We start from the raw sequence: 71393 nt of genomic DNA, 5'->3' as shown, positions 1-71393 counted from the left end.
AACAGCAGCCGCTCTGTTGTTCCTCTTAGTTCACTTGGTGTTCTGTTCTGGCCGATCAGATGAATGATCTCTCTCTTCTACCTCCTCTTTCCTGTGAGAGCCAACCTTCCCCTTATATCCTGAGGAAGGTCGGTACGAGGCGGTTCGGAGGCTTCGGGCTATGGTCTTCGTGCGCCGGGCATAGGAGTTCACTGCTGCGGCATGGATGGACCTTGGTTTCGTTGTCATGGGCGCTGCGAACGTCGCAGGTACCCTAAAAGGTCCTAATATGGCTAGAGGGGGTGAATAGCCTATTTAAAAATCTACAAATCAACTAGAGCACTTTGATTAGTATGATAAATAGTGACCCTATCCAATAATTCTAGTTGCAATGATTACTAGGCACACAACTTGCAAAGTTACTACTTACTAAGGGCTCTCAATCTTGCTACTCTAAAGAGCTCCACTAGATGAACTTAAAATAACAAAGCAAGCTCTCAATTCTAATTACACTAAAGAGCTTGCCACAACTAATTTGCAAGAATATAAATGAGTGAGTAGGGTGATTATACCGCCATGTAGAGGAGTGAACCAATCACAAGGTGAATATTAAATCAATCATCGGGAGAATACCAAATGGAAAGAGACAACCAATTTTCTCCCGAGGTTCACGTGCTTGCCAACACGCTACGTCCCCGTTGTGTCGATCAACACTTGGTGGTTCGGTGGCTAAGAGGTGTTGCACAAACCTCGTCCACACAATTTGGATACTGCAAGAACCTACCCACAAGTGAGGTAACTCAATGACACGAGCAATCCACTAGAGTTACCTTTCGACGCTTCGCTGAGGAAGATACAAATCCCCTCACAATCACTGGAGATGGTCACGAACAATCACCGACTCATGCTAATCCTCCACCGCTGCACCAAGCCATCTAGGTGGTGGCAATCACTAAGAGCAATAAGTGAATCCCGCAGCAAAACACGAACACCAAGTGCCTCTAGATGCAATCACTCAAGCAATGCACTTGAATTCTCTCTCAATCTTACAATGATGATGAAACAATAATGGAGATGAGTGGGAGGACTTTGGCTAAGCTCACAAGGTTGCTATGTCAATGCAAATAGCCAAGAGAGTGAGCTTGAGCCGGCCATGGGGCTTAAATAGAAGACCCCACGAAATAGAGACGTTGTACCCCTTAACTGGGCACAACACGGGGTGACCGGACGCTCCGGTCAGATCGACCGGATGCAAGACCCCAGCGTTCGGTCGCCCGATGCTTGCCACGTGTCATCGGCTTCAAACGTCGATCGCCCGATCTCAACGGTCAAGTGATGACCGGACGCGTCAGTTAAAAAGTGACCGGACGCAGGACCCCAGTGTCGAGTCATTTCCAGTAAGGTTCCAAATGTGAAATTTCACGACCGGACGCGTCCGGTCATGCTCGACCGGACTCACCCTGCGTCCGGTTACTCAACGTTTCCTCTGTGCGCCTCACGTCAGCGTACGTCAGTACTGATCGGACGCACCCTGCCAGCGTCCGGTCACTCTTCGCGCCAGCGTCCGGTCACTCTGTGAACCCCTGTCTTTTCTGTCTAGGGCGCCGGTGGCACCGTCGGACTGTCCGCACTCTACGGGCAGACACTCGCCGGTGAAGTTCCTAACCCTTGCTCAAATGTGCCAACCACCAAGTGTATCACCTTGTGCACATGTGTTAGCATAATTTCACAAGCAGTTTCTAACCGCATTTTAATACGCATTTTACCTCTCTTAATAGTACGGCTATCTAACCTAAATGTGATCACACTCGCTAAGTGTCTTGATCACGGAAACAAAATGACTCCTACTATTTATATCTTTGCCTTGAGCCTTTTGTTTTTCTCTTTCTTCTTTTCAAGTTCAAGCATTTAATCATCACCATGCCATCACCATCGTCATGATATTCGTCATTGCTTTATCACTTGAAGTAGTGCTACCTATCTTATAATCACTTTGATAAACTAGGTTAGCACTTAGGGTTTCATCAATTAACCAAAACCAAACTAGAGCTTTCATACCTGACACCCTCCACCGGGTGAACCTTCTCGAGGCTTCCTCAGTGGTAAAGGCGCCCCCGGCTTGGGGCCTGACGAGTAACAAATCATCACAAAAGCCATAATTTACTTATACTAGTTGGTGGTACAAAAATGTTACCCGAAATCATGTTAAAATTCAGGCAGCTGAAATATAGAAGTGTTATTCAAATGACTTCTAAGGTCCTGTTTGGTTCGCGATCAAAATTTGCCATGTTAAAGATTTGGCAGCTAAAAATTGGACAAAAAATTTACTAAAGATTTGGCATGCTAAATGTGATAAGTTGACAAGTATTGGTAGCCAACCAAATTCTAGCCAAAATTATGGCTTGCCAAATCCTTAGCTTGATAGATTTTAGAAGTGAACCAAGCATGTCCTACTCTAAATTGCACTAACCTGGACCATTAGTTTTTAGCCCATCTAAACAGGTTTAGGTGTTACCATCGCTTCTCCTTAAAAAAATTCTTTATTCAGTTTGTGTCCAATATAAAAGAGAAAAAGAAAGTTTGTGGCTACTCCTTCGTCCCTAAATATCATTTTTCTTCTCCAAAACAACTTTGACTAAATATTATAAACAATGTTAATACTTATGGTACCAAATTAATATTATTAGATAGATCGTTAAATCTATCTCCCTCCATTTCATTTTGTCTAGCACAAGTTAGAATGACACGGTCTCCTAGATTACATTTTGACCATTCATTTATTTTATATTATATTCTTTATGCTTATAAACTTATAATCAATGGATAGTATAATTCCTTACTAATCTAATCATATAAAGTGTATTATAATAGTTAAAAATTATTAGCCTAACTATTGGTCAAAAATTTTAAAGTTTGAATCTTGATAGGTGTGTGTGCCAAATAAAATAGAATGGAGGTAGTATTTTCATAATAAATTAATTTAGAGATATAAATATTACACGTATTTTCTATAAATTTACGGTATAAAAACTAAAAGCAACAGTTATTTTGGGACCTTGTAGCTGGCTACAAAATAACTTATTCTGTAGCCACTTTAAGTTACGATAATTACTATGTTAATTTATAAGATTATAGTAACTCCTTGCTAAGTGGTTTACTATAATGTTATGGTAAATATCCACATGTGTATAGTAACCCAACTATCGTAAATATGTATTGACATTATTGTAAATTAGTATATAAAATTATTGTAAATGGAGGTGGTTATAGAATAATTTATTTTGTAGCTGGCTACTGAATATACTTATATATATATAAGTATATATATATAAGTATACTTATATACTTATATAAATATATAAAACTATACTTATATATATATACTTATATACTTATATATATATATATATATATATATATATATATATATGATGAGACTAAAATGCACCTGGGTGCATTCTGTGCAGCAAATGCACCCGACCGCGAGCGCGAGACGCGCGACGAGCAGCGAGCGTGAGGTAAGTCCACGCTCCTGCATGCAAAACTAAATGGAGACAACCAACTACGTGATGCCACTTAACAGCTCAACCCACCACTCCAGGAAGCATGTATGTAGAAAAACTTTTGTTGATTCCAAACGAAAAAATACGATATCTTCTAAACCACAGATCCGATTTTAGATCTGTTTGAAGTAGGTTGTTGAAAATAATATGTGTCGACAGAATATCGTCGGCAGTCTATCGAGGGGTATCCCGCGATGGTAGATTGATCGGCAGAGGAGCATGTAATCAAGAACAAGAAGGCAAAAGAGACACACGAGTTATACAGGTTCAGGCCGTCAGTATGACGTAATACCTTACTCATGTGGTATGTTGGTTTGTATTAGCTATCATACGATTTGCGGTGATTTTATAGGGGGTCCCTGCCCGCCTTATATAGTTCGAGGGGTAAGGTTACAAGTCGGTTAGATCTGAGAGATAACCGGAAAGTAATAACAGATTACAACAAACATGGGATCGTACATATCCTATCAGATCTCGTAATATCTTCAGGATATCCTCCCCGTGCCTTGTGGGAGGTGCCGAGCAGAATCGTGCCCCGCAAGGCTCCTTCTCGTGGGCTGGGCCGCCCCTGGAGGCATAGCCCATGTGGCCTGCCATGGGTATCTGGGGTCGTACCCCCCACAGCTAGTCCCCGAGCGCCTTGTACACATTGAGCAACGCCGTCTTGAACTTTTCCGAGCAGGTGCGAACAAAAGCCGAGCTGTCCAAATCATGGTCCGACCACCATAATGAATCGCCGAGCAGTTGTGAGCAGCTACCGAGCAGCGTGCACCATCACCGAGCAGTGTGTTCCGAGCACGGCTTGACATAAGGGTGTAAGGAGCTCAATTCCAAAATTGAAAATTCCTACATGGTAAAATGAAGTGTGCCCACTTAGAGTCCGACCATGAGGTTAAAAATACATTGATTTAACTTTTAGAGGCTCGGAGTCTTTCAGAAGAAACAAGCACATTCACCGCAAGGTGAAGTGTGCCCACTTAGTCTCCGAGCCTGACAGTAGGTGACGTAGTCACGTGGTGCTAGGCTCAGAAAATAGTAAACCAGTCGAGCAGGTAACCAGTCCCTGAGTGTAGCCTCGAGATGAAAAACAAACACATTCACCGCAAGGTGAAGTGTGCCCACTTAGTCCCCGAGCCTGACAGTAGGTGACGTAGTCACGTGGTGCTAGGCTCAGAAAAAAAGTAAACCAACCGAGCAAGTAGCCAGCCCCCGTGTTTCAGGCATAGATATCGGATAAATCAAACCGTGGAGAAAAAAAATCGGAGTAATGGCTGTGCAGCATAGGGTACTGAGCCTCATAAATTTGTGGAGAAATCGGTGAATATTTGGCGGCGATAAATGAGCGACGTGGGCTACTGTTACGTGATAGCCCAATTGGCGGCCCATTAAACCACTTTGGTGGAGTCAAAGTAGCGCTAATCGTAGGAACGGTTTCCCAAAAACCCTCACATGCAATGAAAGGTGGGGGAAGTGCTTTATAACCGCGCCGCCACATACATCACCTCCTACCTCACTCAATCTCCCTTTCTTCCTTCCTTCGCAATCCCTATGCTCCACATTCCGTACCAACGCGAGCACTCGCCTCCAATCCAGTACCAATCCGGAGAGAATGGCACCGAAAAAAGGAGCTACAAAGCCGAGGAAGGTGGCCACCGGAGCCAGCCATGATGAGGAGTGGGTGCCATCGAAGACGGGGGTGGCGGATCTCAATAGGATGGTGGCGGCGAGCGTTCTCCCAGACCACCTCACTGCTGGTTGGCGGCCAGCTAGTGGTGAGCCCTTCCCAACACCTCATACTGATGAGGCTGTAGTATTTGAAGATTATTTCTGGCAAGGATTAGGGTTTCCTGTCCACCCCTTTCTGAGGGATCTTATGTAGTTTTGGGCGATTAGTCTCTGTAATTTGCACCCCAACACCATTCTGCACGTGTCGATCTTTATCCATTTCTACGAGGTGTTTCTCGGTGTTCTTCCGCACTTCAACCTCTTCAGGCACCTGTTCTGTCTGAAAAAGGGGGGCAGCGGTTCCAAGGTGGTCGGCGGCGTGTGCCTGCAACTCAGGGATGGGATGGCCAGCGAATACATCAGCATACTGCTAAATACCTCCCTTAAAGGTTGGAACGCTAGATGGTTCTATATCAAACAAAGTCACCCAATGATTTGATGCGACGTCCACCACATCCCGGTTAACCATAGTAACTGGTCGGAGAGACCCAACAATGCTGACATGGAGCAAGTAATGGAACTTCTAGACTTGATTAAGGGCGTGGAGCTTAGGGGTGAACTGGTGGCAGCTAGCTTCATAGTGCGGCGCATCCAGCCCAACAAAGAGAGGGCCCACCCGGCATTCGACTATAAAGGTGACAACAATGGTACCCGGGAAAACATAGACCGTCTGACGAAGAAAGAAGTAATAGACCGTGCCATGGACCTATTTACTTCCAATGTCTCATTCAGCTAGCCAAAAGGAACAAAGGCTTTCAACTATACCAATACACCTCCTCAGGTAACCCTTTCACTTTGCATTGTTTAGGCATCAATTTCTGAGCAAAGGACTGACTTACTTATGTAAAGATCCATTCGTAGGATAGGGCAATATACTTTTCAAACGTGCCGAGAGCCGATTGGCCGAAAGGAGTGGACATTCGGCGGCCGCTACAGCCCGAAGAGGAGGAGCAGAGCACCTCGTCGGATAGTCCATCCCCAGTATCGGAGAAGATCCATGGGTAAAGACCGGCAGTAGATGAGCCGGTCCAAAAAAAGAGAAAAATCGCAAGCTCTACTGCGCACAAATTGGGCGGCATCTCGCTTAGTGAAGACCGGACAGCTCGACCACGAAGAACCGCTGTGCTGGAGTGGTCGGACGATGACGAGGACTAGGCAGCGCATCTACCGAGCACGAAAGAGCCATCGACGGATGCTGAAGCTCCCGAGTAGCAAGCAAGGAGAAGCTATGTGCGGGCAACGGAGGAAGTCCCGGCGGCGCAGACGATGAAAGTCCCTGAGCAACAAGAGGGGATAACCGTAGAGCTTCGCATAGAGGCGGCCCCGGGGCACCAAGCAGAGCGGCACCCTGTTGTAGAGGAGCAGGAGTCCTCCCATCAGGCGGACCAAGCAGCAGCGCCTAGGGGGATCAGGCAGGCATCGTTGGTTCAAGAAATTTAATCGGAAGACCAAACCGTAAGTATATTTGCCTTGGAGTAATAATATTGTTCCTTGAATTCTCTTGGTTACTGACAAGCCGATATTACGCAGGGCAACACCGAGGCCCGTACCCTCAGTAGAAAAAATGCCAACTGCCCCCATCTAGGAGTCCCCGAGTGCTCGGCAAACAGAGGACGGGTCAGCTGCCGCTGCTAGCGGTCCTGGCGATGGTGAATCATTGGCGCACACGACAGGCGTGTCGGCGACCGCGACCGAGGCTACGATTGAAAAAGTCGATACTTTGGAAGCGAACTGTAGCTGTTGTTGATGCACCAGAGGCTAAGGATGCAACTCCATCGACGGCCGAGGAGCAACCTTCACCACCCAAAGTGATGCCAGGAGTGGTTGAAGTAGCTGTCCGACCACAGAGTCCCCCAGTGGTGCCTCAACCGACGGCGGAGGAGGACGAGGTTGTGGAGATCGAGCGTGCCGCACCCAAACCCTAGTCCGTTTGGATTCTCCAAAAACACGGGGAAGAGGTGGTAGTTGTCGAGGAAGAAGACACCACCAGGGAAATAAAGAGGTTAAAATCCATCATTGCTGGAGTTATGACTCAAATCAAGGTGAGTACCGCACCTGAAACACTGATTTATGTTTTTGGAGACCATGGTTTATCTCTAGCATTGTTCATCCGCAGGGGATAGCTCGAACAACCGAGCAACGGCACCAACTGATGAAGAGGATGGAGCCCCTCATCGAGGAAAACAAGAAACTCCAGGAGGCATTAAGTCTTTCGGAAAAGAGTATTCAGAGGGCCTAGCGCGAGCAGGACCTTGCAGAGTCGAACTCATGGGACCTTGAACATCAGAAGGGGGTTCTATCCGAGCGACTAACGGCTGCATCCGAGCAGCTAAAGAAGACATCCAAGCAACTGGCGATTGCATCCGAGGAGCTAAGAAATATGTCTGAGTAGTTGGGCAAGAAAAACAGAGAACTCAAAAGTAAAAACGAGCAGCTCGACCGGAAGTGCCAACAGTTCGAGGATGTATCCAAGCTGAAATCCGGTATTCTTTATCACATAATGTACTTTGCAGTAGTTGGCCATCCATTTTTTTTATTTTTTTACTATTGCACTTGCAGAGCAAGATGCAGAACTCTACCAGCTTCGCCAGACCGTCGAGCAAATCTAACAAGAGAGAGCGAAAGAGTCGGAGCGAGCAGATAAACTGGCCGAAGAACTGAAAGGTAGGTACCCCCTGATTGGAAGTAATGTCATAATAATTTTCTGGCGTGACGAACCATTGTAATTCTTATAGATTATCGCCATAAAACCAAGGCACAGTTCGATGTGCTGGTGCAGGAAGCCAAAGTCTAGAAGGACAACTTCAACACTATAACCGCCGCAATAAAACCAGTACTCGACTGCGTCAACATTGAACCGGTGCCCCGTCCTGACAGCAGGCAGCAAGGGCCAGACACCATCATTTAGAGATGCAAGGCAGCGTGGGAGAATTTCAAAAACTTCAACCATGACGCCGTTTTGACCGCTGCTACTCATGCCCTTGCAGTGGTTCGGTCCCACTATCCGTCTGTCGACGTCCAGTCAATAGGTGGTGGGTTCGCCGATGGGCTGAGCGACGCGCAAACCCAGCAGCTGGAGGATGATGTTGAGGATGCAGCAAAAATGCTTGTTGGCGATATAGACCTGTTTGGTGAAACAAAAGCTGTTGGCGAAGCTTAACAAACTGCCCGGATATTATTGCTTGTAACACTTGCTTTATCTGGTGATGAAGAATCATTGTATTAACAACCCGATGCAGTTATGCATAATATAAGCGGTGTTCGATCAGTTAGTTTTCACTAAACTTGATGCCTTAGCTAGCCCGTAATCTGTAACGCGTAGCGCGGAGCCCATGCGTATGTTGGAAAAACAAGCATTATCATAAGACCGTAGCCTACCGCCCAACACGTAGAGCACGGAGCCCATAGCATGTTTGGTGGGATATTAGAGCCTTGGTGTCCTCCATAGTTATCAGAGCAAAAAACATGCTGCCCAGCAGCCAACTTGAGTGACTTGGCGAGGGAAATAGTTAGAGTGGCGTCCGAGTAGTTAGTTCATGCCTGAAATCTAGGCCTTGACTAGCCCATAGTCCATAACATCGAGCGCAGAGACCCTGACACGTGTAGGATGAACAGGCATGACCAAGGAACTGCAGCCGACCAACTGTAACGCAGAGCATGGAGCCCCTAAGCACGTGTAGGAGGTAATCGGAGACTGGGTCTTCTCCATAGAAAACAGGAAAGAAAAACGTGTGCTGCTCGATGATCAACGAGCTATGTTATGAAATTTTGAGCGCAAAATCGTCATCGTTTTTAGTAGGAAAACCCATGTGATCCGGAGAAAACATAGTTGGTGATTTTTGGAGAAATTGTGTTCGGCGATTTGGAGTTAACGTGTTCGGCGAATTGGAAAAATCATGGTCGGCGATTTTTGGAGTTAACGTGTTCGGCGAATTGGAGAAATTGTGGTCGGCGATTTTTGGAGTTAACGTGTTCGGCGAATTGGAGTTATCGTGTTTGGCGAATTGGAGAAATCGTGGTCGGCGAACGTATTGGAGATCATCATGGAGTGGCGTATAGCCCGATAGCGGTAAGTGAAAATTATAATGGATGAAAAAATGGAGGAAAATTATGGAGACCAGAACTTTATTAATATGAAAGTAAAGACTACATATCTGTGTTATTTCAGGGGTAGAAACGTATAAGGTGCTCTATGTGCCAGGAGTTGGGAACATTGAGTCCATCTAAGTCACATAAGCGATAAGACCCTGGTCGAGTAACACCTTTAACGACATAAGAGCCCTCCCAGGGGGAAGACAGCTTGTGAAACCCTTCGGTTTTTTGTTTCTGACGTAAGACGAGGTCGCTGATCACGAACGAACGACCTTTGACGTTACGGTTGTAATACCTCCACAGACCTTCGAGGTACTTGGCTGTGCGGACACAAGTAATCAGACGTTCTTCCTCAGCCCGATCAATGTCTTCTGTCCGAACAGCTACGGCTTGCTCTTCATCATAATTTTCTACTCTAGGTGCTCGGAATGCAATATCCGCTAGGAGTATGGCCTCTGAGCCGTAGACCATAAAATATGGAGATACGCTGGTACTGTGACTAGCTTGAGTGCGCAGTCCCCAGACCATAGCTGGTAGTTCTTTGAGCCATCTGCTCGGATGCTTTTCTTCTTTCTGATAGAGCCTTTTTTTGAGGGCGTCGAGGATCATACCATTAGCCCACTTGACCTGGCCGTTAGCTCTAGGATGAGCAACGGAAATGTATTTAACAGAGATGCACCGGTCTTCGTAGAAGTCCCAAAAATGATGGCCGGTAAAAGTTGTCCCAAGGTCGGTGATGATGCTGTTCGGGAGACCGAATCTATGTATGATGTCTTCAAAGAGCTCGACTGCTTTCTTAGCAGTAGCTGCGACGAGTGGTTTGTACTCAATCCACTTGGAGAACTTATCGATGGCGACGTACACATACCGGAAACCTCCTGGCGCTGGTTTGAAAGGCCCGATCATATCCAGTCCCCAGCATGCGAATGGCCAGGAAGCTGGAATAGTCTGTAGTTCTTGTGCCAGTACATGTATTTGCTTGGCAAAAAACTGACACCCCTCACATCATCGAACAAGATCTTCTGCATCAGAGATGGCCGTGGGCCAGTAAAAACCTGCCCGGAAAGCTTTGCCGACCAGTGTTCTCAAAGCCGCGTGATTGCCACAGGAACCAGAGTGAATTTCAGAAAGTAGCTTCACACCGTCGTTTTGGATGATGCACTTTTGCAGTATCCATTCCTTGGCACTTTTCCTCATCAGGCTACTATCTACCAGCACGTAATGCTTACTTCGGCGAATTAGTCGTTCGGATTCGATTTTGTCGGCGGGTATTTCGTCGCTGGAGAGGTATTTGATGAACTGTTCCCTCCAATCGGCGACCGGTGAAGGTACCGCGAGTACCAACTGCTCGGTGGGGGGGGTACTTCTACAACTTCCTTATCTTCTTTAATAGATGGTGCTAGTAGGTCTTGAACAAAAAACCCCGGTGGAGCCACAGCGCGAGAAGATCCTATTTTTGATAGCTGGTCGGCTGGTTGGTTTTGATCCCATACCACGTGGTGGTACTCGATACTATAGAATTTCCCTTCAAGCTTCCTGATTTCGACGCAGTATGCGTCCATTTTCTCACTGGAACAGGACCAATCCTTATTGAGTTGGTTGATAACCAACGCGGAATCCCCATATACCATGAGGCGTTTGATGTCGAGCTCGACGGCTATACGGAGACCATGGAGACATGCTTCGTACTCCGCGGTGTTGTTGGAGGCGGGAAAATGTATGCGAAGAACATATCAGAGTTTATCCTTTGTCGGCGTGATGAACAGAATACCCGCACCAGCACCATTGATGTTAAGGGCGCCGTCGAAGTACATCACCCAGTGCTCGGGGCAAGTGGCGGCAATGGGTTCTTGGATCTCGGTCCACTCGGTGATGAAATCAGCAAGCGCCTGTGACTTAACGGTCGGTCTGCTTCTGAAGTCAATGGAGTAAGTGCCGAGCTCAACAGCCCACTTGATGATACGACCATTGGCCTCTTTATTGCGGAGAATATCCCCTAGAGGGAACTCTGTGACCATGGCGATCTTGTAGTATTTGAAGTAATGTCGGAGCTTGCGTGAGGTAATCAAAATTGCATATAACAGCTTTTGCACCTAAGGATAATGAGTTTTGGGCTCATTAAGTACCTCGCTGATGAAATAGACCGAACATTGCACCTTGTAGGTGTGTCCAGTTTCCTCGCGTTCGACGATGATAGCCGTACTGACAACGCGAGAGGTCGCGGCGATGTAAACCAGCAGAGTTTCGTCTGGTCGTGGCGCTATCATAATTGGAGGTTTTGTTAAAAACAACTTGAGCTGCTCGAAAGCTGTGTCTGTCTCCTCTGACCAAGAAAAAAGCTCAGAGGCCTTGAGGAGCTTGAAGAAAGGTAGCCCTTTTTCACCGAGACACGAGATAAAATGGCTTAACGCAGCCATGCAACCTATAAGTTTCTGTATATCCTTAACACACATTGGTCGTTTCATGTTGGTGATGGCAAAGACCTTGTCAGGGTTTGGTTCGATGCCCGAGCGCTGACGATGTAGCCCAGTAGGATATCGGATGGAACTCCAAAGATGCACTTTGAAGGGTTCAGCTTCCATCGGTATTTGCTCAGGTTGGAGAAAGTTTCTTCAAGGTCGACGATAAGATTATCGGCGGTTCTAGTCTTGACGACCACATCGTCGATGTAGGCTTTGATGTTGTAGCCAATCTGTTGGTCGAGGCACGTCTGGATAGCCCTTTGGTAGGTCGCTCCAGCGTTCTTTAGTCTGAAGGACATAGTGGTGTAGCAGTATGCACCGAAAGGCGTGATGAATGACGTTTTGACCTGGTCTTCTTTCTTGAGGGAGATCTGATAGTAGCCGGAGTAACAGTCAAGAAAGGAGAGTAACTCGTAGCCAGCGGTGGAGTCTACAACCTCGTCTATCCGAGGCAGGCCGAAGGGGTCTTTAGGGCAGTGTTTGTTAAGATCAGTATAATCAACACACATTCTCCATTCTTTATTCTTTTTCTTAACAAGAACAGGATTAGCTAACCAATCTGGATGATACACTTCTTTTATAAATCCGGCAGCTAAGAGCCGTTTTATTTCTATCCTAATGGCCTCCTTTTTGTCCGACGTGAATCGGCGAAGTTTTTGCTTGATTAGTTTAGCAGTCGGCGAGACATTCAAGGAGTGCTTGATCTTCTCCCGCGGTACCCCTGGCATGTCTACAGGTTTCCAAGCAAACACATCGGCGTTGGCACGTAGGAAGGAGACGAGCGCGCTTTCCTATTTGGGGTCAAGGTAAGCCCCAATTTTCACCATCTTGGAAGGGTCATCGAGGCCGAGGCTGATCTCCTTGACTTCCTTGGACTTGGCGGAGGCACGGGGAGGCTCTGGGACCTCCATGTCATCAGCAGACGCCATCTTGGCTTCGGCCGATTACGCTAGCCATCTGGATGGAGAGGTCGGTGGCTTCGGCAAGGGCGAGACTTTCTGTCTCGTAGGCGTAGGTGACGGAGAGGTTGGCCCACAGAGATAGGACTCCTGCGAGCGAAGGCATCTTCAACACCAAATACGCGTAGTGCGGAACAGCCATGAACTTGGCCAGAGCCGGACGCCCCAGTATGGCGTGGTAGGCGGTGTCGAAGTCGGCGACATAGAAGTTGATATGTTCCACTCGGTAGTTGGTTGCCGTGCCAAACTGTACTAGTAGGGTAATTTCCCCAAGTGGTCTGGATGCCCTACCAGGTACCACACCCCAGAAGGAGGAGTCTGAGGGCGTGAGATCTGTTGTCCCAAGGTCGAGCTCCTTTAGGGCCCCGACGAAGAGTAGATTCAAAGTGCTCCCACCGTCGACAAGGACTTTTCTGAAGAGCACCTTCTAGACAGTCGCGTCAAGGACGAGGGGAAAACACCCTATGTAGGGTATGTCTGCCCACTGGCCGGCCCTGCTGAAGGTGATGGGGACTTCGGACCACGGGCGATAGCTGGGGTTGGCGGTAGTTTCCTCTGAAGCGACGGCGAGCACTCATCGGGCGGCGAGCTTCCGTTCCCTTCTGCTCTCGTTAGAGGCAAAAAACCCCAAAGATGGTGGCGACCACCTTGTCATGGTCCTGGAAGGCACTATTATTATCCCTAGGTGGTCGGTGTCCTCCGTTCCCGCCATTGTCGTCGTTGTACTTTTTCTCCTAGAACTCCTTAGCCAAACCAAGGCAATCTTTCATCTTGTGTTTGGCGTTCTTGTGCAGGAGGCATGGTCCGTCGAGGATCTTCTTGTACTGCTCATCGTAGTTATGCTTTGCGCGCGGCTCATTGATGTTGGCAACAAAGTGATCTGGTCGGCGGCGATGATTCTGACCAGGTTTGAATCCATCTGGCCGATCTCATCCGCTATCCCGATGGAAACTGCGGTCGTCGTAGCGGCGATCATTGTACTGTCGGTCGTCGTTGCGGTCGTCGTGGCGGCGGACGTTGTGCTATCGGTCGTCGTTGCGGTCGTCGTGGCGGCGGACGTTGTGCTGTCGGTCGTCGTGGCGGTGAGGCGGGCGATTAGTGCCCGTATCTTCACTAAAACGCACCTCCGCTTCCTCGGCGTCGACATACTGGTTGGCAGTTGTGATCATCTCGCCGATGCCGGTAGGTGGCTTTCTGTTGAACTTAGAATGGAGTTCACGGTGATGAAGTCCTCGGACAAAGGCGGTGATGACTTTGGCTTCCGTGATGTTGGGAATAGAATTCCTCATCTCGGAGAAGCGTCTAATGTAGCTGTGGAGTAGTTCGGACGACTTTTGGTTGATGCAGTTGAGATCATGCTTGGTGCCCGGCCGCCTGCATGTGGCCATGTAGTTGTTGGTGAAGACTCTCTTCAGATCTTTCCAAGATCCGATGGAGTCCGGGGCAAGGCTTGTGAACCAGCTCATGGCGGCTGGCGTGAGCATGACGGGGAGATAATTCGCCATGACGTTGGTGTCTCCTCCGACGACGCGAACGGTGGTGGCGTAAGCCTACAGCCACTGAGTTGGGTTCATCCTTCCTTCGTAGGGCTTGACTCCGATGATTTTGAAACCACGGGGCCACTGGAGCGTTCGGAGCGCCCTAGTGAACGCTGGGGGCCCTTCTAGGTTGTCGGGGCCGATATCAGCAGTATTGCCGGCGATGATCGGCTCTAGAGCTGAGTCTGGGTTACCATACTCTTGCTCGTACTCCTAGCGGCATCGTACTTCATCTTCATGGCACCCGAAGCGACGTTGATCGATACGCCGTCATGCATCCTGAAGGTTACTGAGGTGCACTCTGGCGTCCTGTTCGACCTCTTGGTCGTGCTGGCGATGATGCTTGGCGTGGTGGCCTCCAACCCCCCCTGGGGAGGTAGTGACTGGTCGGCGAAATAGCTTTGACTAGGGCAGCGATTCGATCTAGGATCGGCTGATCGGCGAATCGCGCTTGTGGAGCATGAAGGTCTCTGAACCTCTCGGATCTCATTAACTTGACAGTGTGCCGCTTTCAGCATAGCGGCGACCTTGGCAAGCTCGGGCGTCTGCGGGAGGTGTGCAAGTTCATTGGCGGCCACCGCCAGATTAGCGCTCGGAGTTTTGAAGACATCGTGGCCGTCAACGCAGAGGAATTCTTCGTTGAGGTTGTGATGGAGGGGCCTTCCCTACGAGTCGAACTGGTTATCGCGAGCGGCCTCGGCCATCGCAATGGCGCGTTTGTTATCACGGCGTTGCATGCGGTTGGCGTTCCTGTTTTCACGGGCGGCGCGTTCCTCATCTGTTTCGCCGTTCCGAGGGGGGCTGTCGATGCTGACGTTGAAGATTGCGCCACCCCGGAAAGGCAGGAGAGGGGGTTGGTTGGTGAAGACCTCGGCGAGGGGCTCCGTGGAGCCTTGAGACTCGGAGTTTGGATTTTCCTCTAGGATAGTTTGGAGGGATGTTCTAGGACTCCGGCTGGCATGCAGCATGTTGACGATTGGTGGGAGCTGGTCGGTGAGCTGGTCGGCGAATTTGCCCCTCAGGGCGTCCTGATACGTAGCGGCGGCGTTGGCAAGCCCGAAGGGCAGGGCGGTGAGCCCTGAGGTTTGCCGAGCACTGAACACCGATAGATCAGAATCGGAAGGTGGTCGGTGCTGAACAAGAGTGTCCAGAGCCGACTCAGCAATGGAGAGACAATCGGCGAGTTTCAGGCCGACCAGATCGATAGACTCGATCAGATCATCATTGTTGACATGCCTCCTCCGGTAGCAAGGAAGCGAGCGGTGAGTGGCTGATGAAGTTGACCTCGGAAGTGGTTTCGAGATTGGATCTGCGGTTGCAGGTGCGAGGGTGGTCGGCGCAGAACGGATCTGCACCGGCTCGAGAAGCTCTCCAACTCCGTCGGCGTTGATGACCCACGTGATGGATCCGACCGTGAAGATCTGACCGGGCTGCGGGAGGGACGAAGAGCCTGCGGAAAAAGCCATCTTGTTCGACAGGGAAACAGCACGCACACCCCTACCTGGCGCGCCAACTGTCGACAGAATATCGTCGGTAGTCCACCGAGGGGTATCCCACGATGGTAGATTGATCGGCAGAGGAGCGTGTAATCAAGAACAAGAAGGCAACAGAGACACACGAGTTATACAGATTCAGGCCGTCAGTATAACGTAATACCTTACTCCTGTGGTCTGTTGGTTTGTATTAGCTATCATACGATTTACGGTGATTTTGTAGGGGGTCCCAGCCCGCCTTATATAGTCCGAGGGGCAAGGTTACAAGTCGGTTAGATCTGAGAGATAACCAAAAAGTAACAACAGATTACAAGAAACATGGGATCGTACATATCCTATCAGATCTCGTAACATCTTCAGGATATCCTCCCCGTGCCTTGCGGGAGGCGCCGAGTAGAATCGTGCCCCGCAAGGCTCCTTCTCGTGGGCTGGGCCGCCCCTGGAGGCATAGCCCATGTGGCCTGCCGTGGGTATCCGGGGTCGTACCCCCCACAATATGCTTAACACAACGAGATCTATGAAGGTTGTATTTGATGAAGTTTTTTTTTCAAATACGTAATTGCAATATGTTGCACTATGAGTTGCAAGCACTTCTACAATACAATTACAACTTAGCTATAGCGTATTTAGCACTGGTTGCAATGAAGACTGTATTTGATGAAGTTTTTTTTTTCAAATACGTAATTACAATATGTTGTACTATGAGTTGCAAACACTTCTACAACATAATTGCAACTTGGTTATAGCGTATTTAGCACTGATTGCAATGAAGGTTGTATTTGATGAAGTTTTTTTTCAAATACGTAATTGCAATATGTTGTACTATGAATTGCAAGCACTTCTACAGCACAATTGCAACTTGGCTGTAGCATATTTAGCACTGGTTGCAATGAAGGCTGTATTTGATGAAGTTTTTTTTAAATACGTAATTGCAATATGTTGTACTATGATTTGCAAGTACTTTTATAACACAATTGTAACTTGGCTATAGCGTATTTAGCACTGATTGCAACTCAGAATTGCAACTTGACGTGATTATAGTGACCAAATACATATAATACACAGAGTTATAACTAGTTGCAATTAGGTGGTAGATAGAGTTGCAATCGATAGTACATTGACATACAACTCGCTTAAAGTATAAAAAATATATTCATATTGGATCTAGTTTTGCTCAGAATATTTTTTTTGAGTCCGATAGAACAAACGGTTTGTCAATTAGGATTACGATTTAGGAGAAAATTTGTTACAAAGATTCGAACCAACAAAAACTTTCATACATGCATGTATTCGCTTGGGCGTTGGTTGGTTGGTGCACCCGTCGACCGGGGTGCATTCTATCGAGATGACTGATTGAGCATCTAACAAGATGCGACGTCACTTTCGCGCGCCGATGCGAAGTCATTTTCTTTATTTATACAGATATAGAAAAAAAAAAGGGAGGAAAAAAAAAGCCTCAACTTCGTGAGAAAAGAGCGGAAACAAACAGCTCACTAGAGCTGGACCCGGTGCACGCGCTAACCTGAATCCCTCGGTCCCAGCGCGTGGTCCGCCAGGTCCGGTGTCCGTCTGGCGCTCACGATCCTTTGCCATGCGTACACCGAGCTTACGCAGGACAGGAGGGAGAGATGGGGAGAGAGACAAGCAGGAGCGCGCGTGCGTGTGCGTGACGCCGTGAGCCCGTGACCCCGCCGCAACGAGAGACGGAGGAGTCCACGCTCCGAAGAAGCAACGGCAATACCCCCGACTCCGACGACGAGCACAGCTGCGCAGCAAACTAGCAGCGCCCTCGGCAGTTCCATCTCGTTCCCCAATCTTCTCTCCCCGATTCGATTCGAGTGACCCGTCCGCTCCAAATCGAAGAGGAAGGGAGTTGAGGAAGGGAGAGAGGGGAGAGGGGGCATGGATCAGGTGCTCAACAAGGTGGGGAGCTACTGGTTCAGCAAGAGGGCCAGCAAGGAAATCGACTCCATCGGCGATGACATCAGCGTAAGTGCCCGGCCGCCTCTCTCCCTCTTCCTCCTCCCGCCGTGCGCGCCTCTTAGCAAGTCGGTTCTTCACCTGCAATGCTTAGCCTCATCGAGGAACCGAGGTTCTGGATCTGGCCTCTTGGTTGTTGGGGATTCCTCCTTCCTCGCTAAGGGATTTGCGGCGCGGCGGTTAGGGATGTAGGATTTGGGTTACAATCAGGAGGGGAATGCGGGAGCCAACTTAATTTTGGAATGTGGTTCGCTTGAGGTTGGAGCTGAATTTGGAGAAGTTCCCACCTGATTCATCTTCTTTTTTTAAGCGCGCGACTGCGGGCATGGATCATGGGCATGCAGTTTTTTTTTCGCCTTGTTTCGGTAGATGCGGCTCGATTTTGGGGGCACGGCGTTGAATCTTCTCATGTGACGTCTGGTCCTCGAATCTTGCCATTGTGGTTCCCATTTGTTGCGATGAAAATTGAAAGCTTAGTTTCCTGTAGGCAGCTGGCAGCGTAGGAGCCGGTCGATGAAGGTTTTCATCACTGGCTGGGCCATTGGCTAAACATTTTTTATTTCCTGTTTCATTTGCTGAGTCATGCCGTGGAGCCACGCAGTTGGCACATCATCTGGCTCATCCTCTGCAGTGCCAAAATCACCTTAGTTCCTCTGCTTTCCATGTTTCTGATATTGTGATTGTGAGGACCTCCATGAGTGAATGGAGGACCTGGAGCAATGAAAGTCAGGTCATTGTGACGATAAATCCAAATGGGAGGAGGATTACACTGGATTTTAGGAAGTATGGTTGGTCTTAGTCATCAGGGTGGTTGCTGCAGATTAGTAGTTCTACAGATTCCTTAGCAAAGCATCAGATTCACTAATTCGTATCTTGAAATGACACTGCTTAGTGCTTACTATGCATGATGTATGTTACATCTGGCCTTTGAGTTTTCCGCAGCTTGAGTTGCTTATGCTTTTCCTTCTATTGGTTAAGCATAACTTGTATATGGCTTGTGTGAATCTGCCTGGAACATTTTTTTTATAACTGAAGCATTTTGGAATCGAATTTCTATAATTACAACTTCTACAGAACGTTAGTTTCTGGTCGGTCGTGTTTCCTATAGTCAGTGGTGCATGTTTTATAGATAACCAGGTGTGTGCGGCATGTGTTTGAGTGGGGCTGTTATTGGCTCTCTCTCTCTTTCTCTCTCTCTCTCTTAATAAAATGACATGTAGCTCTCTTGCGTAGTTTGAAAATATAAACTACAACTTCTATTCTCAATCATCTCTACATGTCATGGCTGCACGCGCAGCATAGCCATAACATACTTTTTTCAAAATATTATTTTTTAGTGGATTAATGTAGTTTGATCTGCGCGCACAGCATAGCTATAACATACTTTTTGAAAATGTCATTTTTGGTGGATTAATGTAGTTTGGTATTATGTGAAGTCTATTAATATAAGTATACTGTGTAAATATTTTTTGCTATCTGTGTTCCAAATTCTGCTGGTTGGATAGGTTAGCCAAGTTTGTATGATCTACTTCTGAGTTCTGACATTGCAATATTTACCATGAACCCAGTCGATCTCAAGCAGCATTGGAGGGTCAGCCAAATGGATGGTGAACAAAATTAAAGGTACTGCATATTTGTGTGTCTGTTCTTTATATCCTTCTAATAGCAAAAGTGACGTGTAGCAATTAGCAAATAACCGTAGCTATTGGTGTATTGCATAGTGTGCTATTTTTACATATTTAAATGTCTTTTAAGTTCAGTTTCAGCATACCAAATGTAGCTTGTCAGATCTGTATTTTATCAAGACAAATTGATAGTCTGCTATGGCAGTTAGAACCATTACTGCTTACGAAAAAGGAGGTTGATAAAAGGAGGAACCTAGTCTCTAAGTGATATTTTTGGAAGTCATGTATTTATAATAATCACTTATAACAATTTAGGGCACAATGCGCAAGAGAAACCAAGAGGTTTCAAAGTATTGGAAAAGAAATGATGAGATTAATGTACATGCTTCAGAGTGAACAAACGAAATTTGCTTTCTTAATATCTGGAGGTGTCAGTCTGGGAGGTGGTAGCATTTGTTAAATGTGCTTTTGTCCTACTGGGAAAATGTCCACTTATTCTCCTACGTGTCCTGTACCTTATTCATGCAATCTGAATGTGGGGTTTTTATCTGTAATTACAGTAACATGCAAGGAGCTTAGTTGAATTGATAAAGAAACAAAAAAAGCATGATCATGCTAACATATTATTTTCAACCTATGTGATGAAGGCGTGTTAATGTGCTCTAATTACAACTGTTGTTTGCATAATTTTCTTGCTGAGTGGTCACAGAACCTGTTCAATTTGTGGTGAATATTTTTGTTTGCTCAAGTGCCAATTGCACAAACGTTTAAGGTGAAATTACTCATGTGCCGGAGGCTAACAGGCGAAATTTTATTATGTCCACTGATCTGACTGAAGCATGTCTTTTATCATAGCCACTGATCTGATTTAAGCATGTCCTGGTCTCAGGGAAGATGCAGAAAGCACTGCCAGACCTCCTCAAGGAATATGACATGCCAGCAGGGCTCTTCCCACGGGACGCGACTAACTATGAGTTCAATGAAGAGACAAAGAAGCTGACAGTGTACATCCCATCAGCCTGTGATATTGGTTACAAGGACTCGTCAGTGCTGCGGTTCTTCACCTGTGTGACAGGCTACCTTGAGAAGGGGAAGTTTTCCGACATCGAGGGCATGAAGACGAAAGTGCTGGTCTGGACCAAGGTGACTGCCATCAAGACCGAGGGCCCAAAGGTCCATTTCACTGCCGGCGTGAAGAAGACTCGGAGCCGTGACGCCTATGAGGTCGTCAGAGATGGTATCACCATAGATAAGTTCTAGAGCATACCTGGCATGAAAAATGTGATGTAATTATTCAGATATGCTTCTCTTCTCAGTTGGTACACCAAAATTTATACATCTTGTGTGCTAATTCTGCATTTATGTCTGGAAGTTTAATATGCTTAATACTTCTCTTAAAAGATGTAGAGCTTAATGTAGTCTTGTTGATTAAATCAAACTGTTAGAGAATGCGATAAATTGCAGTTGGTGCATCATTAGGAAATTGCATTGAGTTGCACTCTTAGAAAAAATGTGTCATTTTGTTTCCTTCACTTTAGTGAAAGAGATGCATGAAATTGTGGTATCTTAAGTTTCGAACTCTTTGCCTCCATGTCAAGTTCTCAACGCTTCATTTTTTTTTTGGGCTTCATTTTGTTTTGCTAGTTGTGGCTAAATCTGTTAAACCTCCTTTAACTCAAAAACCAGAAATCTTACATCCTCTAACATTCAAAACTGGACAAATTTGGTAACGCAAGATAAGGTTTTGAGGGTCGTTTGGCATCCTTTTCTAGATCAAAAACAAATTTGGTACCACAAGATAAGGTTTTTAAAACACGCAAAACATCTTCAAACCTCCAAAGAGCAAAAAAAATCTTAGAGATATACTAAGATAAGTTACACCCAAATAAAATATTTGGAGCTCTTGAAATTATCTTTGAAAGGTTTTAAAAATTGGATTCAGCTCTTGGAATATGAGAAAAATATCTAAAAAATCTAGAAAATTCCCGAAACATTCTAATCGATATCTAAACACATTTTTGAAATTTTTTCACAACAAAAACATGAGATCTAATAATACTAGTTGCATTCATGTTGGTTGCGTCTCATGTTTTTATTGTTAAGAGTTTTCAAAACGTCTATAGACATTGATTAGAATATTTTTCTAATTTTCTAGATTTTCATGGACATTTTCCCAAATTTTTAGAGCTCAAACCAATTTTTGATCTCCTTCCAAAATAATTTCTTGAGCTCTAAATATTTTATTTGGTTGTATATTGTTCTAATACGTCTCTATGAATTTCTTGGATTTTTTAGAGGTTTGAAGATATTTTTCGTGGTTTAAAAATCTTTTTTGTGGTGGTTTAAAAGCCTCAACCCTCACGCTACTATGCCCTCGCCTGCGAGTGCCCAGTCACAGTCAAGGAAACGAGGGAGAGGGCGCCATGCGAATGAGAGGGGGAGGACGCTAAGATAGAGAGGGCTGAGGTGAGAGAGAGAGAGAGAGAGAGAGAGAGAGGAGTGTGTGTGGGTAGGGATAGTTTCAAGGTTATGCATTTTAGGTCGGTTTTGGCTATCATTTGTGTCTTCAACCGTCGGTGAATACCAACTATTTTTTCACTACCAGTTCATACCACGAACCAGCGGTGATCTATTATCATTGCCGATTTTAATGGAATTGGAGGGGTTTGTTAAAATAATGTGGGCAAAAACTACTTTTGTAGTAGTGTATATACATATAACCAATCTATAAATGTAAATCCGTATCTTTCTATACCTTAATATTTTACTAAGGGGTGTCTTATTGGTACTTCACTCTCTCTGTCTCTCTTGCCCATTTAAGTTTGATTAGGGACAATATATAATGCAAAGTCCAATCCAAAGACGGCATGTGCTTATATGAGTTAGAGCAACAAACATCCAAGCTCGTTACATAGTCTGATTCTAAATCGAAAACACAATCACGATGCATAACCCAATCCTAAAATGAATTGAAATGGATAACACAATCGTTGAATAAATATCCAAGTCGCAAGTCATCTAAGTAAGGGATTAAGCCTAGACCCAATAAAAACAGTCCAAAAAGTCCAACTCATGATAGACACCTAATCCAACTCTAATTGTACGTCTAGAGCGTCCAATCTAAACATCCAAATAATTACCGTGCCAAAAATGCAGGCTTGCATCCCACGTGTTTGCTTAAACACCAGCCCCCCGCACCATGCCAGCCTGGTTCTTTGTGCATGATGTAAACTCACAATAATCTGATAAATTCTCGCACATAGAACTGATGTTTCGCTTAAAAAAACATATGTATAGAGGAGAAAAATCTCAAAAGGACAGATGAGATATTGGCCTCCAATCGCGTCGCATTTGCAATCTACATGCCATTGCAACAATAGAATGGTGTGCGTTGGAGGTGATCACCCAATCGCTCGGCGTGTTTGGTTCATGCCGTCACCTTGCCACAGCTCGCCACGCCTGACTTCCGCTCGTGTTTGGTTCATGCCGAACCTGCGCCGAACTTGCGGCACGCCGCAACTGCCCAGGCGCTCTCTAGTTCAGCCCTTGTTTAGTTGGACCCCAAAATCCAAAAAGTTGCTATAGTACCTGTCACATCGAATGTTTGCGGCCCGTGCATGAAGCATTAAATGTAGACGAAAAGAAAAACTAATTGCACAGTTTGGTGGGAAATTGCGAGACGAACGTTTTAAGCCTAATTAGTCAATGTTTAGACACTATTTGCCAAATAAAAACGAAGATGCTACAGTAACCCAAAATCCAAATTTCGCGAACTAATCAAGGGCTCATTTGGGATGCCAACACACGCCGCAGTTCTGGCGGCCGATTTCAGCGCCGCAGTTGCGGCACGGCCAAACGTTCGGTGCGGCAGTTTTTGGACACACACCGCAAGGAAGTATTAACAACCCCGTTAAAGACACATCTTGGTGCGCTCGCAGAGGCTCTACTGCAGCCCCGTCGTCGGCTGTGAAGCAGGGACCACCTGCAGTTTGTCAGCGCGGCGCCGCACGTTGTCCCTGAGCCGGCGGAGCTTCCTGGCGAACTCCCGCAGCTCCTCCTCGCCGAGCGCCTCGGCGTCCGCCTGCCACCAGAAGCGAACCCCGCCCGCCGCCGCGGTCCGGAGCACCTTCTCCCCGACGGCGCCCATCCGCGTCTTCACCTCGCGCTCGCGGTCGTCGTCGTCGCCGCCGTCGCTGGGGAGCGGGGCGAAGCGGCTGATGACGCGTTCGACGGAGGAGCCGCCCACTGCGTCGGCTCTTGGGGTCCTCGATGAAGACCATCTCCCTGCGCCTCCGCCCCTGGCTCGTCTTTCCAGTCCGGCGCGGCGACACCATCGCCGCGGCCGTTTTCTTGGTCCCGTACTGCTCTTCCTCTCGCGCTCTTAATAATACGAAGGAAAGAGTTGCGACGGAGAGGATTCCCGTTGGGGAGGGAGACGTGTATTTGTACTTGTAGATGAGGATATCACAAACTCAAATATGGAAGGCTCCGGGCAAGGACGCTGCGGTGACCAAAGTAAGTCTGCCCGCTCTGTTGAGCATTCTCCCTTTCCAGCCAGGTAACCTTTGTCTGTAATCTCTTTTGACCTGTGCAATTTTAGGTTTCTTAGTACATATGCAACTAAATGAAATTTTCTATCCAAAACCAGTTTGATGTATAATGATCTGCAACATTGGGTGTAGAACTTTGATACTACCTCCGTCCCCTAAAATAAGTGTCGTTCTCGCTTCTTGAGGGTCAAGCATTTTTAATTTTGACCAAATATATACAAGAAAATATTAAAATTTATAATACATAATTAGTATCATTAGGTAGATCATTGAATCTATTTTCATAATAAAATTGTTTGGATATAATATTGCTAGTATTTTCTACAAATCCAAGAAGCGTTCGCCCTTGATGACAACGGGCAGCAGCATGGAGTTGGCGGCCCGAATACCTGCAACAGCCTGGAGGGAGACCACAAGGGCGTTAGCGGCGGCCATCTCCGGGCCGGCCAGCTCGCTGGAAGGGGTATCCTCGGTCGCCTCCACGGGAGCCTCCACGATGTAGTCGTCGACCTCCAGGTAGAAGAGGCGCTTGCACACGTGCCCGCGTACGTAAGGCTCGTCACAGTTGAAGCACAGCCCCTGGCGACGGCGCTCCTGCTGTTCGGCCGGAGAGAGACGACGAAAAGTGGGCACCGCCGGGGTCGGTGTAGGAGCGGCGGCCGTAGGTGTAGGACCCGCGCTCGGCGTCCGCTGCTGCGGAGTCCAGGTCGACCGCGGGGGCGGCCGGGCGCCGCGCCGCTGCGGTGCAGGTGGAGATACGCATTCCTCGAACGCCCGTGCCAAGTACATGGCGGACTGGAGGTCGGGCGGTGCGCGGAGCTGAACCTGCTTGCGGAGCTGGTCCGGCAGTCCGCCCACGTACAACTCCGCCTTTTGGCGAGCGGAGAGGTTGCGGGCGTGGCACAGGATGGCATTGTAGCGCTCCGAGTAATCCTGCACGGAAGAACCAAAAGGAAGGCGGGCAAGCTCCGCCAACCGTGTGCCCAGAACCGGAGGTCCGAAGCGGAGCGAGCATAACTCGCGGAAGCGCTCCCAAGGGGGCATGCCCTCGTCCTGCTCCAGGGCGTAGTACCATGTCTGGGCAGCACCCCGAAGGTGGTAGGACGCGAGCCATGTGCGCGCGGATGCTAGCGTCTGCTGGCCGCGGAAGAACTGCTCGCACTGGTTCAACCAATTCAGAGGGTCCGCCGAGCCGTCGTAAGTAGGAAACTCCAATTTGTAGAATTTGGGCCCCGCCTAGGCGCCCGCGAGGGCAGCACCAAGGCCCGGGTCAAGGCCCCCCTGCTGCTGGCCGCCCGAGGAAGAGGGCGCCCCGAAGAACAGCGAGCCGTCCACCCTCCCCCCCCGAGGAGAGTACCGGCGGCGGAAGGCAGGGTTGGAACCGCTGTCGCCGCAATCGTCGTGGAGGGTGATGGGGTTGTCGACGTGGCCATCGAGTAGAGCGGAGCCGACGCCGTTATGGTCGGCTGCAACCAATCAGGCAACGGTGACGGCGAGGCCGGCCATTGCAACAGATGGAGCGGAACCCCGGCCCCCGTCGACGGCATGCCGTAGGGGTAGGATGTCGGTGGCGCAGTCGTGATCGGTGCCGTGGGCATCGGCGGCGGAGGCAGTGGTGGTGCGGGAAACGGCGGCGGTGGAGGCGCCTGGAGCAGGCCGGCCCACGCCGTCTGCATGGAGACCACCGCGGTGGCGATCAGATCAACCTTGGCCCCCAGCGATTCCAACGTCAGGGGCTGGGCAGAGGCGGCGGACGCCTCCGACAACTCCGACGACGCAGCGGGCAGCGGCGAAGTGGTCACCGTGATGGAGGAACTCGGAGGAGCAGTCGTCATCGAACCAGGCAATGCTGATACCAGGTTGATAGGGCTAGGATCCCTACTGGAGCCGCTACGCAGATTGTACGGATGCGAGACGACTGGGCGTGGGCGAGGACGGCGCGAGGGCACCGTGGCTGCAACTGCTGTGAGAGAGAGAGAGGCGGCTAGGGTTTCACCCGGCTAGGGTTTCTCCCGGCTCCCTAAGGAAGCCGGAAACAATAATATGTTTCTGCTTAATTTCCCAAATAGAGTCTTACAAATATTTATATGTCATTCTAATAGCGATAATTATAAAATAACCCTCTAGAAATACTATAATTGCGACAATTATATGGGCCATAGCCCTTTGATGGCCGGCTCCCCGCCTAGCCCTTAGCTGGGCTGCGACGGCTGTAGGGGATGCCGGTCATAACATCAGGTTGATAGGGCTAGGATCCCTACCGGAGCCGCTACGCAGATTGTACGGATGCGAGACGGCTGGACGTGGGCGAGGACGGCGCGAGGGCGCCGTGGCTGCAACTGCTGTGAGAGAGAGAGAGGCGGCTAGGGTTTCACCCGGGTAGGGTTTCACCCGGCTCCCTGAGGAAGCCAGAAACAATAATATGTTTCTGCTTAATTTCCCAAATAGAGTCTTACAAATATTTATATGTCTCTCTAATAGCGATAATTATAAAATAACCCTCTAGAAATACTATAATTGCGACAATTATATGGGCCATAGCCCTTTGATGGCCGGCTCCCCTCCTAGCCCTTAGTTGGGCTACGACGGCTGTAGGGGATGCCGGTCATAACATCTCTCCCCGCCTGCAAAAACAACTCGTCCTCGAGCTGGAAACTGGGGTGCTCGGCGCGGAACTCCTCGAGTGACTTCCACGTTGCATCATCTGCTGGTAGACCGCGCCACTTGATCAAAATCTTCCAAACACCCTGGCGCTGCTGAGCGCGCAAGGCGCGTTCCAGGGCTTGGCAGGACCCGGCCATCCAAAGCCGGTGGCAGGACGCCTGTGGCAGTGGGGGGATCGCCGCGGTGCTGCTTCAGGAGACCCACATGGAAAACATCGTGGATGCAGGCGTCATCGGGCAGCTGGAGGCGGTAAGGCGACGCGACCGATGCGCTCAAGCACGCGAAACGGTCCCGCCTAGCGCGGCCCCAACTTGCGCTTGGAGCGAGGGTCGAGGGACTGCTGCGTGGTGCGGTGAAGGAGACGCAGCCAGACCCATGACCCCACCTCGAACTCCACATCCCTGTGGTTGGCGTCAGTAGTAGCGTTTGGAGAGCTGCTGGGCTTGAAGGAGCCGCTGACGGACCTCAGCGAGCATCTCGTCGCGGCTGCGGAGTATGGCGTCGGCGGCCTCGGTCCGAGCTGTTCCCGGCTTGTACGGCAATATGGGCGGCGGTGGTCGGCCGTAGACGACCTCGAAAGGCGTGGCGCGGAGGGCGGTATGGAAAGAAGTATTGTAGCAATACTCCGCCCACGACAGCCAATCCACCCATGCCCGAGGCCGGTCACCTGTAACACAGCGCAAATACATAGCAATCACCTTGTTGACCACCTCCGACTGTCCGTCCGTCTGAGGGTGGAAAGCGGTGCTCATGCGGAGCTTGACGCCTGCCATCTAGAAAAGGTCCCGCCACACATGGCCGGTAAAGACGGGTCTCGGTCGCTGACGATGGAGAGTGGAAACCCGTGGAGCCGTACAATGCCGTCGAAGAAGGCACGGGCGACCGACGCGGCCGTGTAGGGGTGGCCGAGTGCGATGAAGTGAGCGTACTTAGAGAAACGGTCAACGACGGTGAGTATAACCGACTTGCCGGTGACTTTTGGCAGCCCCTCGATGAAGTCGATCGAGATGTCCGCCCAAACTTGGGAGGGCACGTCGAGGGGCTGCAGCAGTCCCGCTGGCTGCAACGCCTCCGTCTTGTTGCGCTGGCACGTGGTGTAGGAACGCACCAAGTCTCGCACCAGTGCCCTGTCCCGCGGAATGTAGAATTCGGCACGGAGGCGGTGCAACGTCTTCTGGGTCCCCTCATGGCCGGCGGCATGGGCCAGGAGGAGGACCTGGTGGCGGAGGTCCCCGTGATCCGACACGAAGATGCGAGACCCGTGGAGGAGGAGGCCGCTGTACAAGCGCCACGGCGCCGCGAGCTCCCCGGCCTGGAGCTGTTGCAGCAGCCGCTGGCCATCCGGCGCCGCGGCTGTAGCGCGCCTGATGGCGTCGAGGAGGGCAAACGAGGGCCCGGACACAGCCACCGCTGCCCCGAGCGCGTCCGGCGAAGGTACAGGCGCCTCCGCCTCACTGTCGCGGCGTGACAGAGCGTCCGCCACGGTGTTGAGGCAGCCCGGGCGGTATTCCACCGTGAAGTTGAAGCCAAAAAGTTTGCTGATCCATTGGTGCTGTGGAACGGTAGACAAACGCTGATCAAGCAAAAATTTGAGACTGTAATGGTCAGTGCGAACCAGGAAGGGGCGCCCCCACAAATACGGGCGCCAGTGGCGCACAGCTTGCACCAAGCCGATGAGCTCGCGTTCGTAGGCGGCGAGCTTGAGGTGGCGAGCTGCAAATGGCCTGCTGAAGTAGGCGAGGGGTCCCGCGCCCTGGTGGAGGACGGCGCCGAACCCCGCGCCCGATGCATCGCAGTCGACCACGAACGTTGCGTCGAAATCCGGCATCTGAAGCACGGGCCCCGTCGTCAAGGCGCGCTTGAGCGCCTCGAAAGCCGTCGTCGCGTCGTCGTCCCACACGAACGCGTCTCGCCGCAAGAGACGCGTGAGCGGGGCCGCGATGACGCCGAAGTCGCGGATGAACTTCCTGTAGTATCCCGCCAAGCCCAAGAAGCCGCGAAGGCCCCGGGCCGAACGAGGTAGAGGCCACGCCGCCACCGCGGCGACCTTGTCGGCGTCCATGGCGACACCGCCCTCGGCGATGACATGGCCAAGATAGGTCACGGATAGCGCCCCAAACGAGCAATTGGAGCGCTTCAAGTGGAGATGGTGTGCCCGCAGGGCGCTGAGGACGATGTTGATGTGCTGCAGATGCTCGGCCCACGACGAGCTGTAGATGAGGATATCATCGAAGAAGACGAGCACAAACCTCCGGAGGTAGTCGCGAAGCACATCGTTCATCAGGGCCTGGAAGGTGGCCGGGGCATTAGAAAGCCCGAAAGGCATCACCAGAAACTCGAAGTGGCTGTGGTGAGTGCGGAACGCCGTCTCGGCGATGTCGTTGGGGTGCATCCGCACCTGATGATACCCAGAGCGTAGGTCCAGCTTTGTGAAAAAGCGAGCTCCATGGAGCTCATCGAGGAGCTCATCGACCACCGGAATCGGGAACTTGTCCTTGGACGTCTTGGCGTTGAGGGCGCGGTAGTCAATGCAGAAGCGCCATGACTGGTCCTGCCTTGCGCACCAGCAAGACGGGCGCTAAGAAAGGCGAAGTGGTCGGCCTAATGATCCCTTGGGTGAGCATGGCCGCGCACTGCCGCTCTAGCTCGTCCTTCTGTAGCTGGGGATAGCGGTAAGGGCGCACCGCCACCGGCGCTGTGCCCGGTAGCAAGTGGATGCGGTGGTCGCTACGCTCGCGCCGGACGGAAGGCCCGTGGGTTCGGTGAAGACGACGGCGTGCTGCTGGAGGAGGACGTCTAGCAGCGGCTGCCGTGGGTCGGAGGCAGCCACGGCCAGCAGCTGTACCGAGGGGCTGGAGAGGGTGCAGCCGCCCCGGCCACCCCCTGCCAGGTGACACTGGAGGCTGTCGTGCCAAAATGACAGGGTGAGGGCCTCGCAGTCCCATAGTATGGGGCCCAAGGTGCGGATGAAGTCGAAGCCGATGATGAAGTCAAATCCGCCTAGGTTGAGGCCGACACACGTGATGGCGAAGTCCTCGTCGTAGATGCGAATGGGCACGTTGCGCGCGATGCCCTCACAAGGCATGCGGTCGCCATTGGCCACCGTGATCCGCAGGCGCTCCCCACCCGCAGGAACAAGCCCCAGACGGCGCATGGTCTCCCCCGACACGAAGTTATGGGTGGAGCCCGTGTCGAGGAGGGCCAGGAAGCGTTCGCCCTTGATGACAACAGGCAGCAGCATGGAGTTGGCGGCCCGAATACTTGCAACAGCCTGGAGGGAGACCACAAGGGCGTTAGCGGCGGCCATCTCCGGGCCGGCCAGCTCGCTGGAAGGGGTATCCTCGGTCGCCTCCACGGGAGCCTCCACGATGTAGTCGTCGACCTCCAGGTAGAAGAGGCGCTTGCACACGTGCCCGCGTACGTAAGGCTCGTCACAGTTGAAGCACAGCCCCTGGCGACAGCGCTCCTGCTGTTCGGCCGGAGAGAGCCGACGAAAAGTGGGCGCCGCCGGGGTCGGTGTAGGAGCGGCGGCCGCAGGTGTAGGACCCGCGCTCGGCGTCCGTTGCTGCGGAGTCCAGGTCGACCGCGGGGGCGGCCGGGCGCCGCGCGGCTGCGGTGCAGGTGGAGATACGCATTCCTCGAACGCCCGTGCCAAGTACATGGCGGACTGGAGGTCGGGCGGTGCGCGGAGCTGAACCTGCTTGCGGAGTTGGTCCGGCAGTCCGCCCACATACAACTCCGCCTTTTGGCGAGCGGAGAGGTTGCGGGCGTGGCACAGGATGGCATTGTAGCGCTCCGAGTAATCCTGCACGGAAGAACCAAAAGGAAGGCGGGCAAGCTCCGCCAACCGTGTGCCCAGAACCGGAGGTCCGAAGCGGAGCGAGCATAACTCGCGGAAGCGCTCCCAAGGGGGCATGCCCTCGTCCTGCTCCAGGGCGTAGTACCATGTCTGGGCAGCACCCCGAAGGTGGTAGGACGCGAGCCATGTGCGCGCGGATGCTAGCGTCTGTTGGCCGCGGAAGAACTGCTCGCACTGGTTCAACCAATTCAGAGGGTCTGCCGAGCCGTCGTACGTAGGAAACTCCAATTTGTAGAATTTGGGCCCCGCCTGGGCGCCCGCGAGGGCAGCACCAAGGCCCGGGTCAAGGCCCCCCTGCTGCTGGCCGCCCGAGGAAGAGGGCGCCCCGAAGAACAGCGAGCCGTCCACCCCCCGAGGAGAGTACCGGCGGCGGAAGGCAGGGTTGGAACCGCTGTCGCCGCGATCGTCGTGGAGGGTGATGGGGTTGTCGACGTGGCCATCGAGTAGAGCGGAGCCGACGCCGTTACGGTCGGCTGCAGCCAATCAGGCAACGGTGACGGCGAGGCCGGCCATTGCAACAGATGGAGCGGAACCCCGGCCCCCGTCGACGGCATGCCGTAGGGGTAGGATGTCGTTGGCGCAGTCGTGATCGGTGCCGTGGGCATCGGCGGCGGAGGCAGTGGTGGTACGGGAAACAGCGGCGGTGGAGGCGCCTGGAGCAGGCCGGCCCACGCCGTCTGCATGGAGACCACCGCGGTGGCGATCAGATCAACCTTGGCCCCCAGCGATTCCAACGTCAGGGGCTGGGCAGAGGCGGCGGACGCCTCCGACAACTCCGACGACGCATTTGGCAGCGGCGAAGTGGTCACCGTGATGGAGGAACTTGGAGGAGCAGTCGTCATCGAACCAGACAATGCTGATACCAGGTTGATAGGGCTAGGATCCCTACCGGAGCCGCTACGCAGATTGTACGGATGCGAGACGGCTGGACGTGGGCGAGGACGGCGCGAGGGCGCCGTGGCTGCAACTGCTGTGAGAGAGAGAGAGGCGGCTAGGGTTTCACCCGGCTAGGGTTTCTCCCGGCTCTCTGAGGAAGCCGGAAACAATAATATGTTTCTGCTTAATTTCCCAAATAGAGTCTTACAAATATTTATATGTCTCTCTAATAGCGATAATTATAAAATAACCCTCTAGAAATACTATAATTGCGACAATTATATGGGCCATAGCCCTTTGATGGCCGGCTCCCCTCCTAGCCCTTAGCTGGGCTGCGATGGCTGCGACGGCTGTAGGGGATGCCGGTCATAACAACTATAGTGACACTTATTTTTGGAACGGAGGGAGTATTTAAGCTACTAACAAGAAGGCACGGGCAATGTTATTATATGCTAAAATCAATTAGCTAATGAAATCGAAATATCTTCAGAAGTTTGTGGATTCTTTCTAAATTTTCTTTTTATGGAGTCCTTGAAACTGGCTAGATATGCTTAGAGATTCATCTGCCATACATGTTATGGATGGATTTTGCCTCAAAAAAATGTTATGGACGGATGATGTGTTCTATGTAGCATGAAGCTCAAACATGAGATAGACCCAATAAAGTCAGATCTCTGGTTCAAATATCATTTATGTTTTCAGCTGAGCATGCAGTAAGAATAGTGTTACTCATCTGGATCAAAATACTGTTTGTCTGAATTGTTCTTTGGGGTCACATCTGAAAATCTTTGTAATCATGCTGCACACAGCCACATTGAACAGACTATGAAGTCACTCTGTTTCTCTGTTCTGCGGATTTTGTCAGCATGTTTTAGTTCCTGTGTGAACCAAAAAAAGTTTTGAACAGATTGTAAATTTTCATGGCCAATTGTTATTGTCATCTTGATCATGGGTGATGAACTATGTTTGAGATTTATCTTTCGGCTCATTGGAGTTATTGTTAGTTTTTGTTTGGCAGGGTCTCTTGGGAATAATGTTATATGGGATATGTTCCTTGCTTTCCTGAAAATGACTGTAGATTTCAGTTTTCATTTGACCTGAGCAAGGTTGCCCAAGCAGTAGCCTCAACAGTTTTGTAAACATCCTTGGAACTGAAACTGGGGTTTAGCCTCAACAGTTTTCCAAACATAGTTGGAACTGAAACTGGGTTACGGTTCAGTTCTAATAAAGTTTGCATGTTTATTTTTTTTTTTAAAAAAATATCCAGATGTGTTATGAATAAACTGAAGAGTATGTTGAATAGAAGTAATAGTTACATGTTGCCATTAGTGTGTCGTTATCTGATCACTAGATAATCTAACTAGGCAACCAAGTGGACCATGGCTCTGGCTGTGTGAACCAAGTTGGTTGCCATCAGTGCAAAAGTCATGCTCATACTATCGAAAGATAGCATCAGTGTGAACAAATTGTTAAATGCCCTTTGGCAAAGACCCACGACGCACGTTGCTTGCTGCTGCTGCTGGTGGGTGGACTGGGGAGGGGGTGTAAAATGAAGGTCGCTACAGGGATGGACTGGATGGTAGTTTGGTCAGAAACTATGAGCCTCTAATCTGTCTAAACGATGTAATGCTGAGCAGTGAACTTGTTACTTCTGCAAAATACAGTTGCAGAGTTAGATTGGATCTTTTCACTTGGTTATTGTGCGGGATTACTTCATTTGTTACTTCCAACACATCCTATTTGTTTGATAGCACTGTTTGTTTATACTCAAAGCTTACGTGTGCACAATCCAGTTTCTACTTGGTTATACTAGAAACAATGTGTGCACAATCCCTTTTTTTGTAAAGTATAAAGGGATATTAAATACTGAAGGGTTTTATGAGAGTAATGGCTGAAGTAGCTAATGTACACTTGTCAAAGACGAAACACTGCATGCTTTCATATAGCAGTATGCAGTTTTTGAGAAGTGTTTGTTTAATCAGTTGTAACTTAATGATCTACTGTTAATTGCTTTATCGTTAGGCAGCCAAGGTTCTCCTGGATGATGAAGCAAGGAGCCTGCAATTTTCTGCAATTGATTCAGGCGAGTCCCTTATCTGGTGTAGTGTCCGGTTAAGGGAGTAGATTGATAGCTGGTGCTTAGGAAAATGCAGTATATGAAGTTAGAATGCTGATTTCATACGTGACATTTTATTCCTACAGTTTGGTTCGTTTTCTTATGGTCTTGAAATCACTTGGATAACTGTTAGAACTTCTTTGCTGAGCCCATGCTTTGTTGCAGGATTTATTCACTTGTACTTTTTGCATGTTGCATTACCAAGATTGGAAGGGAATAGTATCGAAATGTGGCTGTAGTCAATCAGCTAACTCCAGTTTAATGCATAGTTTGCTTGCTTATCGCACTTTGTTGCTTGCTCCAATACTTAGAAAATATGCAGTAGTTTCTGCTCCCTCCGTTCAAAATTGTAAGACGTTTTGGCTTTTACATAAATTTTGCTATAGGATTGCTCAGTTGCTGAAATGAAAAAGAGAAATTGGCATATTACTTTCAGAAGATGGTTAAACGAGAACATGCAAAATCAGTTGAGAAGACTACATGACATTCTGTTCAGATGCAATGTAAATAATATTTCAGACAGAGCAAGATGGGATTGGAAGAAATCTGGTACCTTTTCAGTTAAGTCAACTTATAAGCATCTATGCAAAGATGAGCTAGGTCACAGTCTCAACAGAATCTGGAAGGCTAGGCTGCCTTTAAAAATTAAGATCTTTTTGTGGCTTGTGATTCAGAATGCTATCTTGACTAAGGACAATCTGGTCAAACGCAAGTGGAAAGGAAATGAATCATGTGTGTTTAGTGAAGAAAAGAAATTGTGGAGCACCTGTTTTTTTTTTTAGTTGGAGTGTAATACTGTAATTGCATTTGCTCTAGGAGTTAAGTGCAGATCGTGTAATCCGGAACTGTTCTGGATGTGGACTAAATTGAGCTTACCTAATGGGAAACAAGCTTACACAGTGGGGTTAGCAGCTATCTGCTGGGCTATTTGGAGAACAAGAAATGCTGTACTTTTGAAAAGAAAAGAGTGAAATCTTCTATAGAGATTATTTGTATGATGTGTTCTTTCATTGCTTAGGTCAGGTTTACCGTTCACAGCAGTCCAGTATGGTGTCTCAGATGGGGCAAGGCGCGGTCGTGTGGAAAGCTTGAAGATGACGCCCATTCAGTTTCATGGTCAGATGCATGAGAATGGCGGATGGTCAGCTGCTGATGATGCATGAGGAGAAGGCGGATGGTCAGCTGCTGATGGCCTTGGGCGATAAGATTGAACTTAGGTGTCTGAAGCTAGCCTGTGCGCTGTGATTTTTGGCCTTGGGCTTTGTACTTTGGCCTTGTTTAAATCTAGGGTGTAAAGTTCCGGGGTGTCACATCGTACAGAATCCGTCAGTAATCCGCGAGACGAATTTATTAAGACTAATTAACCCGTTGTTAGCAGATGTGTCACTGTAGCACCACATCGTCAAATCATAGACTGATTAGGCTTAAAAGATTCATCTCGCTAATTAGTCGTAAACTGTGTAATTAGTTATTTTTAAGTCTATATTTAATATTCTATGTGTCTAAACATTCGATGGAATAAGGAGTAAACTTTAGGAGAGAAACTAAACAAGGCCATGTTTTTTTTTCTTGTGCCGGAAGTGTAACTGTGGTGGTTTGGGGAGCGGTGGTTCCATATAGGCTGATCCGTGATCTCTCTGATCAGATATAGGGTAGTTTTCTGATCAGATATAGCGTAGCAACTTGCGACGCTTTTGCTACGCTGTGTCGTTGACTGTGTGATTTTGTTACTTTGTTAATGACATTCGGGTTTACCGTTGTAGAAAAATAAATTTTACTACGTACCTAAATATATGTTATGTCTAGATACATGGTAAAATCTATATATTAAAAAAACCAAATTCTCATACATTTTGCAATGAGAGTAGATAGTACGTGATAAGTATTTCCTTGTATGACAACCCAGAAAATTGAAACTTGAATCTTATTAACAGTGTGCGAAAAAAGATCATCGAGCACACTTGGCATTCTCGGTTTTCAGTTTAATGCATAGTATTTCCTGAGTCTGAAGCCTTGCCCAACAGAAACATTGGTGCCTGGGTTGCATTTCATTCTCGATATTCCCATTCCCGGAACACGGGCTCTTTAATCTTGTGCTGGTTGAGCCTGACCACCAGATTCACAACAGGATTTCCATCTCGGCAGACAAACTGTTGAGCTCTAGCTACAAAAAGTTTCAATGACAAAATGTGCAAGCAAACGTTTCGAATTCAGACATTCGAGCAACAATCCAAAGGAACATCTCAAGCTGACGATTGGATCATCATCAAAGCAAAGGGGTGAAAGAATTGTATGTTACCTTGAGCTGCACCACAAGGCAAAAGCAAACTTGAAAAACGAGCACACAAAGCAAAGGGGTAAAAAGAATTGTATGCTGCCTTGAGCTGCACCACAAGGCAAAGCAAACTTGAAAAACGAGCACACATAAAGCCAGGATCATACAAATTCGCCGACGAGATTATCAAGTGGCACTCTAGGGGGCACAATTCTCAATCTTGCCCGGAGGAACGAGAGGTAGCGGCGGCGGAAGGCTGGATCGGAGATGATGTGGCGCCAGGACTTGCACACGAGGGATGCGCGGACGAGGCACGCCGGCTGTCCTGCCGGGATGCGGAGGAGGATCTCGCAGACGAGGTCGTCCACCAGCTCCGGCGCCGCCATGACGCTGGCCTCGCCACTTCTAGCGGAAGCATCGTCACTGGACTCGCCGACGGGGACGCCCGTGGGCTCCATGACGCCCGCCCTGGGTGGCAGTTGAAACGGGGCGGCGTAGTTTGATGGAGCAGCAGCGGGGGCTCACGCAGATTGTTGAACTGGACAGGCATTGTCGTGGTGTGTATAAATAATAAATCTATAAAATACACAGGAGACCAAAATGCAAACGTTGTACTAATTTCGTGGAATATCAGATGGCGGCTACAGTCGCAAGATCTGACCAGAAATGACCAGCCGACCTGCCAGACCAATCAGCAAGTTCTCTGAATTTCGTGGAATATCAGATGGTTAAGCACTATGAAGTCAAGTCAAAAGTTTCATTTCGATCATAGGCGGAAACACAGTGCTGAATACCACTTGGTGTCCCCATCGTAAGGCCATAAGGGCGCTTTCAACCACCAACAATTCATTCATTCCGAAGAATCTGCGGTTGCATGTGTCGGCAAGAGACCTCTCCAATTAGGATCACCAAATTTGCAGAGTTCTTGTATTCAGATGAAAGAAACAAATTCAATGGGTGTACACAAACAACATATGAGCAGAAAATGCTGAAGAAACAAGTATTATTATTCGTTTTTTTTCCCTTCTTATTCTGTATAAGGATAACATAGATTATTCTGTGGGGGTCTTTTACATGTGTGAAAGAATAACTGAATCAAGCGCACCAGGGTTAAAAGAATGTCACTCAGAATGGGCAGGGGATAAAAAGAAATTTGGACATTCCTCAAGTTCTTGCCAGCTTCCATCGTGTGCAAACGCTTGAATGAAGAATTTCACACCAGTGATTTCGTTGGAGACCTCTAAGCCCGATACGTAGAAGGCATCGACACTAGCAACTCCAAGATAGCTTCTGGGAGCTTTCACGTCTGAATCTGCCATCAACTTCTCCACATAGATATTGTACTTGCTGAATGGTGGTTGTCGTTGATCAGGGGTCTTCAGCTTCCAGCTGATTTTCAGACTCACAAGTTCAGATCCATTAGAACTTTTTGACCACGAGATGTAATCACCTTCAGTTACCCATGATTCTGCTGGAGGGAACTCTGTGTTTTTGTCAGTATTTCGAATACTGATGTGGCCTAGTGATGCTTGATACAGTGATGATCCATCGACTTCTTCTTCCAAGATGCTACCATCTTCTGTTTCTGGACTGATTTGGCCAGTAAATTTCAATGTGCAGACAATGTTGATACCAGTTAATGTGTAGCCAGCACTGGACCAAACAGTTGCTTTGTAAAGGACCCAGTCTTGGTTATCTGGAGAATGTAGTTGCACAGGGACCCAATCTTGGTTATCTGGAGCATGTAACTCCACCTTATCGGCTTTAACATATGATCCATACTTGTGATTTTGTTTCTTTCTGGTGAATGTTGCTATGTCCTCTGCAACAAGAATTGATGTACCCTGCTTGTTTCTAGAAGACAGATCCAGGGACAACCCTAGAGCAGAGTTTGCATTGGCTCTTACCTGAAACAAGCCACCAAAAGATGCTAAATCATGAGGCTGGAAAGACAAGGATCCATTGAGAAATAGAACACAATGGTAAAGGGACTAAGGGAGCTCATGCAGTAGTGCAGTACCACTGTGAACGCATTTCTCCATTCACATTCAGGGGATTTTGTCAATGTTGGTAACAATAAACAATCAATATAGTTCATGTGATTCAGTTTTATATTTCCAAGGAATTAGATCAGTAAGAAGACAGTTAAGATAACACAATAAATGTAAATACATCTTTTTTCTAACCGAATAAAATAGATGAACAGGTCCATCTTCCATGGCAAGTCCTCCATTAAAAAGTCGTTCTGAGAAAACAATGTTCTGCCGAAGAGTTCCTTTGGCTGTCAAACAATTCCCTCCACTGTACGGTCCATCCTTGAAACTATTAAGCATCCAGCAAAAGAATGTTATAAATGGAAAATAATTGGGATGATTATTTTGGAAAATAACGTAAGGAAACATTACTAAATGTACAAGAAAGATAAATGTTGTGTGCACTAATGAAATCATCCAGTTCAATTGTCCGGAAAATTAGAATTAAATGTATACTCAGCATGATTAGCACAAATGCAGAATATAAAACTAAAGGTTCATGATTGGCACACAAAGAATAATATAAATCATAGTTGATGTAAACTATGAGTGGAAGGTCCCGGGTTCGAGTCGCGGTCTCCTCGCATTGCATAGGCGAGGGTAAGGCTTGCCACTGACACCCTTCCCCAAACCCCGCACAGAGCGGGAGCTCTCTGCACTGGGTACACCCTTTTTTTTATAGTTGATGTAAACTAATGGTGAAATTAACCAGAAAGCTTAAGTTTGATTCTAATAGTAACTGAACTAAGACTCCGCGAGGTGCGGTATCAGGGGTGAATAGAGCGGTATCTGATTCCAGGGTACCTCATTACGTGTGGGTTCGAACCAAACGATCGTATCGCTATTCGGTCCCGTCCGCAATTGGATTGCGTTACATTTGGCTGAACCGAACAGCTTGTAAGTGGAACAAATACCCTATGTGGCTAGGACATGTGTCAGCAAACACTTCAAATAATGCATTCCAAAACTTTTTGGGGCTCAGATTTCTATCTTGTTCAGCAAGCTATTTTAGTGACATGCTAATTTGTATGATCTTAAATAAAAGATGATGCTTCATTTACACAATGAAACCTAAAGTCGAAATATTTAAGCAGTTATGAGATGAAGTGCAAGTAGGTGATAAGTTGCATATTTCAGTAGCCTTGAGTGCTAACCTGTGTTTCTTGCTTAAAAAATAATATAAATCATACACCTCACTTTTCATCTTAATATAAGAAATGAAAACTGTATACAAGAATTCAATAAACATGAATTACCATGTAGCCAAAGAAGATGTGAACTTACTCCGTATAGGCTTGCAGGTGAACTTGATCTCTGGTGTATTTAAGCATAGGCTGAGAAAAAATAAGGGACATTGTCACAGTGAACTTCAGGATGGTTTGATACATGCCAGCTTTCATGAATAAGAACCAAATTTCAGAAATGGGATAATGACAGCAGATGGTATGTAAACGGCATTTTTTTTGGATCCGTTAATGTAAGTTGGGGAAACTATAGATTGATTATTGAAGGACAAGAACATGTACATACATATATATATATAGGTGAGGATAGGGGCGGCTTATGGAGACACAAACAACCTCCAGTATCCTTGCCTAATTCAACTCAATCTACTAGAGACCCAGACTTGGAGTCCAAATACAACTCCACAGCCCTAGCCGACCTCTATACAGAGATCAGGCCGGCTGGACATAAGCCCATATGGCTGAAGCTAATAAGGCCTAAGGCCCATAACATAACCCTGTCTAACAGTTAATATGAGTCAGTGTGTATATACAACGATACATGGAAGCATAACTCAACAGAACATGTTGACAGCATGCTACCTGGAAACTTTGGCAAGAAATATTGTTCCATGGATCGCTGGAGATTTGCAATCCTTCAACGGATACCTGATAACCATGACCCTAATGGGAACAAAAGTTTACAGTGCATCAATATTTCTGAACAAGGAGAAAAACAGGGATATACATTTTTTGACATTTGGCAGAGGAACTGCAAAATCTGGAGAGATGGCGTGCAGAAAATAAAAACATAAACAATAAATTCAGAAGCGATTGACTAGATGTTTCCAATCATCACATATGCTGCCAAAAAAATTGTATTTTGTGAGCATAGTCTACATAGACAACTGAGAGAACCAAACTTAAAGAATGACAGACTTTGAAAGGAAGTAAACTTATATGATAAATGCTCCTGTCTGCTGAACAAAACTTGTGGGTATGAGCACCTGGGTGCTCCTAGTCTAATATTGGAAGTATTAAAATAGTTATTCATGGCACTTAGAATCAGCATTAATGAGTCAGGGATTCGCAAAAAAATGCTACATAACATATAATCCCGATTACCAAAACATGCTGCACTGTATTGCCAGATTCTGTGTACATATATATACCAGTCTTCCACACCCAATATGATAAACTGATAAGGAATGTAGATAATTAGTCCAATACCTGATTAAAATCTGAGTAGAATGGTAACTGTTCTGGATAGCTCCGAAGAATACCCCATGATTTTTCAACAAGGCCCCACCAACTGCACAGCTACTTGGTAAATACATTGCAGAAAGTGCACCGATAACAGCAGAAAGAAGTCAACAACACATTACTGATTCTGTGCGCTCTGAAAGTCAGGTGGTTGCTTAGTTTCATATACCCATCCAGGAGCAAATATGGCAGCTGAGATATCAACTTTCTTAAGTAGATCAAGGGCAACATTTGTCTAGCAAAATGCAAAATTGTCAATAAGTCAAATATTGGAAGGTGAGAAACTGGAAGGCATAGTTTACATAAAACTATAAAAGAAAAGTAGCGATATGTACAACTGAGGGTTTCAGTGGCGGAGCGTGAACTAAAATTAAGGGGTGCAATCGCGAAGGTGCGAGCCCAAGGAGCTGATATGCGCGAGGAGACACCACTCGCCATATTTGACCACCTACAGTACCTTCTGTGGCACCGAGGAGCACAAGAGAGAGCAACCTCGGTGGCTCTAGCAAGCGTTGTAGTAGTGACGACTGCAGACGGCCTAGGTCTCATTTCATCATAAAACTATCTAGCAAAGCCTACCCAATTCAGGAATTAGCATAAAGAGATATCTTGATGAGCAAATTATGATAGTGGGACATCTCAATCTGTACCAGTGTGATGCACTATACTACTTGCATAGCTAAGATGGGAAGTCAAATCGTAAAGAATAATCGACAAAAAGACTAGCTGCAGTCCCTTCTTCCTGGGCAACTGGTACTCTGTGAGCGCTACAACTGCCCAGATTAGCAGCTGTCAAACACAGCAGTAGTTATGGAGGAAGACACGGTGTTCGAGAATCTTTTCAGAGGAGGGGGCACAAGCCCAGGCTTACAACTTTACATTTATCAACTCTATATAAATGAGTTCTCCCAACAGAAAAAAGAAATGTATATGCAATACAGTAGTAGTAATTTGATTATTATCTAATCACAACATTTACGTCTACAGTCTGATAAAGGTGATCATATAAATACTTTAGCATCCATGGTTGCATCAAGATAACACTAAGTGTGAGAAAATTGTATAGGTATAGTTTAAGAGCCGCCAGTCGCGTGTCATTTCATTAAGAAGAAAAGGTACAAAAAGGAAGAGGGGGGTTATCTCTCCCACCACACAACCCCGACCAGGAAACCGACTCAGTCCATTAATTATCTAGGACGAGCGACCAAGCAAAGAGCTTATGCGACGCGGAGGCCCCTGCCAAGCACCACAGGGCATCCTCATTGGCAACCGAATGTAGTACCGCTTCTATGTTAGGCCTAGCACCCTCAAACACATAAGCATTCCGGTGCTTCCATATTTCCCAAGCAACTAGGGTGATTACAGTTTAAGTTTTGAGTAATAATTACGTAAAGCTACAAGAATTTTGTTAGTATAAGAATGGACCATCTGAATTAGATAAAAGCAGAGAACACATACAGTCCACTGACCACCACCGAATGTATTTCGTCCAAAAACATCAATACCCATGTATACATCAAATTTCCTGTTTCCAGCAACTGCAGCTGAATCTTGTGGGTAATTTTCCTGCAATTGTGATGCCAATTTCAGCAGACTACCACTTAAGATTTTAAGTGGCTTCACAGAGTTGCAGGGAAATAAAATAAGAAGAGAGGACTACCTTCCATGTATAGTTGGAAAATAACCCATCACATACATCAAAGAATGGCTTATTGTACTTGTTGAGCTTATCCTGCCAATCAAGGTCACCATTCACAGTGATTGCATCATACCTGCAAAAGCAAGTAAAAGCCAACAAGCATCATCAACCAAGCTTGATAACTACAGCCTGTCATGTTCATAGTTACAACACAGTTGGAAATAAACACCACCATATGACTAAAGATCCAGGAACTGCATCGTGCATTGTCGTGGTTAGATGCTTGACGAACTCTTTCAGGTTATCGATGAAATGAATGTCAAGCTTGACCTCAATGTTAATCTGAAAGACGATTCAGTATTAGCATTCAGCAATCAGCAGCAAGCATATATCCAGCAATCACAAGATGGCACAACAGACATTACCAGCCAACCATCAAATCCCAAGGTATGAGCCAGCTCTGTGAGCCTTTCGGCATACATCTGTGCAGAAGCCTCGGTCGCGAGCATCTCTTTGCAAACCTCCACGCCTTTATCCCACTCTGCAATGAACGTCCCTAAAACCTTGGCACACAGACAAGGGGGAGAGGAAAAAAAAAGCAAGCTCAGTTGAGCTGACTGAGTCAAGAGCCGAAAGCAGACGGAGTAGAAACAAGGCGAAGACCTTGACACCGTGGAGGTGAGCGGCGTTGATCCAGCAGGGAGGCGGGAGGGTGACGAGGTAGTGCGAGAAGTAGACGAAGACGTCGACGAGGTGCCAGTGCCAGAGCGCGTAGGCGTCCGGGTTGGCCCCGCCCTGCGGCGCCGCGTCGTCGCGGTATCCGCCCTCACTGTCGTGGCAGACGAGGACGCGGCGGCGCTGTGGGAGCGGCGAGGCTGGCGCCGGGACGGAGGCCCTGTTGAAGGGGAGGTGGAAGTTGGCTTCGGCGGAGAGGTAGGCGCGCGAGGCGAGCGCGGCTAGGTCCGTGATCGGGTAGGACATGGGCGGCGCAGGCGAGGACGCGTCGAAGGGCGGCTCCCACGCGCGGCGTTCGTCGCCATCGGACACCTCCGGCTCCGCGGCGGAGGGGAGCATGGCTCGGACACGGCGGGCGAGACGGCGGAGGTGGCGGCGCGGGGAGACGGGCATGCGCCGGCCCGGCGACCGGCGTTGACCGGCCGTTGAATTCGGGCAAACGAAAGCAGTTCCGCAGCCGGAGCTGGCAGTGGCAGCGTGCGATGTGTGTGGGGCCCGCCCGTGGGGCTGTGGTTGACTTCGTCAATGGGTTGGGCTTTCAAATCTCTGCTTTCTTTGGGCCGGACCTAATATGGTGGGCTTTAAACTAGTTATTTTTTTCTTCTTTACTAATTTATTATGTGTCCCAGCCTTTTGACCTAATTCGTGACAAAAAGCTTTTGCTATACAAATTCTATAGAACAAACAGAAATTGGGCTTCAACAAAAGAAGAACAAACAGAAATTGAAGGTGGCTATATAGAGTGAGCAATTTTCATTGCAGAGTGACAACCAGCAGAAATCAGATGGAAGTGAAGAGGCAGACAAGTAGAGAGTCGTCGATGAGTTGAACATGTATATATAGCATTCAAAAAAAAAATTGTAAATATATATGAAGTCGAGTATACTAGAGGAGAAGCTAGTGCGTTCTGTGGAGTGAAGATGGGAGGACCGATGTCCCGCACGTCTTGTTGCTTGCGGCATCAGTACCCTGCACGACACGGGCAAGTCGTGCATGATGTGTGTATGCTACGGTAGATGTTACAGTTTTCATTTCTTTGGATCAACCCAATAAAACTCGTTCAAATACTTGAACTGGGTCAGGAATTCCAAAGCAAGAGGGGCACTAGCACTACTAAGGGTCTATTTAGTAGAGCTCTACTTGCTTCAGATCGACGAAAAATAGACTCAAATTCACTTTTTGTAGCTAAACTTTTTTTTATTCATCAACTCCACCGTGGATCTGATCCACTAAATTGGTGGGGCTCTAGGGTGCTCCACAAAATCTAGAGTTGGAGAAAATTATCCACCACTGCCACTAGTTACACAAAAAATAACACTTCTTTCCCATCATCTTCCTCGTTTGCGCACACATGCTCGCCCGCCCCGACCGTCGTGCCGCCCCTCGCCGATAGCCGCACCACCCCTCGCCGGCAGCCTTGCCTGGCCAGCCGCTACGCCATCCGCCCTCGGCTGGCCGCCATAGCCATGGCCGCGCATGGCTGTGGTTGCGAGCTCAGGCCCTCCATGTGAGTCATTGGGCGGAAGAAGCTTGTGTTTTTTTTTCTTTTACATTTTTCCATTATGGTGGATCTGACATGTGGGTCCAGTTTGACAGTGAGATAGTGAGGGAGGTGGAGCTTAACCGAACACTTTGACAATCCCAGATCGGATCCAGCTGAGTCTAGGATCTAGATTAACTTTTTCCAGTGGTAGAGCTCTGCAAAACAGATCTCGATAATGCAACTCTCTTAACTTTGTACATGCATTTTTCAATTACTAGTTGAGTGCCCGTGCGTTGCTACGGTCTTACATAGAATTCCATGACATACAACCGCATGGGTAACATATGTAAAATCTCATGAATCAGAAGCAATTAACATCGAAACACATAATTAACATTGAAATCAAAGAAAGTAATTACAATGTGTTTGATTTGACCTAGGCAATGGAATGCCCAACAATAATACATTGTTTCCTTTTTTTGTCTGCGAAATTAATATAGCACTAAAGAGAATCTCGTACACCCTCAAGTATGTTGCCTTCGTTAAGGGTTCTCCTTATATATGAGTAGGTTTGGTAAGATGTGCTTCCTCATTTCCTACACATCCTACCAGATTTGTTACACATATAGTTAAACAATATCTAGATGAAAGAAAAATTATGTTCAAAGAAGAATACTCACGCTTTGCCATTCCAAGTTCCTTACACCTTGGGATTGGACACTATCTGAAGCAACAAGCTCAATAGTTCAGTTCCACCTGATCTCAGTAGTCATTAGTCTTTGCTGCTGAACGTTCTGTATGGGCTGAGCGCGATTCTCACGTCCAACCTGATCTCAGACCTGTCCCTGCCATACAGAGTTGAGTTTGGTTGCTATATCATATCATGGATCGACCTATACCACAACACAGGCATTATTGGCTTGAAACGGGAGGGCAATGGCGACGAGACTCACCTATATTAATGACGCCCAGCACGTTGACGGCCGGTCGAACTGCGGCTCCAGCTCCGCGGCGGACGCGAGGATGAGCTCCAGCATGAGGTACACGTGCGCGCCGTCGAACACGGGCACGGCGTACGTGGGCATCCGCGCCCTGTAGCACCGGATGGAGACGAGCGCGGAGAAGAGTGCCGCCTTGGCCGCGTAGACAGCAGGAATCCGGAAGGGACAGAGGAGCGGGATGCCTGTTGCTGCTGCTGCTGCTTCTTCTCGTCCCGGACCTCGACGGGCAGCGCGGCGCACGCGACGAAGCGCACCAGCGGGAGGGCGGGGTGGAGGGGTCCATGCCCCGCGGCGTGCCTACCAAGGTGACGCTGGAGGAAACATTTCGGTGAGCAGGTTAGGAGCACAAGCAACACACCTCAATGACTCGCCGAGGAGGTCCTCGCTGTAGGCAGCCTGATTATCTCGTCGGGCGGATGCTGTAGCCTTGGGCGTCCGGGCCGGGACCGGGGCGGCCTTCGCGTCGGGGAGGGCGCCAGAGAGGAGGTCGTGGGAGTCGTCGCGGGAGGAGACGCCAGGGCCAGACGTGGAGGCAGCGGCCGCAGCGGAGTCGCCGGAGGCTGCGCCCTCGGCACGGGCGTCGGGATGCGCCCAAGGTCGCGGCGGGGCGGCCTTCTGGGTTGGGGAGGGCACCGGAGAGTAGGTTGGGGGAGGCGTCGCGGGAAGAGACTCCGGGGCGGTACCAGGAGTCGCCGGAGGCTGCGCCTTGGGCGCGGGCATCAGGGATGCCCCCAAGGTCGCGGCGTCGGAGGTCGGCGTCCGTAGAAGCGGCGCTTCGCGCGGCGGTAGAGGTCTCCTTGGTGTCCAACGACGGATCGCGACGGTGGGGATCATGTCGTGGGCAGGCGTCGTGCACGGGCGTCGGTTCCGCCGTTGCCTAGGCAGCTCGCGATAGAAGGGGAGGATCGTGGAGGCGTCGTGCGGCGCGGGCTTTCTCCGGACCGGAGGCAGCGCGAAAGCGGTGATTTTTTTTTTTATTTTAACATTTTTTCAAAACTAATTTTAAATCTAATGCGGTCGTTTTTTTTTAAACTAATACTTTTTGCCGCGTCTATTGTCCTGGCGCGGCTAAATGCCTGTGCCGCACCATGCATGATGGCGCGGCAGAGGGCTGACGTGGCGGCGACCGGAATCGCTAACTGCTGACGGGGCAGGGCCTGCCGTGCCACCGATATTGGCGCAGCAGTGCTGCGCCACGGCGCATGGCGCGGCGGTACCTGGACGGTTTACCGCCTTCACCGTGCCTCGTGCTTGGAACTGCGCCACTCGCCGCGGCCACGCGCCCATCCACCTATTGCGGCCACTACCGAGGCCTGTACCGCCAATGAACTTCACACCGGCGACCACCTCGTCACTCCATGGCATCGAACTCTGCGCCGGCGTCGAGCTCGGTGTTGACGAGCCTTTTGCAACCAGATGTTTCACGCGTTTCAGATGTATGTTTCATGTGTTTTCCATTTCAACACCACCCATATTAACCACCGTAATGACTAGTCTTCAGTTCTCCCTTACACACCTCTCACATTAATTATAGGTGAATCAATCGATCACAAGCACTCGTGGATTCGTGGTGTTGCTCCTTAACAACTCATAGGATATATACGTATGTACTCATCGTGGAAGTTCAACAGATGCTTTCGACTTCTGGCCTCCTCCTCCTCCCTATCTATCTTTTCAGCTCCATAAAATAGATAGAAATGCAACTATAAAGTTACGATCCTCAATTGTTATTTGGTGCTCATCTGTTGTGTAGTATCTTGGGACGCCAGGAAAGCTAATCATGACGACAGTGCTGTCGCGACGCATAGAAACGAATATGAAGCAAATAAATGAAGTCCGTGCGCAAGTTGACCACATAACATTTTTATTGTTTGACATAAGTTTGACATAACATAACCAAATAACCCCGCAAATTTCGGACATCAATATTCGTTTGACCTAACAAACTAAGACTCGGGAGTGTAAGGATCCCTCGGATATCTCTGTCTCTTTGGATTTGTTGGCAACACATTGGGAGTGTAGCCAACGTCGGTATGGTCGCGTCGACGGTGCATACGGCTCGTACCCTACAAGTATATGATACGTATGATTACTTATAATTCTTTATGATCGTTAGTTCATGGAGCATACGTATTTAAAGAAACTACCTCTGTTAGTACCTGTGATGCTCCTTGGGTACCAAGCGGGGCACCACCTAGCTGAGACATGCTGATCTCGTCCTGCGTCCAATCGTCCCACTTATCGTGCTGTCTGCGAAAGCCCGGGAGGTCGTCGTCGTCATCGTCATCATCGTCGTCCTCGGTTGCAGGGTCCTTCCCAGCGCTATGATGTGGTGGTGTACGCACCGCGGAAGTGGCACTTGTCATCTGATGAGAAGAGCCGGCTGGTGTCCTCAAAGAGGCTGAAGACGTGCCACCCGATCGCGCCAAGAGTGACGGTTCCTCATAAGGAGTGTCCATGCAGCTCAGCTTTTGAGCTAGCTTCCTGCAGCTCTTCTTCACCTTCTGCATAAATAGACGTTAAAGTTAGTGCATTTCCCAAACGCATATACACTGAACAAACATTTTTGGAATGAACAAGTTTATGTTTATCTCCATAAAAGCCGCGAGAACGTCTGGCCCCAGCCCTCTAGACTCGTGAAGCCAAAATGCTGCTTCGTTGGATAGCCTTGACAATTATGTCGCTTGGGTACAGAAACGTGGTTGGACAGTTTTAGTACACATACTTAATACCAAAAGGATAACAAATTATACCATTCAAGTATCTTACCACGTATCTTTGAAGCGGGGCTCTCTATAGTTGTGTGTCCTCCCTAGTGGTAATGTCATACACATCTTCAATGACATCTTCCTCCGAGTCCTCGTCAATCGCCTCCTCAGTGTACGAAGGCATGATATGCGTCCTTGTAGACCTATGAAGCCACCACAGGTACTCGTTGAAGGTGTGCTGGTCGTGTGGAGGACCCGCATGGACCGGATGTCGTACCCTGTTCTACCACAAATGAATGTGCGCGTTGTGTGTCACGCGCCAATCCTTGGTCTTATACCTCTTCCTACGGTCATACCTACAATAAAATGATGTTAGTTGTACTACACACCTCTAAATTGTGGCTTGTTATTAATCGATAACACACCCGTGCAATGCTTGATTGGTGGAGTAAAGTGGTGGTGGGCAGCCTATCATTCTTTCAAACTATTTGTAGACCCTGATAGGCAAGTGAATCTCGACCACATAGAAGAAAATAAGAGGGATGTCACAACGATACTCGTCTGACTCATCCCTAGTGACAGGACTAAGATAGTACTAGAGCTCCGGAGCATCCCAAGGACACAAATGCACCTAAAATTTTGTAATTGAGTTAGGTTGTGATATAGTATATATCGAACAAGACACATATATGATAGTAAAGAGAGCTTAACCTAGTGCTGTGTCAGGACGTCGAGACCGTCCGTGTACTCCCTGTACTTGCGCCTCGTATTCCCTCTAACTAACTCTACTTCCGTCCAGATATACAGAGTTGTAGGGAGTGTATCCTGCCTGTTCCATCGCTGCATTGAATACAATAATGAATTAGCCATTAATAATCTCATCATATATATCTGCCTCGAAGAATATTGTGAACCGAAGTACTTACCGGTAAACCATTATTAAGGGGCCTCCCAACAGGCCATCGTTCCCAACACCAAACCTAGAGTAGGTAGGAGCAACCCCCAAGGTTCGCATATCCTGAGGTGCGACGGCAGGCAACGCATAGCTGTCGATACATCCATGCTAGGACTGCGCTGCCCTAGCTGTACGCCGCTATGTTCTCCCACGGCTAGCGCAGTATATCAAGGAAGATCCAGCTGACGGTGTTGCCCGAGGCGTTTAGGAAGAGGAAAGCACCAAGAAAGTACCAGAGCCACACTCGAGCGAACCTGTCGATTAAAGCCTCCTCAGCCTATGGGTCCAAATAATCAAAACGCTCTGTGATCCAGGACGATGAAACACCAGAACTTTTTCTGAAATTGACCAAAGAAAATGAGACCCGATGGCTACAGGAAAGCAATGCAAGTATTAAATAGGCTTGAATTACTCACTTATTTTTCTTAAAAGCCTCGTCGTCCGGTGGAAGAAAGCCAGTAAACTGAGCCACCAGCTCTCTCCAGTGATCGTTGTCAACTATCCCTGTCACTAGAAGTCCCCCCAACCGAAGGCCAAAAATAGCCTTCATGTCCTGTATGGTCAAGGTCATCTCGCCACAAGGTAGGTGGAACGTGTGGGTCTTAGGCCTCTATCTGTTATAAGAATAGAATGACTGTTAGGTGTCTCAAATTTGTTACAAGAAAGTTTACGTACAAAGAATGCACACGCACCTGTGTACAACTGCAGTAAGTAGTGCTGGGTCAAGGGGCGGAAGACCGTGGTTGACAACACAGACAAGCTCGAGGAAGCCGACACGCCGTATGTACGGCGTGTAACGCTCGTCCCACTGGTGCGCCCTGGTGTGCGTATGGGGCCTCAAAGGAGGCAAGGCCATCTCTGCATCGTTGTCACTCAAGATGTGTGCTCGATGCTGGTCGTCGTACTCCACCTCAAGAATAGGGTACAACGGGTGCTACGTGGGGGGTCATCCTGTTATAAATTGATAAACAAAGCGTTAGAGTATTCAAATTAACAAAATTCAAATTAACATTATATAGCATTGTAAAATTTGAACTAATTGTTATACAATATAAAAGTACATGTATATATTCAAAGTAAAATTAACAGACATATCACGCACTAGTAACATAAACAACTTCACTAGGAATATAAGCATTTAACGAAACTTTATGAAGTCATCAAAATCGACGTATCATGCACTAGTAAGTACTGACATTTATAAACTAGTATCTATACCCAAAATCCCTAACTAAATAACTAACTATAAACTAAATAATAAATACCTAATCAATCTCTAAACCCAAAATCCTAACCTCAAACCTAAAAACTACCTACGTAAATCACAAACAAATTCACTAACCTAACTATCCTAAATCACTAACTATCCTAAATCACTAACTATTATAAATCAATAACAATCATAAAACCCTAACTATCCTATATTATTAATTATCCTAAATCACTAATTATCCTAAAACAATAATAATAAAAATAACATGAAATCGAGAGAGAGGTACCTTAGGAGCGGACGGCCTTGACGCGCCGGCGTTCGTGGCGCGACCGGCACGGGCGCTGCGCGGCGGGAGTGGCTGGGCGCGGCCGGTGCGTGCGTGGGCGGGCGCGGCGTGTGCGGGCGCGGCCGTGTGCGGGCGCTGGCGGCGGGTGGGCGGCTGGCGGTGGGCGGGTGGGCAGGGGTGCGTGCGGGCGGGGGGCTCGCTCACCATATTTATTCGGCTCTGCCGCGCCACGGATCAGGGCGCGGCAGTGCCGTGCCAAGATCGGTGGCACGGCAGGCCCTGTCCCGTCAGCGGTCAGCGATTCCGGTCGCCGCTACGTCAGTCCTCTGCCGCGCCACTATGTATGGCGCGGCACAGGTATTTAGCCTCACCAGGACAATAGGCGCGGCCAAAAGTGTTAGTTTTTTTAAAAAAACCGACCGTATTAGATTTAAAATTAGTTTTTAAAAAGTATTAAAATTAAAAAAAAAATCAAAGCGGTCGAGCGCTCCGATTTTTTTTCGAGGCGACGCATTTTTTTTCACTTGCATGCTGTGGTATTTTCACATCACTCATGCAAGTGAATGTTGCTATGACAACTGTTGCATGTTGCCATGTCGTCTTTTCTCCGATCCGGAATTGATTTAAATTTTTCTTACACATGTGTTATTACAAGCTATTACACGGAGGCCTGCCGTCGGTGGTAGATACCTCACATGATCTGCATGTGTTGTTCTTATCCTGTTGGACTAAAGATTCCATGTTAGGTTTGGTTTTGATCGGAAGAAAAGATCTGGCCTTCAATTTTCTTGTAAAAAGATGAAAACTTCGAATCATATCATCTTAGAGATGGACAAAACGATCCGGCCTGTTCGTTGGTTAGTTTTGGGCTAATAAGTCCAACTGGTGCTGACTTGTTGTGAAAGAAAAATACTATTAACTGACTGATAAGCACTGACTGAAATCAACGAGTAAATAGGCTGAATGACGGGAGATACTTGGAAGCGTACTAGCTATACATAATCGCTTGTGTAGTTGTGTCCCGAGTTATAAAAAAACGGTTGTGTTCGGTGCAATAATGTACGGTTGGACGGTACGATGACCTCGCACTGCCCCTCTTTAGTACCGGTATGGCACAATCTATATCCATATATCATTACGCCAGATTCTTACACTAGAAACGGTGGCATTTTTACTGTAAAGACGGCTGGGGTTGGGGGCGCCCCTACAGTGGATGTCCTCGGGCCCCAGCAGCCCAGCCGCCCCTACAGATGGCACTGTAGGGGCGGCTGGTAACCTGAGCCGCCCCTATAGTTGGGGTTGATCTGTAGGGGCGGCTCAATCACCAGCCGCCCCTGCAGTGCCCATTTGTCTTTTTTCAAATTTCAAAATTTGAAAGGTTCAAATTTAGTCAAATGATAAGATAACCAAAATAAAAGTTGTAGATATTGATGAGTTGAACAACTTTTGTATTCATCACTTTTACATCTGAAATCATTTAGGGTTTTAAAATTTGGTTTGAACTTGTCAAATTTTAAAATTTAAAATATGTAAAACATTGTCACATCCAAGTTTGGTCAAACTTAAATGCTGAAGCATGATTTTAGAAATTTTTAGAAAAAAAATCATCACATTTGGAGTCAGTATGGGGGGAACAACTAGTTACAAAGTTTACCCACAGATTAAAAAGAGAAATCACACTGTTCTAGATGATCCTTACATGATCATAGTGAATAGTGTGATTTCTTTTTTTAATCTGTGGGTCAACTTTGTAACTAGTTTTTCTTCCTCATCCTAACTCCAAATCTGATGATTTTTTTTCTAAAATTTTCTAAAATCATTCTCTATCAATTTATTTTGTTGGTTGTGTCAATATATACATATGAAAAGTTTGAGCAATTTGAATTTTGAATTTAAAAAAATACAACTTTAGACAAGATTTTGGTACCCCAAATGATTTCAGCTGAAAAAGTGATAAATATCAATGTTGAATAACTCATCAAGATCTACAACTTTTGTATTGGTCATTTCTTCATATAACAAAGTGGTAATGATATTGTTCACAAATGTGACACATCTCTCATAAGGTTTTACAAAACTATATGAGACATGTGTAAGATTAGTGAACAATGTATGCTAAGAATTTGTCAAATGAAGAAATGCCCAAAATAAAAGTTATAGATATTCATGAGTTGAACAACTTTGGTATTCATCACTTTTTATGTTGAAATCAATTTGGGTCTCAAATTTTGGTTCAAACTTGTCGTTTTTCAAAATTTCAAATTTAAAAGGTTCAAATTTTGTCAAATGACAAGATGACTAAAATAAAAGTTGTAGATATTAATTAGTTGAACAACTTTGGTATTCATCACTTTTTATGTTGAAATCATTTTGGGTCTCAAATTTTGGTTTGAACTTGTCATTTTTTAAAATTTCAAATTTGAAAGGTTCAAATTTTATCAAATGATAAGATGACCAAAATAAAAGTTGTAGATCTTGATGAGTTGAACAACTTTTGTATTCATTACTTTTACATCTGAAATTATTTAGGGTTTTAAAATTTGGTTTGAACTTGTATCATATAAGGCGTAGAAGAGAAAAAACAAAAGAATGAAAAAAGAAGGAAAATTTTGCTCAAGGACATTGCAAAAAGGTCTAATATGTTGTTGGACACCGCCAACTCTAAAATATACCCAGTACCATTATAAAATCATGATTCTTGGCTGCTGGACACCGCACCCATTTAAATATTTATTTTTCATGGTTTGGGAGAGAGAAAGGGCGCTGAATAGACGAAATTGCCCATGCGAGTCATCTTCCACCTCTGTCTCTCTGCCATGGCTCAGTGTTGTGCACGTTTGGGTGGGGGGTGGGGGTGGGAGGCGCTCCGGCCAGGCGCTCGCTAGCCTGCAAAGCTGCAAGCCGCCCACCCGTGGCCTGCTCCCTCTGATCCTTGGCCTTGCCGACGTAGTGCCGGGGGCGGGCGGGGCCTCGCTGAGGGCGGGCTCGTCGAAGCTCGGACAAGCTCGTCCTCGTCCATCTCCTATAGATCCGGCGGTGCAGGCGTAGGTGCACGCGGTGGGGCTCTTTCGGACGGCATCAGTCATGCGCTCGCCTTCTGCCTCGCCGCGGCCAACGTCGGAGCTCGGAAAAGCCCGACGCGGTCCTCGTCGGTCAGAGACCTAGTCCCGCCTTCTCCTACAGGGATAGCATGACTTCGGCGGCGACTGGTCTTCTCTTCTTGTGGGGGATGGGGGTGCGGGCAGGGACGGGGACATGGTCGAGGGTACGCGGCCGCCGGGGACGGGGTGCGACCATGGCGGACGGCGGGGACATGGGCGCTAGGGCGCGACCGGGGGACAGGGACCTGGCTAGGGGCACGCGGCCTCACCGGGCTTGAGGGCGCGACGCGGCGTTGGACATGGTGGCGGTGGCGCACAGTCAGACTCGGGATGGCGTGGTGAAGAGCTCGGGGAAGGAGGTGCCAGAGGTTGAAGACGAGGGCAATTTAGACATTTCCCCCACATTCTCCTGAAAAATGTATAAAATAATCGGTACGGTATCTCTGGACAAAGAACCAGAAATTTGTAATGTCCGCCAACAAATTTCGACGTTGACAGTGTCCAACAGCATATTAGACATTTGTGCAATGTCCCTGAGCAAAATTTCCCAAAAAAGAATAGAGGAAAAGAAGGGAAAGAAGAAAAAAGGAAAAAGGAAAAGAAAAGAAAACACAACCCACGAACACCTTATTCTAGTCGGCCAAGACCCCAAACCCCCGACCCAACCTTATCCTCTCCACCACTCGCCTCCCCAGTCCCATCCCGTGCATCCCATCCCTTAGTCTCTGGCGCCCCCTGCCTTCACCAGGTTGACGACACGACGACGCGGTGACGCCCCAACCCCTAGGTCACCGCTCCCAGCGCTTGGGCGGGCTGCGCGCTGGTAGCTGCGTGCCTGCTGTGCCACCGCGCGCGCCCTTGGTTGGGCGGCCGCGGGGCGTGCCGTGCCCTTGACCTCGCCGGGCTAGATTCATAGCAACCCAGCAGCCCTAGCTGCACCACCCCTCCTGGCCAGGCAGGCACGGGCAGTCGCGCCGCGCAGGGCGAGCTCAGAGGCCGCGTGCGCCCAGATTTGGCCCTGACCGTGGGCCCAAGCCCGTGCTTCACCCTCGTTGCGGTGTTCCCCGCCTGCTTCTCTCCCAACTCGGACATCCATTACTGCGGTGAGCCCCTACTCCTATTGGATTTGTGCATGGATGAATTATGGACATGTGTTTGGGGATCTAGGATTAGGGTTGCCGCTGTACGGATCTAGTATTATTTGTGCTACAGCTCACCTGTATGGCCATATTACAGTTAATTAGTGAGCAGATTATTTGCTAGTATGTGCTCTCGAGACTATTTTTATTTGGTTCAGCGGCAATTTAGTTCCTGTTACTCTGAGTCCTAATTGATCATTAAATACTCTGAGCATCCATTTTTATTTGCTAGTTTGTGCATATCTGGCTCCATCCTTTACAACTTGTACTTAAATCAGATATTGTAACTCAGACATGAAATATGTTGCTCTGTTTGCAATAAGGTCAGCTCTTGTTGCCAATGACAAAATACAACTTTTTGTGATCTTATTCTAGTGTTTTAGTCCTGATGTAAAAAATGCCACTTGTAGCATACTCAAAACGTTGTAGTACTGTGTTTGAACTGTGGGAGTCAGACCTGATAAATTATCAGAAGAATTTTGTCAGGCCTCATTTTTCTGGGACTGAACATGAAGTCCAATTAAGCTGGTTAGGCTGATATAGTGAAGCTATAGTCATTCATACTTGGGTAATATTTTTAGATACTTGAGTTACCTCTCAGGGAAAATGTTTCTATCGCAACGTTTCTAAGATTGTGTGATTCTGTTCTCTTTGGCAGCGCTGAGGCATTTTCAGGAGGCTTGTCGTCATTACCAACTTGAAGTCGACAACACAAACCCTGAGATAGGCATGGTCCCTGTCCATGCACTAACCTGTTAGCTTACTGAATGCTGCTGCTGAAGCTTAAAATCTACTACTGATTATTTTTTTGTGTGGGATGAAATTAATGCACTAACCCATGTCTGAATTTCAGCTGCTTTCTCCAATTGTTGGCACCTTGCACTTGCACGATCCAAAAGGCAAGAAGAGTTGTGTAATCTTCTATGTTTTTAGTTGCTATAGTTGACGATCAGATTGTGTCATTTTTGGATGCTGTAGGATTAAAATTCTGCTTTGGCGCGTTCTATCCTGCTTTTCATGTGGACATATTTGGCCTCTTTTTGCCAAACATTTTAGTGTGTTCCTCTTTGTAATGTCTTTATGTTACCCGTACTTTTTATGCATTTTTCTGGTATCTGAAGAACTGCAGGGCTGAAAAGTTTAGTCAGTTGAAACTTGCTTATTTATCTAGTGCCACCAAAATATCTAATTTGTCTTTGTTTGTTAATACAACTCTCTTATCGTATGGTAGGGTCTAGTGCATGTTGATGAATTATTATGTTAGTATTTATTAATAGAACAATTATTAGTCAATACTGCTAAACATTTCAGGAGGCTTGTCTTTTTGTTTTCCTTTTCTAATTCTGATTTTTTTTCTGGTTTTACTTTATGTTAGGCACCATGTATGAGGAGCCACAAGCTGGGGGACAAGATTGCGACACTTTAGTAGCTAGTCTCGCCATATGACAAGGTAAGGACCAGCAGCTATTTGCTTTGAGTGCTGATTATTATCTGTCATTACAGGAAGTACATTCCATCGCTGAAAACTGAAATCCGGCGTAGTATACTTTTATGAAAGCATGTGTAGTAGTACTGTATGCTTTGGTTCAGATCTCAATAGCCCAAGTATAGATATTTTGACCTGACATGCACTAGTGTAAACAAAAGTGATTCCTAGTGATTCCTTCTATTACAGAATGCCACAAAACTTTAGATTTCAAACTCTTATTATCTGTTCTGAACATGAATCATTTTCAGGGGGTAAACAATCTATATCTTTTCATTTGTCAGCATATTTTAATTTATAGCTACAGGTGTATATATGTTTTCACTACTAGGAACTTCTATGTTTGCTAATTATTGTTCTTTATCCAATAATTAAATACTATACGTAATTCTCATGTCTCACTATTCCATGGCCCAACAGCAGACATCAGACATGTTGATTTGTAGGAAAGTTTGTATCCAAAATATTTGACAATGTTAAGTACAAATCCTCAAGGTGAGGGCTTTCATATATAATGAATCTATCTCTGTTGAAATTGGTTTTCCCTGTAGCTGTCCTTACATGATTGTTCTTAACAATTATTTGTCTCCATGGAGATTTCTTAGCAGTAGCAATATCTGCATGTGTAGTTGTGACTGCATCAAATGTACTGAATTTTCAGTATTGGCTAGAGCAAATGTTTGAACTTTATTATTCTAGTTGTATTTACTTGCTGTGATTTTGTGAAACCAATGTCAAAATGTTTAGTGTGAATTGGTGTACTTCCTGGAAATGCTTAAATATATGTTAGAGTTGAGAAAAGATTGTTGTTACTTGATTTGAATTATATATATATATATATATATGTGTGTGTGTGTGTGTATGGTCAGATTTGAATTTGAATTATTTATTTTTTTTGCTGAAAAATCCACTGTAGGGGCGGTTCTACACACAACAGGGGCGGCTGGTGATACAGCCGCCCTTACAGAAGTCCACTACAGGGGCGGCTGATATTACCAGCCACCCCTACAGAAGGCACTGTAGGGACGGCTGAAAACACCAGCCGCCCCTACAGAGGGAACTGTAGGGGCGGTCAGGAAACCGCCCCTACAGAGACACCCTCTGTAGGGACACCCTAGGAAGGGCGGCTGGCGAAGCCGCCCCTATAGAGGCTCTAGAGCTGTCCCTACAGTTAAATTCTGTAGTAGTGTATCTTATCTTGTCATATACTACTCTTTCTTTAAAACAAAACTCCACTCGCTATTTATCTCAATATGCAAGCTATCAATTAGGCAATAAACCATCACATACAACTAAAATGCACTAAGCAAAAACTCACTAGCTATTTTATCTCAACATACAAGTTGTCCAACTAGACAATGCACTATCACATACAATTAAAATCTACTAGCACATAGAACTGTAATGTCCAAGTCAGCAATACACATAAGCATTTTATTGTCCACGTCATCATACCACACAATCCACTAATCCGTAATTCCCACAGCAACACGTGGGGTATGCTTCTTGTTCTTATAAAGCTAAACTTCACTAGATGTTTTATCTTTTCATACAAAGTGTCTACATCATTTCTCACTAAGTGTTCCACTAACTTGCAATCCATTCATTCAAGCTATCCATGCCATCACTTATTAGTTACAAAAAATATCCACGTCATCTCTATTATGTGTAATATTTTTAATCTTTAATCTATTAACGTACAAATCATCTACATACGTTATTTGTTTCATCACATATTCTTCCATAATATGATCAAATATTCTATTAGTATTTTTCTATTAGCTTACTGATTTTTTATTAGATCTGATACAATAAAATAACATGCAAGTCAAATTCATATAGTACACGATATTTAGAATACCATATAGTAATGCTATTATAACAGATTTATTTTTAATAAAATATCACGGCAACGCACGAGGTATGTTTCTAGTTAACCTTAAGCAAGTGTACATACTCTCGCTTCTTAGAAAAAAAATATTCTACTTTTCTTCAATCAATAACCAAATTTTTATACAAAGCACATCAATACTTCTGGTACAAAATAAATGTCATTAGATACTTCCCCCGTCCTGAAATACAAGATGTCCAAACAACTTTTTAGGACCAAATAAAGAGCTTGACAAAAGACAAGCTCCTCACTAATTAGTTACTTCAGTTGTTATCTGCTTAATTTTCTAGTAAGTCATAGTTTAAAAGGCATGCATGCCATTGATTTTGTATACCAATTACATGAGTCATTTCAAGCAAGATAGTGTTTAAAAGACATCCATGAACGGGATTTAAAACGCAAGCACTACAAATGAGTGAGGTTGAGCAATACATAAGACCTTATAATTTAGAATAAATTTTGAACATTTGATACCTTATATTTCAGGTAGAGAAAGTATGTGCCATAAAATATATTCTGTAATCTATATTTAGGGTGATAAATATTGATACTCTTTTTTTTTATAAACTCAGTCTAACCTAGAATGATTTGACTTAGGGAAACTAGAATATTTCACTTAGGATAAACTAGGATGACTTTCTTTTAGTTTAGGATGTAGGCAGTATATGTGAATTTTGGTAACTTTGTCTCTCTAAATTTTGGAGCTAAACTGCATTGTTTTCTTACATTTTTATTAAATCTATAGGCGTTATTTTCTATAATTGAAAAAATATGTTATAATCAACTGGACCTATAGCCATTTGTGAGTAGAACATACCTCATGTGTTCTAAAGAATATGATATCCGGCATTCAAAATTTGTCCAAAAACATATCATTGCAACCCACCAGGCATCCATTGTGCCACCCACATTAATTTACCACACACTAATTAAACCTAGGAATGGTAACTAATCTGCATGTCTATATGCAATTTCTAAATTATATGAGCCCATAGGTTCACTACTACAAAACTGACAATCACTGTCAGACTATCACTGTCGGTTATTTTAGAATCGTGGCTTCGACCGACTGTGATAGGTGAACTATCACTGCCGGTTTATAGTTTAACTGACAGTGATAGGCATGGTACTATCACTACCAGTTGAAGCCACAGACCGGTAGTGATAGTTCACCTATCACTGTTGGTTTGTGATTTGAACTGGCAGTAATAGCTATTTTGCATAAAAAAGGTTCATAATTTTTTTCATATGAGATCGGATTAATATAAACTTTATATAAAAATTGTAGAGTTTAAAGAGATCTAAAACTTTGTAGTTGATAAATTTTAAATTTGAGATGGTTTGCAAGTCTAAATATTCAATATAAATTCTCAGATCAGATTTGACATGATTAACAATGTTGAATGGAGACAAAGTCAATATCAAAGTTGTAGTACTTGACGAGATTTACAACTTTACAATAACAACTTTTCATTTGAGATTGTTTTGAGTGCCAAATATACAATATAAGTTTCAAAAATGTGTAGTTAAAAGAATAGCTCAGCTGGTATATGCGCTAACGTGAATACTGAGGTCTCAGAGTTTGAATTAAAAAACACATATATTTTCTATCTTTTATCACCTATTGATAGTCTATTCTGGAGTAGTGGTTGCTATTTTGGATAGTACTCAATCAATGGCTTTGTTTTAAGGGGAAACACATCTAATAAATATAGCGAGGTATCAGGGCATTCCCAACCCAGAAAACTAGTTAGCTTCTTTAGCTATTAATTAGTATACCAACTAAGCAAAATGTTTATGTGTCAATATAGTTATTGAAGAGAGAAGAAAATGATGTCTACACGAGAACCGAGATACAAAGAGATGTGGGTAGATATTATAAGAGAGAAGATAGATGATTGGATGATGAACATTTTATTTGTAGAAAGTATTCATTAGGAGTATAGTTTCCATAGGTGATGTCTAATTAGATAGTATGGAAACTATCTCATAGTTTCTAGGTTGGGAACATTTCTCCTCTATATACTAATGTGTCTGAAAATTATTCTTTGATGTCAAGTTTTTTGAGACAAAGTTAGATATATTTTTAAGGGTTTATTGAGATATGTTGTTAAACTCGGACTATTGAGTAAAGACATTGTTATGACCAACTGTAACATGCCCATGCATATATAGTACATGAGAAAATATCTTGTGCTCCCGCATCATTAGAGACACACGGTGCTCATGTCCATACACATAGCCGTACTAATCAGGTTGTACCGTTGAATTTGGTTTAGCAAGGTCGCGTGAGAAAGCACCGTCCCTTTTGGATTTTGGAGATTCGGGCTTCGATTTGTAGGGGACAGTTGTTTGTCTGACAAGGAAGCTGGGCCTGCTTGGTCTACTTTCGGTGTTTTGACTAGTTTAATCACTCCATGCATGCATGTGATCCGATCACTTGGTCGCATGCACATGCATGCGTGCTAGCTGCCGTGCCCTAATAATATATACAATCTTCATTTGATCACAATCAGTAAAATTTGAATATATGTATTGATAATAATTAGTACCAGTTGTTGGCCTCACATGCCTTATACAAATTCATCTCTCACTTAGCTTTCCAGTAACTAAGTTTCCAGTCACATTATTGTCGGCGTACGCGTGTTTGTGAATGTCTGAATTTGATCTTTGATATATATAATACTCCCTGCTGCCAACCATACACATGGCACGCACTGTGAATAATGCGTTAATAATTAGAACAAGGATTATCCCTGGCCCAACGAACTAGTTCTCAGATTGATGGCACATGAAATAATTAACACGTACGAAGCAAAGAAATAAGAGAGATCAGGATTTAAAAGGAGGAAATTAAGATAGATGAAAGAAGTCTCTAATTAATTAACTAACTAGCCTAACCTAGCTAACTAAGCTAGCCCTAGCTACAAGCAAGAAGTGAAGCAAACAATGCAAGCTACATTAGCTAGGCGCGCTGCCGCTGGCTGTGTAGTGCAGCTCCTACCACGTACACACATGAAAAGTTGACTTAATCTGGGCAAGCACTAGCTAGCTACGTCCACAGGGACTCCCTCTTGAGTGCCGTCGTCTCTCCCATGGCGCCCACCGATGCGGCGCCGCCGTAGCCCATGCCCATGAGCTGAGGCGGGATGGCTCCGGCGGCGGCGGCGTTCTGCATGAGGAAGGCGTCCATGTCGACGTCGGTGGCCATCATCGCCTGCTGCCGCATCGCCATCGTCATGTGGTGGTGGTGGTGGTCGGCGCTGCCGGCCGCCGCCGCGACCAGCGACGACGGCGGCGGGACCACCACGTCGACGTCCGGGCCGCCTCCGTCGACGTCGTCCCGGCGCTGCATCTGGATGCAGAGGATCTCGGCCTGCGCGACGGCCAGCTGCATCTGCAGCTGCGACACCTGGTTCTGCAGGAAGGAGATGGCCCCGACGCAGCCGTAGACGGGGTCCCGCATCCGCGCGTTCGCCTCGTACACCAGGCTGCTCACCGCGTCGCCGCGCTGCTGCACCGGGAGCTCCTGCATATATGTATGTACGCCGTTAGTTTGCCGCGCGGACGGACGGACGCATGCACAGCACACGTCGACCGACCAGAAAGTAAAGCAGCAGATCGACATGCCCGCGGCCCGCGCACCTGGAGCATCTTGGAGACGTTGCTGGCACCGAAGACCTTGTGGACGATGGCGAACTTGTGGGGGTCGTCGGCCGGGAAGAATGGCGCGAAGATGCAGTCCTTGGTGCACCGCCGCCGGAGCAGCTTGCACGACGCGCACGGCGACCCACCGCCCATGTAGCAGATAACCCCGGCCAGCTAGCTAGCTGCTTTGTCTATATCGATCGTCTATCGCCGGACGTTCATATAGTAATAACAGACTAAGTAACACTGCTATTAGCTATATATGTATATATCTTGAGCTCTTGATGTGCTCGCTAATAAGCTAAGCTTATATACTAACAGGCCGGCGGCAGTGAAGAGAGAGGAGCTAGCACAGCGAAGCAATGGCGACTCGGGAGTGTGAAACGAGCGATATTTATAAGCAGCGACATGGCCCGGCACGAGCACACACAACACGCACCACACGCAGTAGGTAGCTAGAGGGGAAGGGAGATTAGTGGACCTCGACGACGACGACGGCGCATGTGTACGCCGTACTAGTATAGTAGTATCCCTGATGCATGTATGTTCAGACGACAGACGGTCACTGCTACATAAATGATTTTGCAAGACGGTACATTTTTATTAACCGAGGCGATCACAAAATTTAACCGCCTCCGTTATTGTCTGTGGATTAACGAAGACGGGCGTTTTTATTTACCGAGACGGGCATAAATTGCCTATCTCGGAAAATAGATTTACGGAGACGGTCGTCTTAAAAAACCCGCTTCTGTAAATACATTTTCGGAGGCGGACGCACTATAAAGCCTGCCTCCTAAAATACTGAGGCCCAAAGGAGCCCAGAAGGCTCGTAAGCAAGGTTCCATATATATACCAACACTCAAACCCTAGCTCACTTCATCCACCCTTAGAAGCGCCTCAGCCCCGTGCGGCGCCCTCAGACCCGTGACTCCGCTCCCTCTCGCGCGACTCTGCCACCCTCCGTACTCCCTCTCCGGTCACTCTCCCCACATCGCCCGCACCTCCCTCTCCTCTCCCCCCCCTGTTCAGCGCTCGCGCCCCCTCTACTCTCCGCCGTGCGGCGCTCACGCCCCCTCTCCCTCTCTATCTCTCGCGCGTGGAGCACGGTGGCCGGCGGCGGCCCTCTCTGTCTCTCTTGCACGGAGCATGGCGGATCCCGACGGCCGAAGGACCACGGAGGTGGATCTTGGCGGCCACCACTAGATCCAGCGAGGAGGAGCCCGATCCGGGGGCGGCGAGGCTCTAACTGTCGGATCACGACGGTCGGAGGAGCACGGAGGTGGATCCTGGCGGCCACCACCAGATCCGGCGAGGAGGTGCCTGGATCCGGCGAGGAGCAGCCCGATCCGGCGGCAGTGCGGCTCCAATGGCCAGATCCCGGCCGCCGTAGGAGCACGGAGTTTGATCCTGGTGGCCACCATTAGATCTGGCGAGGAGGAGCCCGATCCAGCGGCGGGCGGTCGGATCCGACGGCGGGAGGCCGGATCCGGAGGCAGGCGGCCGGATCCCAGCGGTGCGCGTGGTCCTGCGAGGAAGCAGGCACCGACGAGCAGCGGCGGCAGCCCGTGGATGGGCTCGCTGAGCTCATCAATGGGTTTTTTAGTCAATTAACCGAGGCGGATAGGGCAACCGCTTCCATTAAGCCTCCATTAACTGAGGCCTTTGATCGGAGGCGGTTGCAATACCCGCCTCCATTAACCCATTTTGCCCGTCTCCATTAAAAACACTGTAACAGTGGGTAATTACATGCATGCTGTATATATGTCTGTTGTTAATTAGTCTCTCAAGAGATGCCCTCTGCTGCGCTACCTGGCGGTGCAGAATCATATATACAGTCTGTAAAAGTAAATAGTAAAATTTAAAGGTGAACTTTTCAAAGAAAGCCTGCTAGTACAGATGCATAGTATGATTTGTCAGATGGTATGTGTACTGACCACTGCACGACAAAGGGCTTAATTAACGCGGACACACAGGTGACAGGCGTCGATTGGGCAGATAAGCATCAAAAGTCACCGTTAATCAGACAGACACTACTATTGTACACTAGCTACATACAGCAGGAATCTCACTTTGCAAGCCAATTAATTCCTGTCAGATTGGTTGCATGTGATAGATGCATTGCCGGGTTGACTCGTGCTATGTGGCCCACGCACGAACGGATACGTGCACGATACACACTGCCCGCATGCATGCTCCCAGATCAAAATGAAATTAAAAGTACGTGATTGTGTAAAGTGCACCGGTTAATTATATGTATTATTATTGGTTTGTAATCAACAGCAATCAATATATTAGGTTATTATTAAGATTCATTTATATATTTATAACTCATATTATATTATATTATATTATATTATATTATATTATATTATATTATATTATATTATATTATATTATATTATATTATATTATATTATATTATATTAACGTGCAAGAGCGATGAGGAGAGAGCTATAGCTAGATCGTGGACTTGAAGCAAAGAATCAATCGAGCAGTGTGGAGTTTACTCCTTCCTTCCTTCGCGTAAAACCAATGCTGCTCTGTAGACGACTGTAGTGCAAGTGCTTGCCGTGGCCCGTGGGCGTACAAATACTACAAGTACTAGTACGTTGCTGCCGGGGCAAGAATCCTCCAGAATTTCCACTCCCGAGGCGATGTTTTTCCTCATCTTCTTCTTTCTATATGTGCCGCCGCAACTCTGTAACCCTTCGTGCATCATGACGACCTCCATCATTATATAATTACGTGTATTTACCCAGAAATATAAAATGGTGGACACATGAGAAAAACGTAACCAAAGTAACTATCCAAAGGCTAGTTTTGGGGGGCTAGCTATATATATACTCATTCTTATCCCTTGTGGCCGGCTACTGAAGCTTCTCCATGTCCATATCATCAGCTAAGCTTTGTTAGAGCTCCCAATCCATCCTTTGTAGGATTTGAGTGACAATAATGAAATCCATTGGATTGGAGTGAGTGAATTGAGTTGTGTGAGCTTAAGTGAGCACTAGTGAGCTGAATCCAACCCTTGAGCACTTTGTGGCTATGTCGAGCAATTCGGTTGTGCATTTGTTACTTTTGGAGCTTGGCTTCTAGATAGCTAGGCGTCGTCGAGATAAGCACCCAACATGTGGAGTATCGCGAGACAATTTATGCGGGTTGCGGTCTTGCCATGGAAAGGGGAAAAGATCATCTAGTGGAGCAGGGAAAGTGGTTGAGAGCAACTCGGCTATAGAGCTTAATCATGGGGTAGTCGGTCATAACTTCCTCAACGAAGATGTAGGGTCTAGTGGGGATCCAAATTCTAGGAATTACATCACCGCGTCTCTCTATTTGGTTTGCCTCACTGAAAGCATCTGGGCCCCTAGTTGGGTTTCGGTGATTAATGACAATACGTGATTACTGTGACTAACGTGTGTTTTGCAGAGGCAATTAAATTAGGTCACGGTAATGGAGATCGATTGGGCAATTATGGTTGTCATACCCCTACGATGGAAATCGTTTCGGTTTTCAAAGGATGGACGACAAGGTTAAGGATAAACTAGTTCTAAGTGTCGATTGGAGTTGGAGAGACACTTAGAGTAGTTTAGGACTTTGTTTTTCCTTTGGCTGTACTATTAAGGGGGGTATGAACGGGTAGCTTGACCTAGGTGAGTCTAGTGAGTTAGGTGTGGTGCACACTTGTTAAAACTAGCATTAGGTAGCTCCAAAACAGCCCTTTGATCCTATGGAGCAAACTTCATTCATATATGATCGAGAGTTGGAAGTGAATGGAGGGTCAAATACTGTCCGAACGCTGGCTTTGGTGTGACCGGAGGCTGGCTCAGGGTCCGGTCAGTTCATTTGACCAAGGTGAAAGCGTCTGGAAGTGACTGGACGCTGAGAGGTCAAGTGACTAGACGTTGAGGGCCAGCGTCCGGTCGACTCCAGTAAGATCCCAGAGAGGGAGAATCCTGATCGGACGCGTCCGGTCAATGCTGACCGGACGCTGATCAGGTTTCGGCTACTGACCGGACACTGCTCAGTAACCGGACGCTAGGGGTCCAGTGTCCGGTCGACATCAGTAAGGTTCTAGTGAGGGGAAAACGTGACCGGACGCGTCCGGTCAACACTTAACCACTAGAGTTCGGGGTGTACTGATCGGAGCGTCCGATCAACATGACCGGAGCGTCCGGTCACCCCGCAGAGGCACATAACGGTTTGTTTTTCAGCCGATGTTATAAATACAACCTCCACTCGTGTGTGGGGGTACTTTTGCTTATTCCAACAGCTGAGAAACACGTTTGAGAGTGCCAAGAAGAGCAAGGTCCTAGTGAGGTGATTGAGATTTGAGAATCCCAAAGAGAGCCCTCATTAGTGAAGATCAAGAGTAGCAAAGTGTGCATCCACCCTTCTCATTAGGCTTGTCGTGGTCAAGTGAGAGTTCGTGATTGTTACTCTTGGTGATCGCCATCACCTAGATGGCTTGGTGGTGATTGGGAGCTTGGTGATCATCCGAAGAGCTTGTGGATGACCCAACTCAAGTTGTGAGCGGTTGTGAATGATTCACCGCGACGGAGTGTCGAAGAATCAACCCGTAGAGAACACTTGATCCTTGCGCGGATCAAGGGGGAGCTACACCCTTGCGCGGGTGCTCCAACGAGGACTAGTGGGGAGTGGCGACTCTTCGATACCTCGGCAAAACATGGCCGCGTTCCTCCTTCTCTATTTACTTTGAGCATTTACTTTGAGCAATTCAATTCTTGTCTTTGCATTCATAGAATTGCCATGCTAGAGTAGGATTAGAACTTAGGTTGCAAGTCTTTTGTGCGGTAGAACAATTAGAAACACTTTCTAGGCACAAGGGGTTAATTGGGCTAACCATAGGATTTAATTATTGCAGAGAAGTTTAGAATTAGCCCAATTCACCCCCTCCTCTTGGGCATCTTAATCCTTTCAATTGGTATTAGAGCCTCGTGCTCACATATTTAGGCTTAACCGCCTAGAGCAAGATGTCTCACGGGATAGACCTCCTCCTATCTTTGAGGGAGATGATTTTCCTTATTGGAAAATTCGCATGGAGGCGTATCTAGAAGCTCTAGATGTTGGTATATTTAGAGCCGCCTCACAAGGCTTCCCAAAACCTCGGGATGCTACTCACCTGCAAGGCGATGAGGTGAATTACGAGAAGTGGAATGCAAAGGCTCGAAACACCATCTTTAGAGGCCTTTGCAAAGATGTGTTCAATCGGCTGAGGAACCACAAAGACGCCCATGCACTATGGTCGGACGTTTGTGCGCTCCATGAGGGAACCAAGAGTGAGCGTGAGGAACGCTATCATCTTGTCATGAAAAAGCTCAACTCTTTTGAAATGCTTCCTAAAGAATGTGCTAATGAGATGTATTCACGTTTGAATATTCTTGTAGAGGAAGTCAATGGGCTTGGACTCACTCAAATGCAACCATCCGATGTTGTAAGAAAAATTTTGAGTGTCCTCCCCATTGATAAATATGGGCATATTGTGACCGTACTTCATCAAGGTGATCTTTCCACCGTTACACCGACACAAATCTTGGGAAAGATCAATGCTCATGAGATGTGCATGCACATCACGCCATAAGATGGCTCATCCTCTACCAAGAAGAAAGATAAGGACTTAGCATTCAAAGCTAGCCAAGAGAAGGGTAAAGCAAGACTTGAGTATGAAAGCTCAAGTGATGATGAAGTTGATGATGAAAGTCTTGCTCTCATGGTGAAGAAGACCACCAAGATGCTAAAGAAGCTCAACAAGAGTGGCATCAAGTTTGATGGCAAGAAGAAGAAGTTCTTCACTAGCTCTAGAAGGAAGCCAATCTCCGAGATGGATTGCTTCAATTGTGGAGAACTTGGTCATCTAGCACACCAATGCACTAAGCCCAAGAAAGACAAGTTCAAGAACAAATACAAGGGCAAGAAAGATGACTCAAGTAATAAAGAAGAAGAGAAGAAGAAGAACAAGCCATACAAGAAGAGAGATGGCAAGAAGAGGGACTTCCACAAGAAGAAGAAGAGTGGAAAGGCATACATTGTCGGCGATTGGCTCACGGACATTGATTCATCTAGTGCCTCATCCGATGATGATAGTGACAATGAGAAGGTGTCCGCAATTGTTATCAACTCTTCATCATCTTCATCGCCACCATCGCCATCATCCTCTACACACCTATGCCTTATGGCCAAGGGTGAGCGCAAGGTATCTAACAATAATGATAGTAGTGATGATGAGCATGCTAGTGATGATGATAGCGATAGTGATGATGATGAATATGAATCACCTTCTTATGATGATCTTGCTAGATTGCCAAAACAATACACTAAGATCATTATAAAAACTAGAGCTAAAAATGAAAAGCTAGAAGCTAAAAATGACTCTCTTTTAGCCAAATATGATATAGCGGAAAAGGCTAGTGTTGAGCTTAAAGAAGCAAATGATGCTATATCATCCAAACTCAAGGAGCTCAAATCTTCTAAGAAAGAGCTTAAAGAAAAACATGATAAACTTGAGAAGACACATAATGAGCTCATCACTAGCCACAACAAGCTAAGAGAAGAATATACTACTCTTAAGGTTAATCATGATAATCTTGTTATTGCTCAAGAATTCTTATCCAATGAGTCACATGATGCTACTAACGATGTTGTTAAGATTGATATAGCTACATCATGTGATGACTTGATTATTGAGAGCATTGAGCAAAGTTCTAGTAGCAAGGGCAAGCAAGTGGTTGAAGCCAATGATTATGATGAGTTTGTCAAGCTCAAGAATGACAATGAAAAGCTCAAGAAAGATCTTGAAGAACTCAAAACCACCAAGTCTATTATGCTAGAAACTATTGTTCATGATGATGGTTTGATCCTTGAGAATGAGAAGCTTAAAGATGAGAACAAGAAGCTCAAGGAAGAGAAAAACAATGATGCTCTCAAGGAAGAAAACAAGAAACTCAAGTTGGAAAAAGAGCATCATAAGATTGGATTGAGCAAGTTCACTAGAGGCAAGCATCTTTAAAGTGAGCTACTAATGAACACCGTCATGAAGATAGATAGAAGTGGCATTGGGTACTTGGCAAATCAAGAGAAGAAGGCTCAAGCTCAACAACAATATAAGTCCAAGCCAAAGCCAAAGAGATGTTTTGAGTGTGGACAAGAAGGCCACTTTGCTCATGAGTGCCAAACTCCACCACCACAACCCTTGCCCAAACATGCTAGACCTTTTGCCTTCAATGCTCACTACATGCTTAGAAAGGATTGTAGTGGAAAGATGAAAGTGATGTTCTTAGGTCCTCCCAACAAGAATAGGCCTAAGAAAATTTAGGTTGCAAAGTCACTTGTTGAGAAGGTGAAGGGCCCTCAACAAATTTGGGTTCCTAAAGCTTGATCTCTTGTGTGTAGGTGAACTACAAGACCAGTGGAAGTCATTGGGTTATTGATAGTGGTTGCACACAACATATGACCGGTGATCCTCGTATGTTCACCTCACTAGATGAAGAAGTGGATGGACAAGAAAGAATCACATTTGGAGATAACTCAAAGGGCAAGGTCAAAGGATTGGGCAAAGTGGCTATATCAAATGATCATTTCATCTCCAATGTGCTATATGTTGCTTCATTGAGTTTCAACTTGCTATCCATTGGACAATTGTGTTATCTTGGCTTCCAGTTCTTGTTTACTGAGAAGGAGGTTGTTGTATCCAAGAAGGATGATGATCATGTGATATTCAAAGGATTTAGATACAACAACCTAAATCTAGTGGACTTCACCTCTGAAGATGCAAACTTAAAGACATGCCTATTCACCAAAACAACACTTAGGTGGCTATGGCATAGAAGACTTGCTCATGTTGGGATGAGCTCACTCAAGAAGCTAATGAAGAATGATTTGGTGAGAGGGTTGAAGGATGCGAAGTTTGAGAAGGACAAGCTTTGTAGTGCATGTAAAGCCGGCAAGCAAGTTGCAAATACCCATCCAACAAAAGCTTTTATGTCAACCGCAAGAGTGCTAGAATTCCTTCATATGGATTTATTTGGACCAACAACATACAAGAGTTTGGAAGGAAATCTTTATTATCTTGTGATTGTTGATGATTATTCAAGGTATACATGGGTATTCTTCCTTCATGACAAATCCAAAGTTACATCTTGCTTTAAGAAGTTTGCCAAGAGAGCACAAAATGAATTTGAAGTGAAGCTTAAGAAGATAAGAAGTGACAATGGGAAGGAATTTGACAACACAAACATAGAAGCCTATTGTGATGAAGTTGGGATCAAGCATGAGGTCTCCGCAACATATACTGCTCAACAAAATGGTGTAGTTTAGAGGAAGAACCGGTCATTGATCACTCTTGCAAGAACAATGCTTGATGAGTACAACACCCTCGAAGCTCTATGGGTGGAAGCTATCAACACTGCATGCTATGCATCAAACCGTCTATTCCTTCAAAAGTTTCTTGGCAAGACACCTTATGAGTTGCTCAATGGGAAGAAGCCGGACGTCTCCTTCTTTAGGGTGTTTGGTTGCAAATGTTATATCTACAAGAAGCGGCAACACCTAGGGAAGTTTCAAAGACGTTGTGATATTGGTTTTCTTGTTGGTTACTCATCAAAGTCCAAAGCATATAGAGTATTTACTCACATCACCGGCTTTGTTGAAGAAACATATGATGTGGAATTTGATGAATCTAATGGCTCCCAATGAGCACATGAGAATCTTGATGATGTAGGTGATGAACCATTGAGGGAGGCTATGAAGAACATTCCAGTTGGAGACATCAAGCCTAAAGATGATGAAGATAATGTACAAGTGATTGATCCACCTTCTTCATTAAGTGTGCCACAAGATGGTGATAAAGATGGGAGAGTAGAAAATGAAGACACTCATGTCTCCCATGATCAAATGGTGGTACAAGCACAAGATGTTGATGCTCCACAACCTCCCCCTCAAGTGGTCAATAGAAGAAATACACCTGTACTACAAGATCATCCACAAGATCTTATCATAGGGAGTCCATCAAAGGGTGTAATGACTCGATCACAAAAACTTGCTTTATTTATTGCTCATCACTCTTTTGTCTCTTGCTTTGAGCCTACTAAGGTAGGAGAAGCTCTTCAACATCTAGATTGGATAAATGCAATGCATGAAGAGTTGAACAACTTCACCCGCAATGAAGTTTGGACTCTTGAAGAGCGACCAAAAGGTGCAAGAGTCATTGGAACAAAGTGGGTGTTCTGAAACAAGCAAGATGATCAAGGTGTTGTTGTGAGGAACAAGGCAAGACTAGTAGCAAAGGGGTTCTCTCAAGTTGAAGGTTTGGATTTTGGAGAGACCTTTGCCCCGGTTGCAAGATTAGAAGCCATCCGTATCCTCCTTGCATATGCATCACATCATGAAATGAAACTTTATCAAATGGATGTGAAAAGTGCTTTTTTAAATGGTTTTATTAATGAACTAGTCTATGTTGATCAACCTCCCAGGTTTGAAGACCCTAGATATCATAATCATGTTTATAGGTTGTCCAAGGCTTTATATGGGCTTAAGCAAGCTCCAAGAGCTTGGTATGAGCGCCTTTAGGACTTCCTTATTGAGAAGGACTTCACCATTGGGAAGGTCGACACCACACTATTCACCAAGAAGCTTGATGGGCATATCTTCATTTGTCAAGTGTATGTTGATGATATCATCTTTGGATCATCAAATGAAGATTCTTGCAAAGAGTTTGGTGAATTGATGTCGAAGGAGTTCGAGATGTCAATGATTGGAGAGCTTACATTCTTTCTTGGTTTTCAAGTCAAGCAAATGAGAGAAGGGATTTTCATCTCTCA

At 46.8% G+C, this 71393-nt stretch overlaps 3 protein-coding genes, 1 long non-coding RNA gene and 1 pseudogene across 4 annotated transcripts; 1 reads left to right on the top strand and 4 right to left on the bottom strand.

Moving 5' to 3' along the window:
* The first annotated feature begins 17488 nt into the window (after positions 1–17488).
* Positions 17489–20816, top strand: LOC136512276 (uncharacterized protein At5g01610-like). Its single transcript, XM_066506247.1, has 3 exons — positions 17489–17800; positions 19360–19414; positions 20306–20816. The coding sequence occupies exons 1-3, from the start codon at positions 17714–17716 to the stop codon at positions 20674–20676; spliced, it is 513 nt and encodes a 170-aa protein (XP_066362344.1). The 5' UTR covers positions 17489–17713; the 3' UTR covers positions 20677–20816.
* A 2168-nt stretch (positions 20817–22984) lies between these two features.
* Positions 22985–24191, bottom strand: LOC136513310 (uncharacterized; annotated as a pseudogene).
* A 12528-nt stretch (positions 24192–36719) lies between these two features.
* Positions 36720–43434, bottom strand: LOC136512202 (cytosolic endo-beta-N-acetylglucosaminidase 1-like). Its single transcript, XM_066506185.1, has 11 exons — positions 42578–43434; positions 42340–42477; positions 42147–42256; positions 41936–42047; positions 41734–41841; positions 40398–40510; positions 40243–40324; positions 39616–39696; positions 39074–39123; positions 37943–38078; positions 36720–37663 (listed from the first exon to the last, which is right to left on the bottom strand). The coding sequence occupies exons 1-11, from the start codon at positions 43040–43042 to the stop codon at positions 36878–36880; spliced, it is 2181 nt and encodes a 726-aa protein (XP_066362282.1). The 5' UTR covers positions 43043–43434; the 3' UTR covers positions 36720–36877.
* Positions 43435–44541: 1107 nt separating this feature from the next.
* LOC136514190 (uncharacterized) lies at positions 44542–46090 on the bottom strand. The gene is made up of 3 exons (XR_010773561.1): positions 45086–46090; positions 44813–44977; positions 44542–44728 (listed from the first exon to the last, which is right to left on the bottom strand). It is a non-coding gene; the product is annotated as an uncharacterized lncRNA (long non-coding RNA).
* A 14847-nt stretch (positions 46091–60937) lies between these two features.
* LOC136514164 (LOB domain-containing protein 12-like) lies at positions 60938–61755 on the bottom strand. Its single transcript, XM_066508156.1, has 2 exons — positions 61558–61755; positions 60938–61441 (listed from the first exon to the last, which is right to left on the bottom strand). Exons 1-2 carry the CDS (start codon positions 61711–61713, stop codon positions 60965–60967), a joined length of 633 nt encoding a protein of 210 aa, XP_066364253.1. The 5' UTR covers positions 61714–61755; the 3' UTR covers positions 60938–60964.
* Between the last annotated feature and the right edge of the window lie 9638 nt (positions 61756–71393).

Source organism: Miscanthus floridulus, chromosome 16 (genome assembly GCF_019320115.1).
Source record: "Miscanthus floridulus cultivar M001 chromosome 16, ASM1932011v1, whole genome shotgun sequence".
NCBI lineage: Eukaryota > Viridiplantae > Streptophyta > Magnoliopsida > Poales > Poaceae > Miscanthus > Miscanthus floridulus.
This window is presented reverse-complemented; position numbering and strand designations above follow the sequence as displayed.

Coding starts and splice junctions, on each gene's coding strand:
- LOC136512276 (XM_066506247.1), top strand. CDS start 17,714: ATGGATCAGGTGCTCAACAAGGTGGGGAGCTACTGGTTCAGCAAGAGG. Junction 17,801..19,359: donor CCATCGGCGATGACATCAGC/GTAAGTGCCCGG, acceptor CCATGAACCCAG/TCGATCTCAAGCAGCATTGG. Junction 19,415..20,305: donor GATGGTGAACAAAATTAAAG/GTACTGCATATT, acceptor TCCTGGTCTCAG/GGAAGATGCAGAAAGCACTG.
- LOC136512202 (XM_066506185.1), bottom strand. CDS start 43,042: ATGCCCGTCTCCCCGCGCCGCCACCTCCGCCGTCTCGCCCGCCGTGTC. Junction 42,478..42,577: donor CTCACCTCCACGGTGTCAAG/GTCTTCGCCTTG, acceptor CTGTGTGCCAAG/GTTTTAGGGACGTTCATTGC. Junction 42,048..42,146: donor CCTGGATCTTTAGTCATATG/GTGGTGTTTATT, acceptor TTGCTTTTGCAG/GTATGATGCAATCACTGTGA.
- LOC136514164 (XM_066508156.1), bottom strand. CDS start 61,713: ATGGGCGGTGGGTCGCCGTGCGCGTCGTGCAAGCTGCTCCGGCGGCGG. Junction 61,442..61,557: donor ACGTCTCCAAGATGCTCCAG/GTGCGCGGGCCG, acceptor ACATATATGCAG/GAGCTCCCGGTGCAGCAGCG.